Genomic DNA, 72,089 nt, shown 5'->3' with positions numbered 1-72,089 from the left:
TTGCTCCATTTGTCTTTCCTCTCTCCCTCTTATTGCTCCACTTCCTTCCCATGAATAATTCTCTCTTCTGCTTTTATGACATGTATATTCAATTTCCCTCTCTTGTTCCTCCTTCCCCTGTAGACCTTTCTCCTTTTTCTTAGTTCCTTTTCTATTTTCATGGGGTGTGTGTGTGTGTGTGTGTGTGTGTGTTTAAATCTATATTCCACATGTGAGTTTGGCTTTTTTACTTAATATAACAATCTCCAATTGCATCCCTTTCTCTTTCTGCTAATGTCATAATTTTGTGTTTTTCAGTGGCCGAATGAAATTCTATTATGTATATGTGCCAAGTTTTCTTTACCCATTAATTGTTGCTGGACAATGAGGCTGGTTCTGAATCTTGACTATTGTGATTAGGGCAACAATAAACATGGATGTTCAAGTATCTCTGTGGTTTGTTATCTTAAACCCCCTTACATATAAAGCTATGACAAGTATAGTGGATCATATGGCGATTCTTCATTTTGTTTGCTTTTTGAACCTCCTTACTGACTTCCATAGTAGCTGCATAAGTTTATTCCCAAGAGCTGCCTACATCTTCTAAGCAGGACACTGTAGAGTGCAGTGCCTCCTCTTTTGTGGCCGACACTAGTATCTATCTCTTTCTTTGTTTCCAGATATCTCCAGATGTTTCAACTATGTCATTCTCTCCAGTGATCTGGATAAGGTACAACTGAAAGTGATCATTTAGGCAGTACACTGACAATCTCAGGAAGTTAATAAATTGTTCCTGTGAGTGGGATTACTGCTTAGGGACTTCTAAGCCATTCTGGCCTAGAGGATGTGAAGATGCAGACAAAATTAAACTATTTGTACTACTCATTTATTCTCAGGACTTTTTCTTCCATTGTGTTGCTGTATCTTCATAATTGAATTCCCTAGCTGTTTCCAGAGTTATTTGCAGATGTGGTTAGCTATCCAGTTGTTCTTTATAGAGAGACTAAATTGGAGAAGTTTTACTTTGGAATCTTCATGATGTAACTGTATTACAACTTTTAACATATTGATGCTATTAGTCCTACTACCTGGATATGACATGATACCCCAGTGTGGTTTTTTATTGCATTTCCCTGGTGATTGCTAATTGCATTAGTTATTTGTTTTGTTGCTGCAACAAAGTGTTCAATGAAAGCCACTTATGGAAAGAAGAGTACTGTGGAAAAATCTTTTTGTACACTATGAATATGTATTACTCTCATTGGATAATAAAAAGCTGATTGGTCAATAGATGGGCTGGAAATGATTGAACCCAAGAGCCAGACTAGGAGAATGTCAGGAAGAGGAAGGGTGGAGTCAGAGAGTTGCTGGCAAATGCAGAGAAGCAAGATGAGAATATCGCACTGAAAAAAGGTACCAATCCACATGGCTAGACATGGATAAGAATTATGGATTAATTTAAGTGTAAGATTTAGCTAGTAACAAGCCGGAGCTATCAGCCAAGCATTTATAAATAATATTAAGTCTCTGTGTGATAATTTGGAAGGAGCTACAGGATGGGGAGTGGAAGATCAGGATAGGAAAACATCCGACTATGGAAGGGTTTATTTTGGCTCAGTTTGAGGGTGTATTCTATCATGGCTAGGAAGTCATGATGGCAGGAGCTCAAGGTAGCTGGTCACATTCCATCTGCAGTCAGGAGGCAGAGTAATGAATACTGTTTTTCAGCTCCCTTTCTTCTTATTTAGTCCCAGCTCATGGATTTGTGGATAGGTATTGTTTAAATCTGGTTTTGTCATGGAATATTTTGTTTAGTCTATGGCAATTGAGAGTTTTGCTGGATATAATAGTCTGGGTTGGCATCCATGGTCTCTTACTGTCTGCATAACGTCTGACCAGGACCTTCTGACTTTCAGAGTCTCCATCAAGAAGTCAGGTGTTATTCTGATGGGTCTGCCTTTATATGTTACTTGGCCTTTTTCCTTTGCATCTCTTAATATTTTTTCTTTATTCTATATGTTTAGTGGTTTGATACTTATGTGGTGAGGGGACTTTTTTTTTGATCCAGTCTATTTGGTATTCTATAAGCTTCTTGTATCTTCACAGGCATTTCCTTTTTTATGTTGGGAAAGTTTTCTTTTATGATTTTGTTGAATATATTTTCTGTGCCTTTGAGTTGGTATTCTCCTTCTTTTCTCCCTATTATTCTTAGGTTTGATCTTTTCATGGTGTCCCAAATTTCCTGGACATTTTGTGTTATGACTTTTTTGGATTTAGTGTTTTCTTTGACTGACCAATCTATTTCCTCTATTGTATCTTCAACACCAGAGATTATCTCTTCCATCTCTTGCGTTCTATTGGTTATGCTTGCATCTGTAATTCCTGTTTGTTTACTCAGATTTTCCATTTCCAGCATTTCCTCATTTTGTGTCTTCTTTATTGCCTCTATTTCAGCTTTCAAGTCTTGGACTGTTTCCTTCACCTGTTTAATTGCTTTTTCTTGGCTCTCTTTAAGGGATTTATTGATTTCTTCCAACTTTTTGCTTGTTTTTCCTCAATTCCAATTTTTTGTTTGTCTTTTCTTTGATTTGTTTAAGGGAATTTTTCATTTCCTCTTTAAAGGCCTCTATCATCTTCTTAAAGTCATTTTTTTGGTCCTTTTATAAGGTCAGTTTCTTCTGCTTCTACTGGGTTGGGGTGTTCAGGTCTTGCTGATGTAGAACCACTAGGTTCTGATGGAGCCATATTGGTCTTTATGTTGTTGACTGTATTTTTGCACTGGCATCTACCCATCTCTTCCTCCACTCTGTGCAATTGGTGTCTGTGTCTGAGGGAGTCTCTCTTGGTCTAATCAGGGCTCTTAGTCCAATCAGTGCTAATGAATTCTGTGTCTCAGGAAGTAGCTCTTAGTCCAATGGGCACTAGTGGGCTCTGTCTCAGGGAGCAGCTATTCCCAATCAGTGCAGGGTGGCTTATGACTCTGGTGGTCACTGTTCCCAATCAGTGCAGGGTGGGCTTATGACTCCAGTGGTCACCAGTGTCACAGGTGATGGTTTTCTTGGCAAGCGGGTGGGAGAAGAGGCAGCTGCCTGGTCCCTGGGGCTCCAATGGCTGGGGTGGGGGGAAGAGCACGGAATGTGCTCCTGGGGCCTAGGGGCTAGGAACCTGGTCTGCCCTGTTGGAGATGGGGCCTTACCTATTCCCAATTGGTGCAGGGTGGGCTTATGACTCCAGTGGTCACTGATTCAGCAGGAGATGGTTTTCTTGGTGAGGGGGTGGCCAGTCCCAGCTCATGGAATGGTGCTGATCAGGGTCTTCCTACTTCAACTTAATCTAGAGATCCCTCCCCTTACAGGCATATCCTAGATGTTGATTTCCATGGTGACTCTGACTCTCATCAACTTGACCATCAACATTAACCATCACTAATGCATTATCAGTAATGCATATCTTATTCAGAAGAGTGATCAATTCATTAATTCATTTCATGTGTGTGAAGATGCACGTGCACGTGTGTGGAGGCCAGTGGTCAATTGGGAGTATTCTTTACCCACTTACCCTTTTGTTTTTTGAGATAAGGTCTCTCATTAAACCTGGCACTCAGATTCAGCCAGACTGGCTGGACAGAAGGACCAGAAACACTGCTTCCCCAGTGCTTGGAATATAGGCACATGCCATCATGATTAACTTTTTTAATAAGGGTGCTGGGGATTGAACTCAGGTCTTCATGTTTGCACTTGAAACACTTAACTGACTAAGCAAGTGCTCCACCCCCTAGGTCTTTTATTTTTAAATCAGGTTATTACTATTGCAAGTTTTACTAACAGATTTGTATAAGGCATATTTTACATATTATCTCATTATATATATATATATTCCAAAATTTCCCTTAATATGTAGGGATTTCTCCCCTTAAGATCTCTTTCTCCTCTCTCACAGTTCCCTTGCTACTTTCTCAACTCCCTCAAACCTAGAGTCCATATATGAGAAGAAAAATAGTATTTGGTAGAATCTGGCTTATTTTACTTAACACAATGAATCTCCAGTTATATGCATTTTTGCAAATATCATGATTTCGTTTTTCTTTATAGCTTAATGAAATTTCATTGTGCATAGCACATTTTCTTTACCTATTCATTATTGACAGGCATGTAGGCTGATTCCATTTCTTAACTGTTGTGAGTAGTGCAGCTGAAAGTGTGTATCAGTTATAAGAATTTTCTGATGGAGTCATTAAAGTATTTATTTTAAAGTATAGGGTCATGACATTTACAAATACTTTGAGTTCTTCCTTTTCTGATTACATCTCTTTTTATGTCTTTCTCTGGTCTCATTACTTTAGATAAGGCTAAGACTTCCAAAGTTGTGTTCAATGAATGCAGGCACCTTGTCTCATCCCTTATTTTAGAGGAAATATTTTCTGTTATTCTCCATTGGTATAATGCTGGCTGTAGGTTTTCATATAGGCCCTTTATTATGTTGAGATATGCTCCTTTTCTAAGTTTCTTTGCAAAATTTTTTTGGGGTGGGGACACTTAAACTTTGTCAAATGCCTCTTCTGTATCTATTGAAATGATCATGTATTTTCTATCTTTAAGTCTGTCTGTGCATTACATTGATTGATTTGAGCATGTGAAACCAACCTTACAACCTTATAACGCATTGAACTTGTTCAGGGTATATGAGCTCCCTTTCTTGTCTTATCAATATATTTAAATGTGATTTTGATGAATTTTATTGAGAGTTTTTGGATATATATTCACTGGGAAGTTTGGTCTATACCTTTTGGTTATGTTCTTGGCCACTTTTGGTATGTGGATAATACTGGCTTCATAGAATGAGTTTGATAGTGTTTCTCCCCTTTGTAATTTGTGGAACTGTTTGAGGAACATTCATGTTAGCTGTTTCTTAAATATTTGGTAGAATTCATCAGTGAATATTAGTCCTAGGATTTTCAGAGTGGATTTTTTTTATTACTTTTTCAATCTCAATGCTTGTTATGAGTATTTTGATGCTGTTTATTTAGTTCTTGATTTAATAACTAAATATTTAATTCTTGAACTTTTTATATTCTAAAAACTTATTCATGTTGTCTACATTTTCCAGTTTTTTTAGATGTGAATTTTCTAAGTATTTCCTTATATTCCTCTGTATTTCATTGGAATCTGTTGGATCATCATCTTTTTCATCTTTAATTTTACTCAGATTTTCTTTTTCTTTTACTTAGCCTAACTGAGGTATTGTTAACCTTGTTTATCTTTGTTTCAATAATTCTATGGTTTTTGTAATCTACATTTTGTTAAATTGCTTTATTGTTTTCTTACTTCCTCCTGCTTTGGGGGTTGAGTTGCATAACTAAGTTATTTGCTTCAAATGTGAATCTTCGTTAGTGTCTGCACCCATATTGATAAATCTTCCTTTTTAAATTGCCTTCACTCTATTCCAAATGTTCTGGTTTGTGTTTTCATTTTTATTTCATTGTAGGGGTTTTAAATTTTCCCCATAATTTCCTCAATAATACACTGGTCAATCAAGTGTATATTGTGTAGTCTCCAATATTTGAGAAGCTACTGTAGTATCTCTTGCTATTGATTTCTAGTTTTATTGCACCAAAATTTAAGATACAAAATTATTTTTATTCTTTTGAATTTGCTAAGACTTCATTTGTGGCTGAGATATAGCCTATTTTAGAGAAGGCTGCTGATAAGAAATCTGATTGTATTTTGATATGTTTACCATTGTGAGTGAGTTGGCATTTTTCCCTTACAGATTTTTTTCCTTGGATACTAAGCATTGAACTCTGGGCCTTGTGAATGCTAATGAATCACTTGACCACTAAGCTACATCCCTTAATATTGTTTCTTTTTTGTATTGATTCTTTGGGAATTTCACATCCTGTACCCCAGCCCCACTCATTTCCCAGTCCTTCCATATCCACCCTCCCCCAAAGTGACCTCCCCCAAAAGAAAATAATAAAAATAAGAATTAAAAACATCTTGCTGACCCCTCTTGGCAGCTACCTGCCCCTCCCCCAACTGCAGCTCTCTCCCATAACTGTCTCAGCCTTCATATCTCCAGTTCTGCAGTTCATATACCACTCCATTCCTCCATTTCCTTGCCCCTCCACCATACACTCACTTGTTGTAGGGGCATTGGAAGCTGCAGTGTGCCATGCAGTATACCATTTTGCTTAAACAGCTTTACTTACAAAAGTTCATTGCAATGAGTCATTGGTCTGGTTCAAGACACCTGGTTTCTGTTACACCATCAATACTGGATCCTCACCAAGACTTCTCTCAGATATCCTGCTGTTGTCCTGACTTATGGAGATCCTGTGGCAATGGTTTCAAAGGATCAGCCCTTCACATGCTCCAGAAGCTCGAAAGTAGGGTAGATGTTGGGGTAGGCTAACTCCAGGCCCTAAATCTTGGCCTGGGTGGTAGCAGAGTTGGTCAGCCAGGAAACGCCCCCCCCGTGAGGGGTGGGGCCAACTCAGCATGGCCCTGGGTAATTAACATGGCTTCAGGCAGCAGCCCATACCATGGATATCCAAATGGCCCTTGGTGGCAACATGAGCCATGGACATCAACACAGACCATGGCTGTGATCGGGTCACGGACCCAGACATGGTCCTAAGTGGCGGCACAGGTTTGGACATCACCATGACCTCGGGTGGCAGCACAGGCCTCTCACATTAGCCTGATCCTCACCACCATCGAGTCTCTGGTTCTGCCTCTATCCACAAAACACCAACTGCTCTGCTTGTCTTTGACTCCCATCTCTCCACTTGCTCATCATAGTGGTATGAGGCAGCATGCAGTTCTACTTTGTTTTTAACATCTGGGCACATGACCTAAGGAAGTTCTTCTTTGGTCATGTCTATTTGGAGTAATAAAAGCCTCTTATATTTAGATGTCTATTTTATTTTATTTAAATTTGGGCAAATTTTTGCTGTAATTTCTTAAATAGATTCTCTACGTTAGGTTTTGTGGTGTTTTTGTTTTTTGTTTTTTGTTTGTTTTGTTTTTGTTTTTGTTTTTATCTCAGCTCATTCCCCTTCTATCTTACAGATTCTTAGGTTCGGTCTCTGATTATCCTAGAGTTCTTGGGAGTCATGTTCATTTGTTTCTTTGTCCTCGGTGTTTGAATATAGTATTTTTTCAACCTTATCCTCAATACTTGATTTTCCTTTTTTTGCTTAGTCAAGTCTCTTGACAAGACTTTCCACTGTGTTTTTCCTTTGGTTCATGGAATTTTTCTACCTCCAATACTTCTATTTGTACCCCACACCCAGAATATTCATTTTCTTGCTGATTCTTCTTTTATGTGCTGCTATTGTTGTCCATATTGCAGATGCTTTTGTCTATTTCTATCACTTTCCTTCTATGTTGTCCAGTTTTCTTTCCAGTCTTGGTTTTAATTCATTTTCTTACTTGTGTATTTTTATGGTTATCGATCATTTTGATTAGTAAGCTTTGGAAATCTTCATCTAGTATTATTTTACCTATTTTAGTATCTTTGAATTTAGTATTTGATGAATTATAATCTTTTGGTTTTTCTTATGTCTTGTGTTTCTTCTGTCTTGTGATTATACATCTGCTGTCTTGCATCTCTTTTTTTGAGATCATCTTGAACTCTTGAGAGTCAAATCACAGCACCGCCCATGAGAAAACAAACTGTCATAACAGCAACAAATCCATATGAAGTATAAGAATTTACTTACAATTAATTAAAGTCTAATATATCACTAACTACCATAAACCAGAAAAATGGGAACACTGATGTGGAATGTGCTATGAAGTACAAATTATTAAGGATAAATGTAAAATAGTAAATTATTGAGAAAAACAAATTGGGCAAGGAAAAGAGGGAAATGGACAAGCATCAAAGTTAAGTAAAAGAAAAGGGCTGTGAGTGGAGTGTAATGTGAATGGGAAGATAGAGCCAAGAGTTTAGAAAAGATTATAAAATACAAGAAATAAAAAAAGATTTCCCAACATTAGGAAAGTTCAAAACCAAAATTAAATAAATGTAAGAGGTGAATAAAATATAAAACTTAGGTAAAAATCCATAGCAGGAACTGGAGGGATGGCTCAGTGCCTGAGAGCGCTTGCAGAAGACTTGGGCTTGGTTCCTGGTGCCCACATGGAGGCTCATGGTCATCTTCAACTGTAGCCAGAGGGAATCCAAGGTCTCTTCTGACCTCTGCAGCTTCTGCATGAATGTGGTACACATACGTACACTTAGACACATACACATACACAAAATAATATGACTAAATAGTTTTTAAAAAAGTCTGTAGCAACCAACAGACAAATCTAATAAGATAGTCAGAATACCAGAAGATAGAGAAAGGAAAAGGAGACATATAATGGGCAGTAAAATGAAAAAAGAAAAAGATAAAAAGATTACCTAATAATGAAAAAGATACATAAACAAAATTAGATGTATGTATGAGAGATAATAATAAGACAGAGTTTAAAATTTTTTAAGGTTAGAAAAACTGATAAAGTATAACAAAAAGAACCAAAGGGGGAAATATAAGGTGGGGGAAAAAGTAAAAATAAAGATAAGTTAAAGTGATAAATTGGAGTGTTGGAGAAGTATCTAACTGAGTCCTTGAACACAGGATACTGTTTTTTGTTGTGTAGTGGGAAGGGGCAGATGAACTTAGAGGCTTTGTCTTTCTTGTGCTTTGTGTTGATGTTGAACTTGTATTGGACCAGCACCCAGTGCCTGCCAGAGATTTCTCCACTTTATTAGCTTCTCTTCTTTGCATACCAGGACCCTCTGGTGAGCATACTTAGCTTTGTAATTTGTGATCTGGGCAGGTTCTCTCATCCTCCCTGAACTCCCCAACTCATACCCATAATGTTTTAGCTGGGGGTTATCTCCCAGTTGTATAGAGAATTTGGAAAGCAGCCACAACTTGGAGTCATTTGGAAAGAAGTTACCTCAGTTGGGAAAAGGCCTCCAGTAGAATGGACTGTAGGCAAGCCTGTGGGGGCATTTTCTTGGTTAATGATTGATGCCAAAGGTCCAGTTCACTGTGGACAATGTCACTCCTAGGCAGGTGGCCCTGAGCTGTATAAGAAAGCAGGCTGAGCAAACCATGGGGAGCTAGCCTGTAAGTAGTACTTATCCATGGCTTCCGCATTTGTTCCTGCCTCCAGGTTCCTCCCTTGAGTTCCTGCCCTGTCTTCCCTCAGTGATGGACTGTTACCTGGAAGTATAAGCTGAAATAAACACATTCCTTCCCAAGTTGTTTTTCTTCACAATGTTTTATCACAACAATAGAAACCTTAACTAAAACAATATGTCTTTTTATTTTTAAGACTATACTTAAGGATATAGTTGTGATGTCAAGTTGACTGCAAGAGCTCCAGATTTTCCAAACTCTAGAGAAATGAGGAACAATTAGATGGCTCCATGTGTTGATCTACATACTGACCTCAGGCTCAGGATTATCAAACTTCAGACTTCTTACCTTGGGTTCTTGAGATCTGCTTGTGGTAGCTAGAAATGGAGAGGAGAGGAGTGTCATCATTCCCTATCCATTTCACTGTCTGAGCTGAGACTCTTGTCACCAGGTGTTTTTAGCTTGCCAGTGCCTTGCTCTCTTACTTTCATCAACAAGCTTTTCACTCTCAAAGCTGTCTCTCAGAGATAAAATTCTGTGGCAGATGAAATTCATGTTCTGTGTCTTATGTTTGTTCCTGGTTTTTGGGTCTCTAGGGTTGCTCACTTTTAAATAACAGGCTATCTCTCAAGATGCATCTTGCTCTTGCCCCCTGAGTCATATGGAGTGACAAATTGGGATTTCTGACCCAGGCACTGGAGAAACAGCTTTCTCATCAAAAGCCACAAGTGGTTTTGAGGCTTGTGTGGGCATGTCCTGAGGATGACTGCCAGTCTCTTCCCCCAGGCCTGATTGGCCTACCTTTTTTGGAGAAGTTTTCTGCGTCCCTTCCTGAAGGTAGCTTTTGAATTCTGTTTTGTATTGTGGTGGACTGCCATCTAAGAGCCTTACATTCTATCCTGAGATCCATTCCAACTTCATCTTTATTAGGATGTGTTAGAGAGATTCTATATTTCACATGTGCCTGTCCAGTTATCACATTATGAAGAGCCTAATCTCTCTATTACATGTACTTAGAAATTATATTTGCTAGCATCCTGAACCCCAGGTAAGACTGCTCCTAAACCCACCTATGCCCACCCAGCATAACCCTACCTGCTTCTCATCTCCTCATCATCATATCCTGGTCCACACCTTCGGCAAAAGCCTCCTACTCCACCAGAGGCCAGGCAAGCATCCTGAACCCCAGATACCAGTCTAGTTCCTTGAAATCAGGCAGAAGCCTCCTATCCTACTAGAAGTCAGGCCAGCATCCTGAACCCTAGAGGACCCCTAGCATGATCAGAGGCCAGGCATATCACCAGAACTCCAGCCCCCAATTGGGTGGAAACACCAACCAGAGACCATCCAGGACAGCAGAAGCTCAGCACCTAACTTGGATGGAGACCCTTTACTCAAACACAGGCCACTCCAGCCAGAAGACCAGAGAGTAAACAGAGCCAAAGGAAAAAAAACAAACAAACACCTATCCAGCAAAGACAAACCCAGAAATCGGCACCTAGACATATAGTCACCCTAAATCCAAATATCTAGATGCCAGTATTAGAACATATCAATAACAGCCAGGGTAATATGTCACCACCAGAGCCTAGCCATCCCACTACAGCAAGTTCTGAATATTCCAAAAACAGCTGAAGGACAAGAAAAAAAATCCTTAAAATCAACTATATGAAGATGATACCACCCTTAAAGAGGAAATGAATAAATCCTTTAAACAAATTGAGGAAAAGACAATGAAAAAATTAGAAGAAGTAAATTCCTTAAAGAATGTCAAGAAAGCTGAGAAAAAAACAACAGTCAAAGGAAACAAATAAAACTGTTCAAGACCTGAAAATGAAAATAGATACAATAAAGAAGACACAAACTGAGGGAAATCTGGAAATGGAGAATCTGGGTAAGCAAACAGGAAATACAGACACAAGCATCACCAACAGAATACAAGAGATGGAAGAGAGAATCTCTGGTGTGGGGGATACGATAGAAGAAATAGATTCATCAGTCAAAGAAAATGTTAAATCTAAAAAAGTCCTGACAGAAAACATCCTGGAAATCTGGGACAGTATTAAAAGACGAAACATAAGAATAATAGGAATAGAAGGAGAAGAATACCAGCTCAAAGGCCCAGAAAATATTTTTTAACAAAATCATAGAAGAAAAATTTTCCTAACCTAAAGGACATGCCTATAGTAATAAAAATCATTTGGTAAAAAGCATTGATTTCTTACTTGTGCCAACAAAGTAACTAAAAGCAAGAAAAAAGTCTGGCATTTTGTTGGTTTTGTCCTGTAGTATCTTTCTTGAGACTGACAGTTTTGCTTGGCATAATAGTTTGGGCTGGCACCTGTAGTCTCTCAGAGCCTGTAGAACAGTGCTTCTCAACTTTCCTAGTGCTGTGACCCTTTAATATGATCCTTACTTTGTGGTGACCCCCAACTACAAAACTATTTTCATTGCCACTTCATAACTGTAATTTTACTACAGTTATGAACTATAATGTATATATTTTTGGAGATAGAGGTTTGGCAAAGGGGTTGTGATCCACAAGTTAAGAAGTATGGTTGTAGAATATCTACCCAGGCCCTTTTCACTTTCAGTCTCCATTGAAAAGTCAGGTGTTAACAAGTCTGCCTTTACATGTGACTTGATCTTTTCCCTTTGCAGCTTTTAATATCCTTTCTTTGCTCTGTATATTTAGTATTTTCCATGGAGAATTTCTTTTCTTGTCCCGTCTGTCTGTTGTTCTGTATGTATCTTAGACATTTCTCTCTCTTCTTCTTTTTAGATTGGGAAACTTTCTTTTATTATTTTGTTGAAAATATTTTCTGGGCCTTTGACCTGGGTTTCTTTATCTTCCTGGATACCTGTTATCCATAGGGTTAGTCTTTTCATAGTGTTCTGGGTTTCTTGGTTGTTTTGTGCCTAGATTAATATTTTAAATCTTAATATATTTAACATTTTATTTGATTAAGCTACTATTCATTTCTTCTGTCTCATCTTCAGGATCTGAAATTCTCTCTTCCACATATTATACTGTTAGTGAGATTTTTGTTTGACGTCCTGAGTTTTTCATTTCCAGTTTTATCTCAGTTTCAATTTTTTTAAAAGTAATTCTATTTCTTTGTTAAATTCTACTTTCATGTCTTGAATTGTTTATTCATGTCATCTTTAAGGTCCTTGCACATATTCAGGATTGCTATTTTGAAGTCCTTTCATACACTTCAGCTAAATTGCCTTTCCCAGGGCCTTTTGCAGTATGGCTGTTAGCTTCTGGAGGAGGCAGTAAGGATGTTAGCTTCTGGAGGAGGCAGTAAGGATGTTAGCTTCTGGAGAAGGTAGTAAGGGTGTTAGCTTCTGGAGGAGGCATATTATCTTGGTTGTTCATGTTTGTGCTTTTGTACTGGGATCTAAGCATATCTGGTATCATTGGTTGGTGTTCTGTTCTTTGGTGGCTGTTGCCTGAACTGGGTCCTAGCCAAATGTGGTGGTTGTGTGGTCCCTGAGTCCCAGCATAGTGTGACCCGTGGGGTCCTTGGTAGAGAATGGTTCTGCCGATTGGCAGGCATCACAGAGTAATATAGATGGGCTAGAAATAGAGGCTGAAAGGGACAGTGGAAAAGACTATATGCTTTTATTTACTTTGGCAGTTTTTTATTTTTTATTTTATAAGTCTTCTGTGTCTGGTAAAATTTATTCTTAGTGATTTTATCTTTTATAATATTATTAGAAATGTAATTATATTATAGTCCGCCTAAGCACCTCTGAAACAATACCATAAACTGCATGGATCTTGAACCAATTTATTTCTCACACTTATAAGGCTGTGAAGCTCAAGATTAAAATAGCAGCAGCTTTGGTGTCTGATAATAGCACATGTCTCTTAGATATGTCATTGGATGTGTTGACATTAAGAAAGTAGTAAGGTAAGTCTCTGAAGTCCCCCTTATAATTAAACTAAATCCCATTAAAATTACAATTAATCCCATTCCTGATGGTCATTCCCACATAATCTAATTACCTTAAAAAGGCCTTACCTTCACTAAAGTCACTTTGGGGGGTGGGTAGATTTCAGAACATGGATTTGGAGGAACACAAACTTCCAGATCATAGAAAATTATTTTTGTGTTCTATCTTGGATTGTGTGGTGGTATTGTGTTCCCCACAATATTGTGCACCCTAATAAATTTATCTGGGGTCAGAGAACAGACAGCCACTAGAACAAAGCCAAAAATGGTGGCTAGAAAATGGGTCAGAGCAAGTCAGAGCAGAAGCTGGATGGTGGTGGTACACGCCTTTAATCCCAGCACTTGGGAGGCAGAGCTAGCCAGATCTCTGAGTTCAAGACCACTTTAGAAACAGCTAGGCATGGTGACACAGCCTTTAATCCCAGAAATTCAGCCTTTAATCCCAGGGAGTGATAGCAGAAAGTTATATAATGCCTGAGGACCAGGAACTAAGTTAATTAAGCATTTGGCTGGTTTAGCATTCAGGCTTTGGAGCAGCACAGTTCAGCTGAGAGCCATTGGGATTGAGGACACAGAAGTTTGCAGTCTGAGGAAATAAGACCAGCTGAGGAACTGGTGAGGTGAGGTAGCTGTGGCTTGTTCTGCTTCTCTGATCTTCCAGCGTTCACCCCCAATAACTGGCCTCAGATTTGATTTTATTAATAAGAACTTCTAACAATTCTGCTACAGGATTGTTCATCATAATAGTAGAGAAGTACAAAGATTTCTGCATGTTTATTATAATATCTTGCAATTTCAGTATTTATTAACATTATTAAACTATTGTTTTACATGAGTTTTATAGGATTTTCTCTGTAAGACCATGGCAGTCTACAAAACTGTTATTCGTTCCAATGCATGTGCCCCTTTCATCTATAATTCTTGCATAATTGCTATCTGGAGAACTGACAGGATAGTTATGAAAAGCAGTGTGGAAATAGACATCCTTGTCTTGTTTATCACGTTAGGAAAGCAATTGGTGTGATTTGAGTCGTGTGTTCTCCATATATGGCCTTTAACATGTTTGGGAGCTTATCTTTTATTCTTATATTTTTAGTGTTCTCACTACGAAAGGGTTTTGGATGTTGTCAAATGGTCTTTTTTTTTCATCAAGTCTGATAATCATGTGACTTTCTTCTTTATTCTTGAGGATTTTTGCATCTATATTCATAAGGAATGTTTGATATGAGGGCAATTATGATTTCATATAATTAAAAATACCTATTCCTCTTCTATTTTTGGAAGGGTTTGAGAAAAATTAGTATTCCTTCTACCTAAATAATTTGTAGAATTTACCAGTGAAACCATATGGTTGTGGGCTTTTCATTGTGGAGAGTTTAAGATTAGTTTAGTTTTTATTACAAATTCAGACACTTGTTGGTGTTTCTGTTGCTTCTAGAGTCATTTTTGGTAGGTTGTATGTTGGTTGGTATAAGATATTTAAGTATTTTCTGGCTTTATGGCTTTAATGTTGGTATTTGCCAGTATATATGAATTCTATTGTTTTGAAGTAACAGAAAGCCAAATGATGCTTTAAACAATAAGGACTACTTTGTTTACTCATCTTGAAGTCTAGCAATGTCTTAATGATATCATGGAAATACCTAAACTTTTTCTATTGTTTCGCTCCATTTCAAATATATGGCTTTTTGTTTTCATTTTTATTGCCTTGTGGTTGCAAGGTAGCTGCTACAGCTGCAGGCATGGCATCCACACATTTATGTGAAAAATGGCCAAGAGTGCAAGGTTTTCTCATCAAGCTGGAGAAATCCCCATAAAATCTTCCATAGAAGCATTCCAAAAGATTTCCACTTATACATTTCCTTGGACAGAACTTCATCTTATGACCACTTCTACTTGCAAGGGAATGTGAGAAAAAGAAGAGTTGGCAAAGAGAAACGAGAATACTCGTACTTGAATAGCTTAAAATAATCATGATTCACCTCTTAGGTCTGGGATATATTGCTATTCCAAACAAAAGTAAAGTCTTGCTAGTAAAGAAGAGGACAGTAGCTGGTGAAGATGTGACCCTCCCATTGTTCCTTTGCATCTCTTCTCCTTTCCTTCTCTAAGCTCCTGAACAACAGGATCCATATTTTCTTTCTATAAACCAGTGTGAACTCTGGCACTTGGCATACGTTAGATGCTCCATGACAGTGTAGTCAGAAAAACACAACCTGTTTCTGTTTGCAATATCGCTGTTTTGATTGTGGTCTGAGGCTTTGAAGCCTGATTTGGGACCTCCTTCTTTTCTTGGTGTGCTTATCATCCAAACGTGACAATATGGTAAAATATGAGTTAGACCAAGTTTTCTTGCCATTATTTGGTCATATTTACATGAATTCACCCAATTCTTGGGTATTTTGTTGTTGTTGTTTCCTGGTTTTGTTTTTGTTCTTTGCTGTGGATATATTTTTCCCCTCTATTTTTAGCACTTTTTAGCTGATGTTCATGATGAAGAGTGAGAAGTTAGAACTGTGCTAGTTAAAGGAAATACTGCCCAGGAAAGTACATTTCTAGTTAGAAATTTGATCATTATTGACTCCAAACAGGGAAACAGGTAGGCTAACTGCAGGTTTTCACTTTTCCCTCCACTCCTCCAAATCCAATCCCAAGTCTAATCCCCAGTTCTGCAGCAGAAGGCCTGCTGTGGCCTCCCTGCTCCCCATCCCCATCTCCAGTGGATCACACAGATCTCCCTTCCTAACTTCCTTCCCCTGACTTGCTACTTTATCCCAGCTTCAAACTCCAGTGGGCACTCCCTCTGAACCTGTGGGCCAATCCAGCCAGGGAAGTAGATAGCCTGACTGAAGATCTTCACCTTTTTCTCTATTACTCCAAGTCCAGTCCCTCAGTCTCATCCAAAGACCTCTAGAAGACCACCTGTTATGGCCTATCCTCACTCTCTGTCCCTGTTTCCAGAGGACTAAGCAGAATCCTGGTGGAACACTCTGATTTCCTCCTCCTGAGGACTCCCTCAGCCCCCCTCCTAGCCCATCCCCATTCTGAAGTGTCAGCTCCCGATACCTAGAAACACATTTTACGTTGAAACTCAAGTGGTCACACCTAATCAGGATCCCAGAAGAATTTCCTACCAGGCAATACACAGCCAACATACTCTCCTAAGAACCAGAGAAGGCAACAGAAACTAAGGAACAAAACACCCACCCAACACAGACAAGACCAGACATCAGCACTTAGAATCAAAAGCTTCCCAAACCCAGATGCCTAGATACTACTGTAAAAACACATCCAATAAAGACTGGAACAATGTGTCTCCACCAGAGCATAAAAACTCCACCACAGCAAGCCCTGAGTATTATAACATAACTGAAGCACAAGAAAAAGACTTTAAGCCAGAAGGTGGTGGCACAAGCCTTTAATGCCAGCACTTGGGAGGCAGAGGCAGGCAGATCTCTGAGTTCAAGACCAGCTTTGTCCATAGAGTAAGTTCCAAGACAACCAGGTCTACTCAGAGAAACCCTATATTGAATAAAAAAGAAAAAAGAAAAAGACCTTAAAATATTCTTTATGAATGTGATAAAGGTCTTTAAAGAAGGAATGGATCTTAAAGAAATATATGAAAGTACAAACAAATATTGGAGGGAAATGAATAAAAGTATTCAAGGTCTGAAAGTGAAAATAGAATTAATAAAGGAAACCCAAACTGAGGGAATTCTGGAAATGAAAAATTTAGGAACACAAACAAGAAATTCAGAGCCAACACTCACTACCAGAGTAGAAGAGATGGAAGAGAGGAGCTCAGGCATTGAAGACATGATAGAAGAAATGGATATATCAGTCAAAGAAAGTGATAAATCTAAAAACGTCCTGGCACAAAACATCCAAGAAATCTGGGACACTATGAAAAGATCGAATTTAGGAATAGAGGAAGGAGAAGAAGTCCAAGTCAAAGGCACAGAAAATATTTTCAACAAAATCATAGAAGAACATTTTCCTAACCTAATGAAGGAGATGCCTACCAAGGTTAAAAAAAAAAAGCATACAGAATACCTGGACAATAAAACAAATTTCCATACACATATAATGATAATAAAACTAAACATATAGAAGAACGAAAGAATATTAAAAGCTGCAAGGGAAAAGACCAAGTAATACATAAAGGCAGACCTATTAGAACAACAGCTAACTTCTCACTGGAGACTCTAAAAGCCAGAAAGGACTGCATATATGTACTACACACTTTAAGAGACCCACAGATACCAGCTCAGACTACTATACTCAGCAAAACTTTCAATCACACTAGATGGAGAAACTAAGACAGAAAAAACCAAATTTAAGCAATATCTATTTGCAATTCCTGTCCTAGAAAGAAAACTCCAACCTAAAGAGGTTAGCCACATACAAGAAAACACAAGGAATAAATAATCCCAGACCAGTAAATCAAATAAGAGAAAACACGCACACACACACACACACACACACACACACACACACCACCACCACCACCACCACCACAACAACAACAACAACAAAAACAACAACAACAAAAACAACAACAACTACTACTACTACAAGAAAAACAACAACAAAGTAACAGGAATCAACAAACACTACTCATTGATATCTCTCAATATCAATGGTTTCAATTTCCTAATAGAAAGATACAGATGAACAGGATAGTTTTGAAAACAAGATTCATCCTTCTGCTACATCCAAGAAACACACCTTAACATCAAAGATAGACATCAGCTCATGGTAAATGTTGGAAAAAGAGATTCCAAATAAATGGACCTAAGAATCAAGTCAGTGTAGACACTTTAAAATCTGACAAAATAGACTTCAAACAAAAACTAATCAGAAGAGATAGAGAAGGACACTACATTACTCATCAAAGGGAAAATCCACCAAAATTATATTTCAATTCTTAACACCTATGCACCAAACACAAGGGCACCCAAGTTCATAAAAGAAACAGCTAAAATCACATATTGACACTCACACATTGATATGTGAGACTTCAATAACCCATTCTTGCCAACAGACAGATCAACCAGGCAAAAACAAAACAGAAATTCTGGAGCTAACTGATGTCATAAACTAACTGGCCCTAACAGATATTTACAAAACATTTCATGCAAACACAAAAAGAATACACTTTGTTTTCAGCACCTTGTGGAACTTTCTCCAAAATTGGACACCTACTCAGACACAAAGCAAGTCTCAACAGACAGAAGAAAATTGAAATAACCCTCTTCATTATATCTGACTGCCACAGATTAAAGCTGGCTATCAAAACAACAACAGTCTAGTCATTTTGTTTTACATCTAGTATCCTACTATGAGTGAATACATACCATGTTTGTCTTTCTGAGTCTGAGTTACCTCACTCAGGATGATTTTTTCTAGATCCATTCATTTGCCTGCAAACCTCATGATGTCATTGTTTTTCTCTGCTGATACCTGCTTGTGTATATGTACCATATTTTCTTTATCCATTCTTCAGTTGAAGGGCATCTAAGTTATTTCCAGGTTCTGGCTATTACAAACAATGCTGATACGAACATAGCTGAGCAAATGCCCTTGTGGTATGATTGAGCATTCCTTGGGTATATGCCCAAGAGTGCTGCTACAGCTGGGTCTTGGGGGAGATGGATTCCCAATTTTCTAAGGAAGATACTAGATGTAAAACAAAGATGACTAGACTGCTACACAACTCCAGGGAGGCTACCTAGAAAACAGGACCCTAGGAAAGACACAGGGATCACCCAATGACAGAGAAATGGATGAGATCTACATGAACAACCTGGACGTGAGTGGGAGAAATGAAGGGCAAGGTTCAAGGGAAAGAGAGCTTAGGGGAGCAGGAGATCCCAGCTGGATCAAGAACAGAAAGGGAGAACAAGGAATAAGAGACCATGATAAATGATGACCACATGAGAACAGGAATAGGCAGAGTGCTGGAGAGGTCCCCAGAAATCCACAATGATATATCCACTGTAGACTGTTGGCAATGGTCAAGAGAAAGCCTGATCTGACCTAGTCTGGTGATCAGATGGCCAAACACCCTAAAAGTTGTGCTGGAACTCTCATCCAATAACTGATGGAAGTGGATGCAGAGATCCTCAGCCAGGCCCCAGGTGGAGCTCCGTGTGTCCAATTGTCGAGAAAGAGGAGGGACTGTGGGAGCATGAATTGTTGAGCCCAGGTTTGGAAAAAGCACAGGGACGAAAGGCCAGACGAATGGAAGCACATGAATTGTGAACCAAAGGCTCTGGAGCCCCCAGCTGGATCATGCCCTCTGGATAAGTGAGACAATTGAATAGCTTGAACTGTTTGGGAGGCATCCAGTCTGTGGGACCAGGACCTGTCCTTAGTGCAGGAGCTGGCTGTTTGGAACCTTGGGCTTACACAGGGACACTTTGCTCAGCCTGGAAGGAGGGGACTGGACCTGCCTGTACTGAATCCACCAGGTTTAAATGACTCCCCAGGGGAGTCTTGGCCCTGGAGGAGATGGGAATGGAGGGGAGGGGATGGAGGGAAGGTAGGGGTTGGGGCGGGAGGGGGGAGTGCTATGGATATCGCTCTGTGTAAATAAAGTTCTGATTGGCCAGTGGCCAGGCAGGAGGAAGTATAGGCGGGACAAGAGAAAAGAGAATTCTGGGAGGTGAAAGGCTGGGGAGAGACACCGCCAACCGCCACCATGAAAAGCAACATGTAAAGACACTGGTAAGCCACAAGCCATGTGGCAAAGTATAGACTAACAGGAATGGGTTAATTTAAGATAACAAGAAGCCTGCCACGACCATACAGTTTGTAAGCAATATACGTTTCTGTGTGTTTACTTGGTTGGGTCTGAGCGTCTATGGGCCTGGCGGGTGAGAGATTTGTCCTGACTGTGGGCCAGGCAGGAAAACTCTAACTACAGGGGAGGACAGGGGAACCCATGGCTGATGTGTAAAATTAAAACACAAATATAAAAATAAAACACAACAGAAACAACAGAAAGCTTACAAACTTGTGGGAATTGAATAACTCATTCTGGAATGAAAAATGGGCCAAGACAGAAATTAGAAAAAAAATTAAATAATTTCTAGAATTGAATGTAAGTGAATACACAACATGGGACACAATGAAGGTGGTTCTAAGAAGCAAGTTCATGGTACTGTGACTACATAAAAACAAATTGGAGAGATCTGATATTAGCAACTTAACAGCACACCTGAAAGCTCTAGAACTAAAAGAAGAATTACACCCAAAAGGAGCAGATGGCAAGAAATAATCGAACTCAGAGCTGAATAAATTAAATAGAAGCAAGCAAACAAAAAACAATATGTAGAATCAATGAAGTAGTATTGCTTCTTTGAGAAAAGCAATAAGATTTGCAAACCCTTATCCAAACTACTAAAAGGCAGAGAGAGAATATTCAAATTAACAAAATTAGAAATGAAAGGGGGACCATAACAACAAACACTAAGAAAATCCAGAGAATCATAAGGACATACTTTAAAAACCTGTACTCCAACCAAATTGGAAAATCTAAAAGAAATAGATATATTTCTTGATACATACCACTTACCAAAGTTAAATCAAGATCAGATAAGCAACTTAAATAGACCTGTAGCCCTTAGTGAAGTAGAAGCAGTCATTAAAGTCTCCCAAACAATAAAAGCACAGGACCAGATGATTTTTGTGCAGAGTTCTACTGGATTAAAAACAAAACAGTCAGTGCCAATACTCATTAAAGTATTCCACAAAATAGAAACAGAAAGAACATTGCTCAATTTAGTTTGTGAGGTCACAGCTACCCTGATATATAAACCACATAAAGATCCAACAAATAAACAGAATTACAGATAAGTTTTCTTTGTGAACATAGATGTAAAAATTCTCAAGAACACATCACAAAGATCATCCACTATAATCAAGTAGGCTTCATGGGTTACAGGGATGGTTCAACACATATAAATCAATAAATATAACCCACCATATAAACAAACTAACAGATAAAAACCACTTGATCATTTCATTAGATGCAGAAAAGGCCTTTGACAAAAATCTAACATTCCTTCATGATAAAAGTCCTGGAGGGATTGTGGATACAAGGGACATACTTCAACATAATGAAGGCAGTTTACAGTAAGTCCATAGCCAACACCAACTTAAGTGGAGAAAAACTCAAAGCAATGCCACTAAAATCAGGAACAAGACAAGGCTGTCCACTCTCCCCATACTTAGTCAATATAGTACTTGAAGTTCTAGCTAGAGCAATAAGACAACAAAAGGAGATCAAAGGGATACAAATAGGAAAGGAAGAAGTCAAACTTTTATTATTTGCAGACAATATAGATAAGACAGTATACATAAGTGACCCTAAAAATTCCACTATGAAACTCCTATAGCTGATAAACACTTTCAGCAAAGTAGTTGAGTTCATGATCAACCAAAAAGAAAAAAATCATTAGCTCTCCTATATACAAATGACAAAGAGACTGAGAAAGAAATCAAGAAAATAACACCTTTCACAGTAGCTTCAAATGATACAAAAGATCTTGGGGGTCACTCTAACCAAGCAAGTGAAAGACTTGTATGACTAAAATTTTAAGAAACTGAAGAAAATATGAGAAGATCAAAGCTCTCCCATGCTCATGGATCAGTAGGATTAACATAGTTGGCCATCCTACCAAAAGCAATCTACACATTCAATACAATTCTCATCCAAATTCCAACACAATTCTTCACAGATCTTGAAAGGATAATTTTCAGCTTCATATGGAATCACAAAAAACTCAGGAGAGCTAAAAAAATCCTTGCTATTAAAAGAACAGCTGGAGGTATCACCACCCTGGATTTTAAGTTGTACTATAGAGTTTAGTAATACACTGAATCTGACAAAAGAGAAAGTGGGGAGTAGTTTTGAACTCGTTTTCATAGGGAAAGACTCTCTGAACAGAACACTGCTAATGCAGGGCAGGCTCTAAGATCAATAATTAATAAATGGGACCTCACAAAACTGAAAAGCTTATGCATGACAAAGGACACCATCATTCAGAAAAAGCAGAAGCCTGCACAATGGGAAAAGATTTTCACTAACTACACAACCGATAGAGGGCTTATATTCAAAATATATAAAGAACTCAGAAAACTAGATATCAAGAAAACAAATAACCCAATTTAAAATGGGGTACAGATCTAAAAAGTGAATTCTCAGAAAAAGAAACTCAAATGTCTGAGAGACACAAATAAATGTTCAATATTCTTAGTATTTAGTATTCAATATTCAATATTCTTAATTTGAGATTTCATCCTACACCCATCAGAATGGCTAAGATCAATAAAACAAGTGACAGCTCATGCTGGTAAAGATGTGGAGTAAGGGAAACACTTCTCCATTGCTGATGGAAGTACAAACTTGTATGCCATGTGGTAGTTTCAATATGTATGGCCCCCATAGACTCATGTGGTTGAATGCTTGGCCCATAGGGAGTGGCACTACTAAAAGGTATGGCCTTGTTGGAGGAAGTGTATCACTGTGGGGACAGGCGTTGAGGCTTTATATGCTCAAGCTATGCCCAGTGTGGGACACAGTCTCCTGCTGCTGCTGATCAAGATGTAGAACTCTCATATCCCTCTCTAGCACCATGTCTTCCTGCATGCCACCATGTTTCCCACCATGATGATAAACCTGTGAAACTATAAGCCAACCCCAATTAAATGTTTTCATTTATAAGAGTTGCTGTGGTCCATGGATGGAACTAGAAAGAAAATCCTCCTGAGTGAGATAACCATGACCCAGAAAGATAAATATGATATGGTTTCACTTATATGTGGATATTACCCACTAAGTTAATGATAACCAAGCTACAATCTATAGAACTCCAGGGGTTAGGTGTAACACAAGGGACTGGGAGAGGTGGAGGCACAGATAGCTCTATCTAGGAAAGGGAAATAGAAGAGATAGTTATGGATTGATGAACGGGGAGAATTGGAACTGGAAGATCAAGTGGAGAGGAGGAGAGAGGGGAACAAGCGAAGGAATGTGGGGGCAAGGGAAGGGATAAAGGGAGAGACAGCTAAAATTAAGGGCCATTTGAAGGGTAGTATAGAAATCCAATACAGTAGAAGCTTCCTAAAATGTGTGTGTGTGTGTGTGTGTGTGTGTGTGTGTGTGTGTGTGTGTGATCTGAATGAAACTGTGAAAAAATGGGGGAGACAGAGCCCCAACTTACCATTTCTTATCACCAAACTAAGCTTCCAGTACCAGGATTAGGTTACATCTAATTGAGTTGTTGGCCAAAAGATTTCCATGGGAATCTCCAAACAACCCAGGCTATTACCAAGACTATAGACTGCTCTCCACAGGAAAGCTCCATTGCTGAAGACAACGCCTACACAACTCATTGAGCATGGAGAGGTCAAGCTGGTGCCTACATAGAGCCTCACCCCTACATGCTAGCGTCTTCAGTACAGGAAGGTACTCTGTACACTTCCAAAGGAGAAACATAAACACCAACTGGGCTACAAATTCTTTGATCTACAACACTGTCCTGCCTGCAAGTTATGCTAGGGAAATGGTGGCACAAAGCTTGTGAGAGAAACCAAACAATACCTGACTTAACTTAAGGCCCACTCCAAGATCTGCTTGGCTGACCAAGAACCTGAGACTAGATAGCCCAGGGACCTAGGCTATTACCCAAAACTACTGTTGTATAAAAACAAGAATAAAAAGGTAGCAATCTGAGACAGCATGCGTAGGGCCTACACAGGTCTGCACCAGATGGGGCCCTAGAGTTGAAAGGAAAAGTAGGCCTATGTTCCTCATCTCTAACACAGAAGTAATTTCTAATTGATAGCTACTTGCAAATGAAAATTAGTTTTCTCCAAGGGAGTCTTACTGGGAAACAAACTACTGTTAAGGGTAGACTGTGTGCCCAGCAGTAGACGCCAATAGATAATGAATTCAATAGTATCTTTGGAGGCTCCTTGTCTCAATGTCATGTCAGGGCTTTTACTTTTTTTTTTAACTTTATCTTATATTTTGATTTTATTTATATACTTCTCTCTCTTCTTACACTACAGGTCCTTTGTGTATAAATCATGGCTTCCAGTTAATTGTGTTTATGGGATTTTTAAGTTTGTGAACAGTAGGTCTCTGATTTTTGTGCCTTCTCTTGGACTCTTTTCCTTCTGTTTGTTTGGTTTTTTTTGGTCCGATTCTAGTGTGTTAGTTTTTATTTTACCTTAGTACATTTTATTTTATTATTATTTTTAGAAGCCTGTTTTTTAATTAATTAATTTTTATTTTATTTTATGTGCATTGGTATTTTGCCTACAGGTGTGTCTGTGTGAGGGTGTCAGATCCCGTGAAAGTGTAGTTACAGACAGTTGTGAGCTGCCATGTTGGTATTGGGAATTGAACCCGGGTCCTCTGGAAGAACAGCCAGTACTCTTTTTTTTTGAGATAATTTTATTTTATTTATTTTTAAAAATTTATTCTTCTCTCATATATTACATCCTGACTGCAGTTTTCTCTCCCTTATTCCTCCCAGTCCCTCCCTACCCCTCTCCCCCAGAACTACCAGTGCTCTTAATTGCTGAGCCTGCTCCAGTCCACCTGTTTTTTTTTTGTTGTTGTTGTTGTTTGTTTGTTTGTTTTTTGTTTTTCGAGACAGGGTTTCTCTGTGTAGCTTTGCACCTTTCCTGGGACTCACTTGGTAGCCCAGGCTGGCCTCGAACTCACGGAGATGCACCTGGCTCTGCTTCCTGAGTGCTGGGATTACAGGCGTGCGTCACCACTGCCTGGCTTTTTTTTTTTCTTTTAGTGAGAGACAGAAAGGAAGTGGATCCCGATGGGAGGGGAAGAGGGGAGGAACTGGGGAGGCGTCGAGGGAGGGAAAACTGTAATCAGGATATACATGTGAGGAAAAAAACACTGTTTTCAATAAAACAAACTTATTATTGTTATCATTATCATTATTATTATTACTGTGTGTGTGCATGTATGCCACATGTGGAGGTCAGAGGACAGAGTCAGTCCTCTCCTTGCATTGTGGGAATCTAAGGACTGAATTCAGGTCATCAGGCTTGTACTTTTACCTGCTGAGCCATCTGACTGTCTCAGAAAGTGCATGGACTTACAGAATTGTATCATGCTGTCTGTCAAGCACTGACAGGAAAAGTAGAGTTGAGTCAAATAACACGCTTTCAGTTGTGTCCTTTAGTATTGTAGATGTAGGCCTGTGCTGTCTTATACTTCTCTGAATATAAAATAGCTTGTACCTGCTTGATGATACATAGTTGTGACTGAGTATTATAAGAGATGTTTGTAATGAAACTCAGATTATGGATGGGAAGCTAATAGGGAAATGATTGCAGATACTATAACAGTAACAAAAAAATTGCTCTTTTCTGGAAGCTTAGTTTATTTGTGCTGTGTGTATGTATGTGTGGTATGAGTGTGTATGATGTATGTGAAGGTGTATATGTGTCTGAGTGCAGGTATGCATGTGCTACTGCACATGTGTAGAGGCCAAAAGACAACTTGGGGTGTAGGTCCTTGCCCTCCAATTTGTTTGAGACAGATCTCTCTTGTTGTTTGCTCATAGCCTGTTTGTACATCAGGCTGACTGGAAATGAATTTCTGGAGACTCTTTTGTCTCTGCCTCCCATCTCACCATAGGATTACAGATATGTGCTGTCATGTCTAGTTAGTTCTACATGGATTCTGGGGATTTGAATTCAGGTCTTCATGCTTATACAGCAAGAACTTTTTACTAATCCATCTCCACAATCACACACACACACACACACACACACACACACACACACACACACACACTCACTCACTCACTCACTCACACTCATACTCACACATTATTTTTTATGGAGTGTGCTGGATGTCTCTATAATTTGTCTAGATAACCGCAGAATCAGGAAAAGCTGTTGCTGCTTATATTGGTATAGCACATAGTGCATGTGCTGCTGTTAACTTAACAAGCCTATCCTGATTGACAGTTGATGCTAGAGGGCCCAGTCCACTGCAGGTGGTGCCACTCATGGGCAGGTTGGCCTGGGTTGTATAAGAAAGCAGGCTGAGTCACAGAGGGTAAGCCTATGAGCAGTCTTCATCTGAGATTTCTGCTGCAGTCTCTGCCTTTAGGTTCTTGCCTTGACTTCTTTCAGGGGACTGTGACACAGGACATGTAAGTCAAATAAACACGTCCCTTCCCAGGTTGCTTTTGCTCATGGTCTTTATCATAGCAATAGAAACATTAAGTAGACTATCTATGAAATTTGTATTTTTGGAAAATTGCAGTTTACTGTGTTGAGTTGGCATTACAGAGATTAACACTTGATTTTCCCACTTAACAGAGATAATGAATTATATCAAATAAGATCTTGTCTTATAAAGCTTATATTGATTACAGAAATTAATACAATATTCTCTAAAAAAGGGTTTAAAAAAACCCAGACATCCTGGTTGTGGTGCAGACATTCACCATACCCACAAATGGCCAACATTAATTTGTTGGAAAAACAGGCCTTAAGACCTAAGATTATATAAAAATTTTTATAAACATTTCTAGTTTTAGTTTCTAAAGGAATGATCCAGAATACTGATTCCTGGGCAGGGAGGTAAACTATATTGTTATGATGGGCTGTCCATATTCGATGTGATTTCCAAAGCTTGTTTGGATCTGGCAAATGTTTTTGCTTTGGTCTTAATCAGTAACATTTCCATAAATTTGGTTCACTTGGTTGTTCTAAGCATCTATTGACGTGTTTATGGGGGTGGGGGTGGGGCTTTGATCTCCTGGGTCTTGATGAGATCAGAATTCCTTTTCTCCTGAATGGCTCCAAATGTTCCTTACACAACTTATTTGAGCAGCAGACATGGGAAAGGCAAGGAGACATGGCCTGTTTACCCACGGGAAAGAGGAACCCATGAGATTACAGCTTCAGTATGGAAGCAGTGCTTTTGTGGACAAAGATGGTCAGGGAGCCACAAAGGAAAATAGATTTTCTCTTTGTTTTCTAATCTTTTCCAAGACTGAAAAGTAAGTGTTCATCAATTTGAAAGTTTAGAGTCTGTGTTCCTAATCATAGGCAGACTTCCTATCTTTCCTTCCTACCTCTATTCTTACGCCCTGTAACTCTTTCTTCTATGTGTTACAAGATGAAAATTTTCCATACATACATTTTTCATCAGAATGATTTCTTCTCAAAAGCTACCTGTAACTCCCCAGAATCCTTTGGGCTGAACTCTATCTAGGTCTGACACTCAAGACCCTTTCCTTCCTCACAGGGTTACTATATATATATATATATTCTTTGTAAACTGCAATGGGTAACAAACATACTTTCGTATGTGGGTATGGACGGGTATATCTCTCTGTGTATAAATGCACATGTACCTTCATACATGTATATGTATATGGAAGCTAGAGGTCAATGTAGGTGTCTTCCTCAGTCATCTTATTGTTGAGGTCTTTTATTGAAACTGTGACTCACTGATTCAGCTACATTAGCTGGATAGCACAGCCCAGGGATCCTTCTAATTATACTCCCCAGTGCTGGGATTGCAGGCATGCATTGTCTCATCTGGCTTTTTATATGGGCTGGAAATCTAGACCCAGGTCCTCATACTTGCATAGTGTAGTAGCTAATCTTGGTTGTCAATTTGACTACATCTGGAATCAAGTAAAACACAAGTGCTGGGCAGTCCTATGAGGGATTTTCCCAATAAGATTATATGTATCAGGAAGCCCTACCATAAATCTGGACCACGCGTTTTGGTGGTAGCCCACCTACAGGATATAGAAGAAGGAAACTGCTTTTTGCTTGCTTGTCCTCACTCTTGCTACCAAGTTTGTCTATCCTGTTGTTGTGGCTGGTGTTAAGTGCAATTTCTTCAGGATTGTGGCATAGACTAAAGACCAGCAGCTTTCTGAGAATGTTCCAGGACTCCAGCTCCATATCTGGACTGCTGCGATTTTTTAGTCTCCTGGACTAAACAATGGTCTCTTGGCCTTCTGTTGTGAGACAGCCATTGTTGAACTATTCAGACCACATTCTATAAGTCAGTCTAATAAATCATATATATATATATATATATACACACACACACACACACATATATATATATATATATATATATATATATATATATATATATATACACATAGATATATATGTATATGTATATATTGGGGTTCTCTAAAGGAAAAGAGCAAATGTGTTACTGACTGAGGCATCTTCCCAGTCCAAACATGCTTTCTATTTACTTTTGTAACATTTGGATCAATGCATCTACAAAGTTGATCCCAAACCATAGTCCATTTACCCCCTGCCCCAGTAAGCTTTAACTGCCAAGTTGATACAACCTTGACTTGATCATTGTGAGCATGTCTGTGGGAGATTATGTTTGTTATCAGTTGATGAAGGCAGGCCTAGTGCATCGTGGATGGTACTATCTCTAGGCAGGTGGTCCTGGGCTCTATAAAAAAGCTAGGTAAGCTTGAGCACAAGAGAGCTAGCAAGCAGCATTCATACATTTGTTTTCCTGCTTCAGGTTCCTGCCTAGAGTTCTCTGCCCTGGTTTTCCTCAATGGTGGAATGTTACCTGGAAGTATAAGTCATTCTTTCTCTGTGTTGCTTTTGGTTTAAGTGTTGTATAATAGCAATGGAAAGGAAACTGGAACACTCTTGTGGAATAGGAATGACCCACATCATATTTTAGGTCTTCTACACTTCTTTAGAAATCCAGTGGCTCTAGAAGCATGGGAAATAAAAGACTGGTGTGGGTTGAAAGTGGTTTCCAGTTTTTTGAAAGACTTGTAATAGTAGCCATCTTAAACATAGACTATTTTTCACTCAGGGCTGGACTTTTCTGAAACTGGTGGGCTGGGCCATTGTGGTATTTGTTTGTTTGTTTACTGAAAGAGAATAAGAAAATAGCTTTCTTACAGCATCCTGGGTTAGGAGGAAAAGCAGCTAGTCCCTTGGACTGCAGAGTACAGGCAGAGGGCAAGTTAACCACGATAGTCTGTGAGATATTAAAACATAGCAGAGTGTTTCAGAGAAACAAGGAGAGACAATATGCCCATACTAATATGTAGTTGATGTAATTTTGGTGCTTTACTCTCAAGAATCCAGGAATGCTTTGGGACATAGACAGTTTTTTGTTTTGGGGTACCTGCAAACAGCTGCCCTAGAAGTGGTACTGGTAACAGTGGCAGTGGGGCATTGCTGCCAGAAAACTGCTCTAAGAGTGGTGGATGCTGCTTATGGGTAGAGAGGTTTACAAACTAGGCTTTGGGAGGCCTTACCCATTGTCATATCAAATGTAATAAAATGCGCCCACAGTGCACATAAAACAGAATTCTCTTCTTGTAAAAAATTAGAAAGGATCTTAAAAATGTTGCTTTTGAAATTATTTGGCTATAACTGACTCCTTTAATTTGCAATTGGCTATGATTTCTAAGAAATCATCATGCATACTTGAGAATTCTTGTGAAGTGAGAAAATATAACCCACAAATTGTTTTCAAATGTAATACAACTTTTTGTGAATATTAAAAGTAACAATGATTTGTGCTTGCATACATTAAATGCTTATTTCCACATTGCAGTTTTAAAATACATATTTCAGAGCCAACAAGGTTAAACTGACCCTAATTATGGAATTGAATATCTAAACTTTGTGAGCACTTGTGGTGAACACATGTTAGATACCCCAAGGACTCCCAGAAATACTTGGGGAAGGTTTTCAGGGTCCTGAGGTCTTGCAGTATGCAGTATGAGTATACAAAAGCTGAGGTAACGAGTTATTTTAATCAGGTGACTCCTATAGGCAAATGACACTGAGAGACACACCATTAAAGACTGGCAATGGAGAGGCCCAATATGGAGCAGTTACAAAGTCAAAGGAAGCTAAGAGAGTATGGAGGGAACCCAAAATGAAACCACCAAAACAGATTGCAAAGCTTGGCATGGTGGTACACACTTGCAGTCCCAGCACTCAGGAGACTGAGGCAGGAGGATCATAAGTTTAAGACTAGCCTAGATTACATAATGAGACCTTGTTTTAAAAAGAATAATGCTGGGACTGGAGGGATAGCCCAGTTGATAAAATGCTTGCTCTGCAAGCATGAGGGTCTGAGTTCCATCCAAGAAGCAAATTCAGACATGGTACCACACACCTGTCATCCCAGAGCTGAGGAGACACAGATGCACAGATCCCTAGGGTTCAATGGCCAGTCACTCAAACAAACTAAATTAGCCTTGACTAATTGATGAGTTTCAGTCCAAGTGAGTGTAGAAAAAGAAGAAGAGGGAGAGGAAGGAGGAGGAGGAGGAGAAGGAGAAGGAGAAGGAAGAGGAGAAGGAAGAGGAGAAGGAGGAGAACAACAACAACAACAACAACAACAATGTAGATGGTGCCTAGGAATGGCACTTAGGTTGTCCTCTGGCCTCTGTACACACACACACACACACACACACACACACACACACACACACACACACACCAAAACAAATAAAGAGTACCACATTGTGGCCACTTATTGAAAACTATAGTTAATTCTTGTTTTTTTCTCTTCATTTGACTGGTTGCCTTGGGGAGAATTATGTGCTAAAATTTTTGAACCGGAAACCTAGGAGTCATCCTTGACTCCTTCACCTTCCCTTAAACCTCATGTCCAATCACTCATTACATTTTCTGGATTTTATCTATAAAACAGCCTGAATTCATTAACTTTCTTCCACCATTTTTTTTGCCAACCATCTTTTGCCAACATTATCATCCAAGATACCTTTTTTTTCTTTCCTCGTCAACTACTACAACAGCTTCCAACTTATTCTTGCATACACCTTTATATATTTATTTATCAGAGCATATAGCTATCTAGATATGCCCTATTTACTGTCCATTTTCCACGTGGTATCCACAGTTATATGTTAAAATTGTAAGGGCAATAATGTCACTTTCTTCTCCTAATCTCTCTTGAAATGAAATTCCAAAAGCTTTGATGTAATCAGTCCCCAGTGTATCTCGCCAGCTCCATCCTGTACCATTCTCTCCACTGTGCAGTAGCTGCAATGGCCTCTTTCAAACCATCACCCTACTTCCTCCTACAAAGCTTTTGCATATGATTTTCTCTGCCTGCACTAACTAAGCTCCTATTTTTACCTGGGCCCTACACAATGTTTGGGTCTCATGGCAACTATCATCTCTTCAAAGAGTCCTTCCCTGATTGCAATTTTTAATGCAGATTTCATATTATTATCTCAGTGTCAAATTTCTTCATAGGACTTATTACTTATAAATGTTTTTCATATGATTGGTTATTATTTGGGGCAGGATTAGTCACCTAAAGTGAATTTGATGACAGGATGGTGACTGTCATGTACTCTTGCTTACATGGGAGGTGATCAAGGAATACTTGTTGACTGAAATAATAAAGCTTATTAACTAGTTACTTTCATGTGTAAGTCCTAGCTCCATCCTTTGCATTAGAATACAACCAGCAAATGCTGATTCAGACAATATATGAAGCAGAAAAGGAGTGAATTTTTCTGGGCATATGGAGTGCATAAGAGGTCTCCATCAAATTATCTGGCATGTGGCTAAAAATGAGTAAGTTTCACACAATGTTTCAGTTGTGCTTGGGAAATAATATCATGGGGAGTGGAGGAACCTGAGAACATTTTTAGATACCAAATAGAGCACCATCTCCATGGGATGATTAGACATCTACCTTACACACCTATCTGGGAGAATCTGGCGTCTCCCCATTTATCTATTCAACCTTCATTGAGTTCTCAACATCTATCTGGTACTAGAAGCATGTGTTAGTGACTATATTGCTTTCTCCTTAAGACCCCAAGCTACTAGTACCATTTGGTGTTGCTAGTCCATTCTCTATAATGTTATTTATGTTATTGGGGAAGATACTGAGGTCTAGAGAAGAGAAATATTTTGGCCAGAGCCTTGTCTATTGACTCTTGAAACCAGTCCCTTTTCTATTCTCTCTATAGCTGTATTATAAACTTTATAAAGAATTATGACTTGTATATTCTGTTTATTTCCTTCATGTATAGCAAAGTGTCAGGCACACAGTAACTTGGATGTTTTTGTTGGCTGCAATGATGCATGTAGTGGACTACATTATAAATATCATTTTGCCTTTTAAGAAATGAATCATGTTTTCTATTCTCTACTTAATTTTTTGGTTTGTTTTCAAAGTGAAAATGTAACAGATGGACTTAAATACAAGTAGTATTATATTCTTGGAAAATAATATCAGAAAGTTAACATGTGTACCCATCTTTTCCCTCTCTTCATCTTTTACTAAAGTATTATTTCCCACTATAGGATTGTCCGAGAAAGTCTAGCTACAAAACCCCATTGATTTGCTCCTTCAGCAGACATGTCCCACTTACATAGTGTGTGTAGACAAGAGATATGTATTTGATCATACAATGATGCTGTATGTGTGGCAATACAAGGTCAGGCACAGTGCTCTGGCCATTATTTGATCCAATTATGAAAATAGAAGAAACATGTATCTCAAAGGGGAACCTGGTAAAGGGGAAGAGAAAAAGCAAGGTAAGCAGAATGAGCCAGGGATTTTAACAGCAGGGGTTGGGCTGAGGGATCTGTGAGTGGAAGTTCTGTATTTGACATGTAGGGATATGGCATGGTGGGTACTTTGAGATCTGAGAAAGGTGATTCTAATTAAGGGATTAAAGGGGGATGACTATGATAGTGGGATGGTCCAAGGAGTACAGCCTAATTGATGAGGGAATCCAAATTCTGGTTGTCAAGGGGGTGTGCTTTTCAGGAGGGTCAGTGAGGCTGATGCTATGAGTGTGGGAAGCAGCTACTGGATACCAGTGGGAAAGAGTAAAAATAATGGAAAGAAGATACTTTCCACTCTATTTGTAGAATTGACTCCTGCTGGCAGGTCTTAAAGAGATCAGTTGGGAAGAGTTTTGGGGATATGTGGTTTTTAAAAGGAGTCCACTAGAGATCACCATGTGGGAGTGAGGTCGAAGCTTTGACAGTAGAAAAATGGTCATAACGATGGAATGACTAAGTGTGAATAGTAGGCACAAAGAGCATCAAGTAAAGTTCTGTGAAAGTGGCAACATGGAGAATCAGGATTGCCAGGTGGAGAGAATTTTAACATATTGGGAAGTTTGTGGAGTGCTAAATGATATGAGAGAGCATTTCAGGTGAGAGGAAAGAAGGAAAAAGTGTGGCTGCTGACACACCTAAGGCATGCCCAAGGAATAGTTTCAAGTTCTCTGAGAATGAGGGTAACTGTAGAAGGGAGAGTAAAGTGCTAGATAAGGTTGGAAAAGCAGGCAACAGGCAGCAGCCAGGCTACTATGTACATTGATCATGTGAGTTGAGTAGGCAGTAAAGAACTCATGTCTAGGTCGTAAGAAGAGGAGGAAAGATGATGTGGCTTTGTTTCAGTAAGACTGCTCTGATCTCAACTGGAGAATATATTCTGGGGGGGGAGGATTGGAAGTCTATAACAAATAGGGGAGCGAAGCTGAAGATCTTTAGAGGTACCATGCATGGAAGGAAGGGAGGAGTATGGAAGTCACTGGGGAAAAGATGAGGCATCCATTTTGCTTAGTTGACTCCCTGTCCTAATAGCTAAGAGTAAGAATAGTCATTCCTGCTACTTTGCTGAAGTCTTTCACTTTGAAGGTTCTAGGCACTGGTTGCAGTTATCTTGTAGAATCCAAAGAGTAGGTGTCTTTTTTTCTATGTCACTTCATAAACTGTAAATGAAGTCATATGGTAAGTGATCTTTTGTGATGGCTCTTTCCAGCAGTGCTTTTGAGATCTGTTTAGCCTATTATAATAAAATACCTTAGACTAGGTCATTTACAAATAGAAATTCATTCTTATGGTTCTGGAGGCCAGAAAGGCCAAAGTCAAGGTAGCTACAAATTCATTTCCTGATGAAAAACTGCTTCTTGGGTGGTGCCTTCCTGCTGTGTCAGCTCAAGATGGAAGGGATACATAAATTCCTCAAGTTGGTCTTTTCCCCTCCTTTCCACCCTCCCCTGTTCTTTGGCAATGGGGAATTGAACCTAGGGCCTCACACATGCTAGTCAAGCTCTTTACAACTGGACTTACAAGCCTCTCTCATCAGAAGGTTAATTCTGGGAGGGCTCTGTTCAAATGACCTAATCACCTCCCTAAACATTCAAGGCCAAATTATCTTCTATATCTCAATACCACTCACTGCATTGGACAGTAGGTTTTAAAACATGAAAAGGTTACATGCCAGGAGCCATCCTCAGTGATAGACATATCCCAACAGAGGATGTAAGGAGTCGGGGGAAGCAATGAGCCAGGCATGATGGTTGGGAGAATCTTGTAGCCTGATTCAACTCAACCTTGTGTTGTTGGAGGCTGGCCCTCCAGGCAGTTATACATCACATCACTTGTGCGCATCAATAGTTATACCTTATGACTGAGTGGTAATCTAAGGTATGAATGCCTGACATTTTTATGTGTGTCCTTGGAATCGAACTCAGGTCCTTTTGCTTGCAAGGCAAGTATTTTGATGACTGAGCCAGTTCAATTATTTTGAGACAGGTGCCTTTATTATTGACACTTTTCCTCTATGAATGTCGGCATGTCAGAGGGAGGAAAATAGGTAGATACTACAACCAACTAGTGGCAGAACTGGAGATAGAAAGCACACCACCTCACGTTCTGGCCATGTTCTTTCTTCCATACAATACTGTTCTCTCAACTGAATAAGAAAAGGAGATGGCTGCTTGGTTTTTTCCTCAGCATTTTTCTTTATCTGTGCTTATGACAGATTGTAAACAAACTCACTGTGTGGGCTGTGGTCCCTGAGAGAAGAGGTAGACAAGCATTTATCAAAGGCTGTTGACATGGAAAAACCAGACATGAAATAAAAATCAATAAAAAAATCAGTATTAGTGAAAGGCAACTTGACTTTTCTTTTTAAAGAGCAAAATGAAAATCTAAGCATGCAGTTTGTTTACTTATTAAGCTAGAGACTGGGAACATAAAATTCTGGTTAATGAACATTTCATGGCTGTGAAGCTGTAGCATCTGTTTCTCTAGTCAAATAGGTCTCACTTTATTTATCCATTTCTGAAGCAGAAGAATTACAAGTAAAGCCAAATTCGAGTTTTAAAGAAAGGAAAATGTTTCTAGAAAACACTGTCCTGTTTCTAACCTGAGAATTGGAACCAAATGCATTATTAAAAACTTTCTATATGTCATTCTCATTTTATATTTTAAATTCAAATATAATTCCGTCACTTTCCCTCTTCCCTTTCCTCCCTCCAACTTCTCCCAAGTCCTATATGTCATTCTTGATGGAAAATGTTTATTTCTTTCTTCAGACTGTGGAGGTACAGTTGAGGAGTTTTGTTTGTTCCACAAAGAAAGACTTGTGTATTTCTATGGTGACAAATCTCTTATGTTCTTTAGGGCACAATTGCTAAAAATGTTTAGAGGTGTATTAAACTTTTCCACCTCAGTGATGAGTGTAATGAAACTAAAGAGTGTGGTTATAATAGCTGCTACCCTAGATATGGAGGCAGAAGGACCAAAAATTCAAATCCAGCATGGGCAGCTGAGTGAGATTCTGTTCATAAAACAAACAAAACAAAATGAAACAGGTCTTAGGATATAGCTCAGTGGTAGAACACTTGCTTAGTTTATGTGAGGCACCTGAGTTTAATTCTCAGTATTGGAAAAAAAAGAGCTAGATGAAATTTGGAAAAGTTTTGGGTTCTGGGCATGAGTTAAAGGTGCCCCATTGTAGGTACAATGGGACAAAATGCCACCAGATATTTTTTGCAGGATACTATTTGCAATCTCCATAAGGCCATGTTTTGTAACTGTCGTTCTTGGTGCAAAGGGAAACAGATGATGAAAATGTGAGGAAAAGAAGATCGAAGCTGAGGAATGTGTGGTGAAAGGTCTCCCCCTTTCCTGGATGAGATGGATTGCTGAACATCAAAGGGATGTGCTCCTGTAGTCAGATCTCACACCCTTACTTCCTATGCTCCAAGTACACTAACACACACACACATGGAGTCCTTTGGTTGGGCTTAAAACAGCATCACTTAAGCAAGAAAGGACCACTGGAGTTGATAAACTCACCTGGGGGAGCATTTTCATCAGGCTTTTGCTTTTGGGTGGAGCAAGGGGAACTCTCCTCCACTGCTGGTGGGAATGCAAGCTTGTACAGCCACTTTGGAAATCAATATGGTGCTTCCTTAGAAAATTGGGAATCCATCTCCCCCAAGACCCAGCTATAGCACTCTTGGGCATATACCCAAGGAATGCTCAATCATACCACAAGGGCATTTGCTCAGCTATGTTCACATCAGCATTGTTTGTAATAGCCAGAACCTGGAAACAACCTAGATGCCCTTCAACTGAAGAATGGATAAAGAAAATGTGGTATATATACACAATGGAGTACTACTCAGCAGAGAAAAACAATGACATCATGAGGTTTGCAGGCAAATGGATGGATTTAGAAAAAGTCATCCTGAGTGAGGTAACCCAGACTTAGAAGGACAAACATGGTATGTACTCACTCATAGGAGGATACTAGATGTAAAACAAAGATGACTAGACTGCTACACAACTCCAGGGAGGCTACCTAGAAAACGGGACCCTAGGAAAGAAACGGGGATCACCCAATGACAGAGAAATGGATGAGATCTACATGAACAACCTGGACGAGAAATGAAGGGCAAAGTTTGAGGGAAGGGAGGCTTGGGGGAACAGGAGATCCCAGCTGGATCAGGAACAGAAAGGGAGAACAAGAAATGGTAGACCATGATGGAGGAGGACCACATGAGAACAGGAGTGGGCAGAGTGCTCGAGAGGTCCCCTGAGGTCCACAGTGATGCATCTTCTGTGGACTGCTGGCAGTGGTCGAGAGAAAGCCTGATCTGACCTAGTCTGGTGATCAGATGGCCAAACACCCTGACGATCGGGCTGGAACTCTCATCCAATAACTGATGGAAGTGGATGCAGAGATCCTCAGCCAGGCCCCAGGTGGAGCTCCATGTGTCCAGTTGTCGAGAAAGAGGAGGGACTGTGGGAGCATGAATTGTTGAGCCCAGGTTTGGAAAAAGCACAGGGACGAAAGGCCAGACGAATGGAAGCACATGAATTGTGAACCAAAGGCTCTGGAGCCCCCAGCTGGATCAGGCCCTCTGGATAAGTGAGACAATTGAATAGCTTGAACTGTTTGGGAGGCATCCAGGCTGTGGGACCAGGACCTGTCCTTAGTGCATGAGCTGGCTGTTTGGAACCTTGGCCTTACACAGGGACACTTTGCTCAGCCTGGAAGGAGGGGACTGGACCTGCCTGTACTGAATCCACCAGGTTTAAATGACTCCCCAGGGGAGTCTTGGCCCTGGAGGAGATGGGAATGGAGGGGAGGAGATGGGGGGGAAGGTGGGGGTGGAGTGGGAGGGGGGAGGACAGGGGAACCCATGGCTGATATGTAAAATTAAAACACAAATATAACTAAAAAAAGGAAAAAAAAGAGTACTTGCCTATACTATATGTGTGGAGAATACCATGTGACAAGAACTGTTACTTAGGCAGAGGCACTACTCAGTAAGTTGTAGCTTATCAATTGTTCCATTTACCTGCAAAGAAGCACAGAGGCTCAGTGGATTGTTGGATTCTGTTTTCTTCCTAACAGATTGCGATCTTTTCATGGAGACACAAATTGTAAAAGAATTTTCCTATAGTAGCCTCTCTGGAGATTTTGATTAGCAAAAGAGTTGCTTTTATGTGAGATACAAATCAAGATATACATGATGCCCCCTTTTTGACATAGGAATCTCTTACATAGCTCATATTGGCCACAACCTCTTGATCCTCCTGCTCTATTCCTATACCAGTGCTGAGATTACATGTGTGTACCACTATGCTTGGCTTAACTATACCTGGTTGTTATTGAGCATAGACTTTGGACCTGGTCTGTGCATAGAGTGTATGCGTGCTGGTCAGTTTTATGTCAGCTTGACACAAGTTAGAGTCTTTATGGAAGAGAGAATCTCGACTGAGAAAAATTTCCCACCATATTGTTCTGTGGACAAATCTGTGGTGCATTTTCTTGATTGATGGTTGATTTGTGAGGCTGGCATCATTGTGGGCAGTGCCAGCCCTGGGCAGGTGGTCATGGGTGCTCTAAGAAAGCAGGCTGAGTAAACTGGAGAGCAGTGAGCAGTGTTCTTCCATGGCCTCTGCATCAGTTCCTGCCTCCAGGTTCCTTTCTTGATTTCCTGCCCTGACTTTCTTCCTTGATGGACTGTGGCCATTTATTGCAAATTGAAACAAACCCTTTCCTCTCCAAATTGCTTTTGAATACCCATGGTGTTTTTTTTTTTTTCACAGCAACTGAGACAGCATGTGATGGAGAAAGTTCAAGAAGGCCAAGAAGTGAAAATGTGTCGCTCAGTGTGCAGAGTCCCTGTGTACAGATAATGGAATCTTTCTTTCAGAGGCTCCAGGAGAGGCTCTGCCAGAAGTGGGCACTTTGATCTGGCATTGTGTGCCTAGGAGGTGTGAGGAGCTAATAGTCTAAAGTTTGCTGTCAATCAAAACCTAAATGCACTTCAAATGTAATAAATCACAATCCTTGGGAGTAGGACTTGGAATCTGTATGATTAACAGGACTTCCAATTTATTCTTAGATAATCCTGAAACCAGAGTTTAGGAGACCAAGGTTTTATGGCTGAGTCAGAGATTTGGGAGAACTTCATGAAGGCACAGCAGTGAATAGCCTTTGAGGTCAATGGTAGTGTGGATTGAGCAGAAAGCAGTGATTCAGTAGGAACTGAAATGTTAACTCACATTGGTTCCTGAGAGATCTGACTGGGAATGAATCACAAAGACATTTCCGGGTTCCAAAGAGATTATCGATCTGATTGTCAAGGCTTTGCTTTTAGCCTTCTTGAACTGAAGAGCTACAGGGAGTTTGGTTCCAAGTGGATAAGGAGGATTTTGTGCTAAGCTGCAGCTACATGTTGAAAACCCACTGCCCTTGATTATTTGTTGCTGACCTTTGGCCTTCACCTCAACGTCCTTCCTCTGTATGGAACCGCATTCGCTCTTCCTAAATTCACTTGTTTGATGTGGGTATGGGTCCTAGTTTGTTTGGGATGCTATAAAAATATACCCTTAAAGTGGGTAGCTTATAAACAGTGGAAATGTATCATTTATAATTCTGGAGGCTGTGGAGATCAAGGCCTGTACTTTCAGTGTCTGGAGGGGGTCCACTTTGCTTTAAAGATGTTGCTCTGTTTCTGTGCACTCTCATGGCAGAAGAGATGTCAAGGTATCTAGATTGAGCCTTTTGTGCGGGGACACTGAGTTGGAGACCTTTTGTCTTAATCACTTCACAATGATCCCATCTCTTAATGCTATCCTATCATTAGGTTCCAACATATGAATTTTGGAAGCATACCTACATCCAGGGCATAACAGTGTGCTTGAAGGAGTATATTTCCACCTAGAATGTCAGGTGTATACAAGTGTATATACCTTTACATTGAAAGCATCTAGAGATCTCCTTTGGTGACTGAATGTCTTACTTGTCTGTGGGTGACCAGCAACTGCTATCAGAACTGCATGCTGCTGCAAGAATCATACAGCCCTGAAAATTAGTGCTTTATAACAATTGCGCTTCAGTGAGATATGTAGCATTGTTCGGCAGTCTTATTCACTGACTGAGCCAAGATTGGGGCTTCTCAGATTTTGAATCACATGCTGCAGGATCCTGAGCAGCATGCACACTTTAGAACTAATATTTTGAATCCATAAATCATGATGTATTGTTTTATGCTATTGAAAAGGATTTGGCTGTATTTGAACTTAAAAACACTATTTCCCTGGGCCAGTGTGTTCAAAACTTGAGTGCCTATCAGAATCAGCTGAAAGGTTTCTTAAAACACAGGTTGCTAGGCACTACTTCCAGAGCTTGTGTTTAAGTAGGTCTAAGAATGCCTGGGGATTTGGGTTTTTTAAGTGCCAGGAGAAGGTGATTATGTTGGCATTGAAAGCCCAGATTGCAAACTGCTGGTGTAGGCTGTAAGAGGGTCAAGAGGTTTGTTGACTGGCATCAACTTTGGTCTAAGCCAATGGTTCTCAACCTATGAGTTGCATTACATTACAATTCCTAACAATAGCAAAATTAAAGTTATGAAGTAGCAATAAAATAAGTTCATGGTTGGGGGTCACCGTAACATGAAGAACTGCAGCATTAGAAAGGTTGAGAATCACTGCTGTAGGCAATGTTCTAGTCTTGCTTTAATGCATGTTTAGGCATTGTCTATACTGTAAGGCTTGTACTGAAGCACCAATAGAGAACCTTTCTATTTAAACTGTATATGGCAGATTGAATGAAAACAGCCCCCATAGGCTAATATATTTGAATATCTGGTCCCTAGTTGATGGAATTATTTTGGAAGGATTAGGAGGTGTGGCCTCATTGGAGGAGGTGTGTCACTGGGGGTGGGGTGGAGCTTTGAGGTCTCAAAAGCCCATGCCATTCCCAGTTTGCTCTGTCTTCTCCCCCTTTCTCCTTCTCTTCCTTCCCTTCCTCTCTCTCTCTCTCTCCTACTCTTCCTCTCCCTCTCTCCCTTTCTCCCTCCCTCTCCCCCTGCCTCTTGCTTGTGGATAAGATGTAAATTCTCAGCTACTGCTTCAGTGCCATGCCTCCTGCCATGCTCCCCACCATGATGGTCACCAACTCTAACCCTCTGAAACTGTAAGTACCAAATAAACTCTGTTCTATAAGTTGCTTTGGTCATGGTGTCTTATCACAGTAATAGAAAAAAAAATAAGACATTGCCTACCCCAGGCCTCCCTTTTATTTAGATTTTCAAGGTGTGGGCTCCCCAAGTAACTCTAGGCTAGTGTTATTGCATCAGTCACATGGATGGAAGGAAACTAAGAATCTAGTTGAATCATATCTTAAAGAAGTCAGAACTCCAAATTTTGCTACTCTTTGCATGGAAATCTCTTCCCATTAACAAGGTCTCTTTGGCCCATATCAGAATTATATTTTCTGAAGTGCAGAAATGATGTAGTTGGTGATTTGGGTCTCTCATAGTGGATGGACTTTGAGGCCAACACTGCTGTATTTTAGTCCTCTGATAAACACAATTGGTTTTTTAGTCAGATCTGTGATCATCCAAGACCATTGGCTATCCCACTGAGGGAGGAGATCACAAAATTAATCCTGGAAATTCTTTTTTATAGCTCCATGACACTGCTTGCCATTCCTCCCTTTAGTTTAGCTAATTCCTGGCACTGATGGGATTGGTATGGTAAATGTTCCTTTGAAGTTGGTTTCCCAAAGACACAACATAAGAGTATTCCTTCAATTAGCTTTTCTCCAAAGCTATACTTTATGCTGTCAATAAGTCTTATTTGCCAAATCATAATATGCTTATTTTAACTATGCCTGGCTGTTAGTTGTTCAATATGCTCAATGCAATGGTGTCCATGTAGTTTAACAATAAAATAGCATCCCTAAAAAGATCCCACATTTTTTTCATCACATAGTAGTGTTTTGTGTCTCATTTTGATGTGCTGTTTAATTTTGTTTGCTAGTGATTTGTTGATGACTTTTGTGTCTATGTTCATGAGAGATGTTGGTTTGTGCTGTTCTTGTAATGCCCTTGCCTGGTTTTGATAACAGGGTAACTCTGGCCTTGTAAGACAAGAGTGGACATGTTTATCTGTCTTTGATTTTTTTTTTTGGAAATGTATAAAAACAGTTGCTTCTAATTTTTTCTTTAAAAATGTTTGGTAGAATTTACTGATGAATCTATTTTTCTTGGGTTTTACTTTGTAAGAAGTTTTTTGGGTTTCATCTTCAGTCTCTTTAGAATTTCCATTTCATTATGATTCAGTATTGTTAGTTTGTCTATTTCCAGGAATTTCTCTGTTTCTTCTAGCTTCCCTAGTTCGTGGTATGGAGTTGTTCCTAGTATCCTTTATAGTCCTTTGTATTTACATGGAGAAGCTTTACTATTTTCTCTTCATTTGGAATTTTACTCATTTGCATATCTTCTTTTTTCTTTTTCTAGCTAACGTTTATCTATTTTTCTCTTAAAAAAACAACTATTATTTATTTGTCTCTGTGCTGATGTTCTTTTACGCCCTTTATTTCTGCTGCCTTGAGGACTTAATTAGTTTTTTCTTTTCTTTCTAGTTCCCCTGGGTGTTCTTAATTTTTCTTACTGTAGGCATTTGCTGCTCTAAGCAAATTGCTTTTTCTATATCCTATAGGTTTTGGTACACTGTGCTTCTGATTTTGTTTCAAGATGATAGTGTTTTAAAATGTTTTCCTTCTTATTTCTTCTGTGACTTATTGGTTATCCATCAGCATGCTGTTTAATAGGCACATATGTGTGAATTTTTTAGTTTTCCTCCTTTTACTGATTTTCTTGTTTTATACCACTGTGGTCAGAAAAGATAGTTAATATAATTTCTTGGACTTGGAGAGACCTGTTTTGTGCTCTAAGATATATGTTCTACCCTGAGAGTATTGTGTGTGTGCCAAAAAGAATGTATATTGTACTACTATTGGACCACATATTAACATACCTGTTTGTTAGATCCATTGATCTACAGTGTTGTTCAGCTTCATTGTTTCCTTGATTCTGTGTCTAAGTGGTCTGCCCTTTTCCCAAGATGGTATGTTGAAGCCTCTTCCTATTGTTATAGTGCAGTTTATCTCTGACTTCAAAACTATGAAAATTTGCTTACCATATTTAGGCATCCTGATGTTGGGTGGACATGTATTGTGATTCCTGGATATTCTTGAAAAATTAACCTCATTATCATATAATGGCTGTCTCCATCTCTCATAACAGGTTTTCACTGTATTATTTCTGATGTAAGCATAGTAGTCACCTTTGTTTTGGTTGTCACTTGAATGGCATAAATTTTTCTGATCCTTTTCAACTTCAAAGTGGTTCAGTCTCCTATTGACAGCATATTGGACCCTTTAAAATATTTTTAGTCGGGCTGGAGAGGTGGCTCAGCAGTTAAGAGCACTGGCTGCTCTTTCAGAGGTCCTGAGTTCAATTCCTAGCAACCACATGGTGGCTCACATCCATCTATAATGAGATCTGGTGCCCTCTTCTGGCATGTAGGCAAACATGCAGACAGAACACTGTATACATAATAAATAAATAAGTCTTTTAAAAAATATTTTCAGTCACTGTGTCTTTTTTACTTTGAAGATTACAAGACTGAAATCATGTTAACAGTCTAAGTACTGATGTAACAACTTCCTCCTCCTCTTCCTCTTCTCTTCCTCCTCCTCCATCCTCCTCCTTTTCTTCCTCATTCTTTCTGAGGCAGGGTTTCTCTGTGTAGCCCTGGCTGTTCTGGAACTCACTCTGTAGACCAGGATGGCCTTGAATTCACAGAGATTCACCTGCATCTGCCTCCTGAATGCTGAGATTAAAGATGTGTGCCACCACTGCCTGATGTAACTTCTGTAGATAACTATCATATGTTGACATTTTGTTATTTCCTAAGAAGGTATAGTGTTTTTTTTTTTATTTCTCTTCCTATCTTGCTATTTTCCTTTGTGGTGGTTATATTTTTATTTCTTTTTTGTTTATTGTGTGTGTGTATGTGTGTGTGTGTCTGTCTGTCTGTCTGTCTGAGTTTTATGTATTGGTGACCACAAAACTTACATAAAATATTTTGAGCTGATAACTTTTTAAATTGTATAAAACTACATTTTTACTTCCGCTTTCCCAATATTTATGTTACTGATGCCACAGTTTACTCCTGAATATATTACATATTCATTAACAAGTTATTGTGGGCATATTTAAGTCTTTGATCATTTATCTTGAATACTACAGTTGAAAATTATTTACACACTACCCTTACAGTATAAGGCAGTCTAAACTCGAGTCTATACTTAACTTTACATGTATGTTCTTTACTTCCATATATTCATGTACCGTTGGTATTCTTTCATTTCAGGTTGAAAAAAACCTTTAAAATTTGAAGATTTTCTAGCTTCTCATTTTCTAAAGGAGAGTATTATGAGTAAGTGTATTTTTTGCTGGTAGTTTTGTTCTTTTAGTACTTTTAATCTGTCAACTCATTCTTTCCTAGTCTCTGAGGTTTCCATAGAAAAATTTACTTCTTTTTTTAAATCAAAAATAGATTCTTCTCTCATACAATACATTCCAAACACATTTCCCCTCCCTCTACTTCCTAAATCCCTCACCTCCTCTCTTCCCCATATCTACTCCCCTTCCATTTCCCTTCAGAAAAGAGCAGACCTCCAAGAGCAACAACCAAATATGATAAAACAAGATACAAAAACAAGGCAAGAGTCCCCACACCAAGGCTAGACAAAGCAACAGGAGGAGAGTCCCAAGAGCAGGCAACAGAGTCAGAAATATACTTCTTCCCTCAGTTAGGAGTCTCACAAAAAACACCAAGCTAACAGCCATAGCATATACACAAAGGATCTGGTGTAGACCCCTGCTTCAGTCCCTGTGAACCCATGTGAGCCCCACTTAGTTGATTCATGTTCTCCTTGTGTCCTTCCCCTGTGACTCCTACAATCTTTCCTCCCCTCTTCTCTGAGGTTCCTGGAGCTCCTAGGGGATGGACTTGATGAAGACCTCCAATTTACACACACTGTCTGCATAATGTGTGGGTCTTTGCACCTGCTCCCATCTACTGCTGGAGGAAGCCTCTGTAATGATGACTGGACAAGTGGACAAGGCACTGATCTGTGAGTACAGCAGACTATCATTAGGAATCATTTCATTGTTTTTTTAGCAGTTGTGCTTGGTTCTATGGGAGGTCTCTGGGCTATCCAGTCTCCAGTTCCTGTCCATCCAGGCAGTGTAGGGCATAGGACCCCTCTCATGGCATTGGCCTCAAGTTAAACCAGACATTGCTTGATCACTCCCACAAATTCTGAGCCACCATTGGTCCAGCACATCTTGCAGGCATGACAGATTGTAAGTTGAGGGTTGGTGTGCAGATTTCTCTTTCTGTAGCCAGCAGAGTATCTTCCTGCACAAAAGAAACTAGAATGTACAGTGAAGGCTCCATACAGGGACCAGCTTGAGCTCTCTAAGTAAAATGGGCTGTGTGGATGTTGTCCTTAGCAATGGGGCCCCACTGTCAGTTTGTGGAGAGCAACCCTTGGTCCTAACAACAACCTGTGTTGTTTACGGATCTCCATGGGACCCCCTAGGCCAATGACCCAATTAAATGCAACCTAGTTCTCAGCCAACAACTCAATTAAATGTAACTTATCTCAACACTGGAAGCCTTGCCTGGTTATAAAAGATGGCCAGTTTAGACCCCCTATCCTCCATTATGAAGAGTCTTCATTGGGGTCACCCTCATAGATTCCAGGAAGTTTCCACTGCACTAGATTTCTATACTGCCCCAGCTGTTTTTCCTCACACACTCTCTCTTCAACCCCCACACCTGATCCCTCCCACTTCCATCCTTATCCAATCCATCTGCAATATCTATTCTATTCTCCTTCCCAGGTAGGTCCATATATCCTCTCCTGGAGCTGTACCTAACCTTTCTGGGTCTACAGAATGTAATTTGCTTATCACTTACTTAACAGCTAATATCTACTTATAAGAAAATACATACCACATCTGTCTTTCTTGGTCTGGGTTACCTCAATCAGGATGACTTTTTTTTCTAGTTCCATCCTTTTGCCTACAAATTTCATGATGTCATTTCTTAACAACTGAGTAATACTCCATTGTATAAATAAATGTACCACATTTTCTTTATCCATTCTTCAGTCTAGGGTCATCTAGGTTGTTTCCACTTTCTGGCTATTATGAATAAAGCTGCCATGAACATAGCTGAGCAAGTATACTTGTGGTTTGATTGAGTATCCTTTGATTTGATTTAACTGGGTCTTGAGATAGATCTATTCCAAGTTTTCTGAGTAACTGCCATATTGATTTCCATAGTGGCTGTACAAGTTTGCACTCCCATCAGCAATGGAGGAGTGTTCCTCTTGCTCCACATCTTCACCAGCATGAACTGTCACTTGTGTAATTAATGTTAGCCATTCTAGTTTTGATTCTCATTTCTATGCCTTAGATGGCTAAGGATGTTGGACATTTCTTTAAGTGTTTGTCAGCCATTTGAGATTGCTCTATTGCAAATTCTCTGTTTAGACCTGTTCCCCATTTTAAATTTGGATTATTTGGGGGGTTTTTGATATCTAGTTTTTTGAGTTCTTTATATATTCTGGATATTAGTCCTCTATCAGATGTGGAGTTGGTAAATATTTTCCCATTCTGTAGACTGACACTTGATCAGAATGATGGTATGTAGCCAGAAGTTTCTCCAGTCCTGCCTGGCCCTGCAGCTGGGACAAATCTCTCCCCACTGTGTCCTGCAGCTGCTAGGTCCCAAGTAAACACACAGAGGCTTATATTACTTAATAACTGTATGGTCACAAAAACATGGAAACAATCTACCTATACAGCAATATATCAAAGAGTATTACACAATAATCATGTACTAAAATGACATAGGATTAATTTGACAAGATATGAAAGCAATAATAATTTAAAATGTGAAGATTGTTTTCCAAGGATCTTTTTTGTGAATATAAATTTTATTTCTTGGTAAAATACTTCTAAAATTACACCAAGTTTAGGGCTTTCTGATGTCATCAGTAAGGTTTGAACATTTGCTAAGAGTTTCCTACTTCTCACATTATAAAGAACACTGCTATTGTATGACTAATGGGGCAATAATTACCAATTGAGTTTGTATCTTTCTTGAATTTTCTGACATGCTCTAAGTTTATAGCTTCTTGTAAAGAATTTTTTTAAAATTCTGTACATTTGCTAAGTTTCTTCCCATTAGTGATACTCTGTTAGGCTTGATATCTGAGGACTGCATAACACTTGCCACATTCTTAATATTGCATGGGTTCTCTTAGTATGGATTATGTAATGATTTTTAAGATTTGAGAACCCAGATAAGGTTTTCCCACATGCTTTGTATTTGTAAGCTTTCTCTAATGTATGGTCTTAGTGAGTTATTGCAGAGGTCATCCATGGGAAAAGTATATAACACAAAACACATTCATTACAGTTTTAAGGGTTCTGCATTCAATGGATCATTTGTGGCCTTGAACACATGAATCATGGGCAAAGGAACAGACACAATCCTTATGTATTTAACTTTCTTCTCCACTATGGATTCTTTGATGAACTTGAAGTGTTGAGACACTGGTAAAGGATTTGCCACATTCTTTTCTTCTGTAAATTTTCTCTCCTGTGTGGACTTTGTGATGTTTTTGTAGATGTGAGATCTGCCTAAAGGACTTTCCACATTCTTTACATTTGTAAGGTTTCTCTCCAGTATGTATTCTTTGATGAACTTGAAGTGTTGTGCCTACAGTAAAGGACTTTCCACATACTCCACAAAACAAAAACAGAAACAAAAACAAAAACAAAACCAAAAAACCCCTGCATGGTCTATGACAGGCCTCTTGCTATCTATCTCTTTCATCTTAAATTAACCCATTTCTATTAATCTATGTTTGGCACATGTTCTGTGGCTTACTGGTCTGCTGGCATGTTGTTGTTCCTTTGATGGCAGCTGGCACCTCTTTCCTCTCCTCTCTTCTCCCACTATCTCTCTTGAATTTTCACACCTGGCTCCATCATGCCCTGTCATAGACCAATGCAGCTTTATTTATCAACCAATCAGAGCAACACATATTCACAGTGTACAGAGAGACATCCCACAGCAATGGTGTCCTTTGCCTTACAGAAGGTTTTCAGTTTCATGAGGGCCTATTTATTAATTGTCAATCTTAATGCCTGGGCTATTGATGTTCTGTTCAGGAAGTTGTCTCCCATACCAATGTGTTCAAGGCTATTGGTCACTTTCTTTTCTATCAGGTTTAGTGTGTCTGGTTTTATTTTGAGGTCTTTGATTCACTTGGCCCTGAGTTTTGTGCAGGGTGATAAATATGGATGTATTTGCATTCTTCTACATGCAGACATCCAATTTGACCAACACCATTTGTTGAAGATGCTCTCTTTGTTCCAGTGTGTATTTCTGATTTCTTTATTAAAAAAAACCAAAAAACAAACAAAACAAAAAAACAGGTATTCATAGGTGTGTGGATTTTTTGTCTAGGTCTTCAGTTTGATTCCATTGATCATGTCTGTTTTTATGCCAAAACCATGTGGTTTTTATTACTATAGCCCTGTAGTATAGCTTGAAATCAGGGATAGTGATACCTCTGGAAGTTCATTTATTGCTAAGGATTGTTTTAGCTACCCTAGGTTTTTCCTTTTTCCATATGAAGTTGAGAATTGTCCTTTCTAAGTCTGTAAAGAATTTTGTTGGAATTTTGATGGGGTTTGTAAAGCAAGAGAATTAGAGATCAATTTCTCTCATGAACATAAATGGAAAAATACTCAATAAGATATTCACAACTGAATCTGAAAACACATCATGAATATTGATGCAAGAACACATTAAAAAAATCATCCACTGTGATCAAGTAGGCTTCATCCCAGAGATGCAGGGATGATACACCATACAAAAATCAATAAATGTAATCCACCATATAAATAAACTGAAAGAAAAACCATACATGATCATTTCATTAGATGTAGAAAATCCTTTGGCAAAATCCAACACCCTTTCATGATAAAAGTGTTGGAGAGAGTAGGGGTACAAAGGGCATAATAAAGGCAATTTATAGCAAGCCTATAGCCAACATCAAGTTAAATGGAGAGAAACTCAAAGTAATTCCACTAAAATCAAGGACAAGACAAGGCTGTCTACTCTCTCCATATCTATTCAATATAGCACTTGAAGTTTTAGCTAGAGCAATAAGACAACTGAAGGAGATCAAGGGATACAGATTGGAAAGGAAGAAGTCAAAGTATCACAATTTGCAGATGATATGATAGTATAGTAAGAGGCCCTAAAAATTCCATTGGAACTCCTACAGATGATAAACACTTTCAGCAAAGTGGCTGGATACAAGATTAATTTTAAAAAATCCATAGCCTTCCTATATACAAATGACAAATTGACAAAGAAAGAAATCAGAGAAACAACACCTTTCACAATAGCATGTAATAATGTAAAGTACCTTGGGGGTAACTCTAACCAAGCAAGTGAAAGTCTTGTATGATAATAATTTCAAGTTTTTGAAGAAAGAAATTAAGAAATTAAGAAGATATCAGAAGATGGAAAGGCCTTCCATGCTCATGGATCAGTAGTATTAACATAGTAAAAATGGCCATCCTACCAAAAGCAATCTACAAATTTAATGCAATTTCCACCAAAATTCCAATATTTCCATTCTTACAAAGGTCCTATTGTATGAATATTCTCATGCTTTAAAAATACTGTTTTTTACTGTTGAGAATTTGATTATAATGATTTCAAGTAAATACTCTTTGGGTTGAATCTGTATATATTATCTGTTGATGGTAATGTATCCAAGTAAATACTCTTTGGGTTGAATCTGTATATTATCTGTTGATGGTGTCCCATCATTCCCTTTCTCTGTTGACAATTACTTTTATTTCTTCTCTATGTGGATATTACAAATGACTTTTTTTCTTGAGTAGGTGAATGCATTCACCCTTTGAATTTTATTCCATTCATTGTTTTCTTCAGCTCTGAAAGCTTCTGTTTTAAAATGATTACAAAGCATTTTATCTCTTTATTGAGTTTTCCATTCTGTTTAAGTGTAATTTTTTTCTGATTTTGGTCAGAATTTTTTAAAGGTAATTAAAGGTTGTTTATGGATAATAGTATGAGACAGACTGTGAAGGGACCTGTAGTGATGTTTCCCAGGAGTAGACTAACGGGTCTATGGGGTGATCCAGACAGACAAGAGGACAGACAGAAGGATACAGATTTTTTTCTGTGTTATCTTTTAGCTTAACAAGTTATCTAAATCAATCATTTAAGTTTTTAATCAGGCAATTTTTAGAACTCCATTTCTTTGTAGTTGCTTATTGGATTATTATTGTGTCCCTTTGGTGAGATCATGGTTCCTAAATTTTGTGTTTCTTAAATTATTTTGTTGCCTTTTTCACATTTGAAGAAGCAGTCATCACTTCTAGTTCTTATTGATTGACTTTGAAAGAGAACACACTTGACAATGAAACTGACTAGGGATTCTGAGGTGCCATAGATATATGCCTAATACACAATCTTCTTATTTCCTGTTGTCTAGGAGATTCTTAAGATCATATGGCCTCTACTCATCCCCCAAACTGGGGCAAGTGCTGAGACATTTCCATTTATTTTCTCTATGGAGATGCTCTGAAAGGTGAAGGTGCTGTCATTCTTATTGGGCTAAGTATTTGCACTTGCTTGCAAACCATCTCCAGAGGCTCCTAATTGATGTATGTAGAGGTGATGTATGGAAAGTTGCCTATAGGGCTGGAATGTGGTACAGGGATGCAGGGATAGGTTAGGGTTACCTATGAATGTAGTTGGAAGTCCTTCTGGTCCTGCAAGTACCCCTGCAGTCCTGTGGCCTGCTTATGAAATAATCAGCAGCTTATATTAATTATAACTGCTTGGCCATTAGCTCAGGCTTATTGCTGACTAGCTCTTACACTTAAATTAACCCATAATTCTTATCTATGTGTAGTCATGTACCTTTTCTCAATTCTGCCTTGACATCTTGCTTCCTCTGTGTCTGGTGGTAACTCCCGACTCAGCCCTTCCTCTTCCCAGAATTCTCCTCATCTGTTTATCCTGCCTATATGTCCTGCTGGGCTACTGGCCAATCAGCATTTTATTTATCAATCAATCAATCAGAGCAACACATATTCACAGCATACAGAACAATGTCTCACAGCATATGGGTCATCTGGTACGGGGATACACAGCTGAAACATTCTGTGAAGTCTTCTTGATAGAGGCTTCAAAACTTAGTAGAATGTGTGGTTTGTGGCTGAGTTCAGAGCAGTGATTGCTGTGATTCTGTCTCTTATATGGCCTTGTCGTCTTTGAAACACTCAGCTGTGTGAGGTGTGAGAATGTGCTATAAAGAACCCCACATGGCTGGGCAAGCCAAGCTATCACTCACTGTACATTCACTTTCCCTTATAGGAGGTATTGTGATTTGACAGAGTCTTTACTGGCACTGAGTAATGCTTCCTTGGGGTTGGGGGTGACATCAGTAAAGAAAAACTATTATTACTCTGATTCCACCTGTTCAGTATATTTATTCTCACATTTTTCACTCCAACAGTTCACTAGAACTTCTCCACTCAACTCCCAGACTTCTACATAAACAATCTTGCCTGTAAGTGGTCAAAAATGTGTCTGGGCTGGGGCTATAATTCAGTGTTCTGCTTGCTTGGCAGGCATGAGGCCCTGTGTTGATCTCCAGCACCACAGAAAAAGATCAGTGCTTCTGTAGGGAGACGATGGTAGAAAGCTACTCTTCTGCCTTGTTGCTAACATCCTCTCCACACTAAAACGTAATGCTTTACTCAGTAGGGTATTTCATGGGCCCTTTGAACCCACAAAGTCATAATTCTTACTTCTGAGAAACTAAAAAAAATTGCATCGACAATTTAGTACTCTTCTTTAAACAATTTTGTCTTGTCCCAGAAGTCACAGATCTTCAATTTTACCTGTTTTCTTTTCCATTTGTCATTTTGTTCTATAGCTGGATGCTTTCATTCATTTTAACATCCAGCTGTTCTGTTGAGATTTTTGGCTTCTATTGTCTTAGTGTTCATTTCCAAGAACCTCTAGAAATGTTGTTATAATATGTTAAATTCATTTGAAAATTTTATACATGTATACTATCTATGTTAAGCAGATTCACCTCCTTCCCACTAACTCCTTTCTTCTCCCATGGGGTCATACAATATGTCTTCTTCCCAACCTCATGTCCTCCTTTTTAAAGTGAATAATTCAGAGTCTAGTTGGTGCTACAAATGTGTGCATGGATGTGGGGCCATCCTCTGGAGCATGCACAATTTACTAGTGGTCATACACTAAAAGAAAAGTGATTCTTCCTCCCCAGCTGTCATCAACTGCCAATAACTCCTCATCTAGAGATGGGACCTTAGAAGCCCCTCCCCCATTCATGCTGGAATTTTGACTGGTGTCTGGTGAGGTCATAGGCCTTGGGGGATGGGGAACCTATTGTTGCTTTGCTAAATAGCCATGTTGTCCAGGTGCCTTCTAAATAATTTTATTTATGCTCACAGATTTGTGCTGCTCTGAGCCTTGGTCAGAGAAGCTTCTTTTGGCAGTGGGTAGTGATTAGTGCAGATATGCATATCTGGTCAAAGAGATCAGAATTATTAACTGAATTTTCTCTTTAAATAGCATACTGTTCTTGTTTGTTAGATTTTTAGAAATCTTTCCTTAGTTCATTGACAATATTTATTGTCATTTTATGTGTCATGTATTTCCTCTACTATGTAAATCAATAACAGGAAAGGTTGGGTTTTTATGGTAATATTCTGCTCATGTTAACTACAGCTTCTTTAATTTGTCACACATTTAAGAGTGAAAGCTTCTTCAAATGTTTGGAGCTTGAAGTCTGTATCTTTTACAATAGAATCATATAACTTAAGCTATATAGTTTAGAAAACTCCAATGTCAATACATGAGGTCTTTTAGTGAGTCAAATTCTCTACATAAAGTTCTTAAAATCTCATGCCCAGTGAGAGCAAATTTGCATACCATTGTTTAAGTGAGCGTTTGGAAGGAGTTGAAAGTAAATGTATGTGTATGTAACTCTTCATCTTTACCCCCGGTGGAAGGAGAGGTCATATCACTGGCAAATTTATAACTACTGTGATGACAGTGTCATCCCCATAGCATATCACATCTAATGTGCCTAATGTTCTTTAGATGCCAACGCTTCCAGGAGAAGCACAAATCATTCATTCTGAAATTGTCAGTGATAATATCGAGGGATGGTATGAGGAAGCTGTAAGTACTGTACCTCTTGTGGTTGTAGATGAATGTGCCGACTTGCTTCTAGAGTTACTATAAAGAGACTAGAATCTACACCATTAAAAAGAGAAGGATTAATGATAAAAGTGGAGAAGGAGCTAAGCTTATGTGTTATGTTTGACTATGAGGCCTCTCTGTTAGAGAGGCCCCTGTATTGAACACATGGTCTCTAGCTGGTCATGCTCTTTCTGAAAACATTGGGAAGTAGGGCTTAGTGAGAGGAGAGCATGCTGGTGGTTTCTTTGAAGATAATCCATGATCCCTGGTCCCTGGTTCCCTGTCTCTAGTCCCTTCTCTCCCTTTAAGTTCACCATGAGCTGAGTTGCCTACTCTGTGCCACACCTCTGCCACTGTAATGTTCTGTCTTACCATGGAACCAGAATCAACAGACATGTAAGATGAAATGAACTTTTTCTCCCCCAAGTTGTTTTGTTTTTGTTTTTGGTTTTGGTTTTGGTTTTGGTTTTGGTCATGCTTTTACCACAGAAGAAAGAAGTAAACTAGGACAGAAACTGGTATTTCTGTGTTAGACATGCCTGTTCTTTTTGAGAGTGGAGCAGAATTGTAGAAGCATTTTGAACATTGGGCTGGAAGCACTCAGAGTTTAATAAGGTGCTGTTATGGGAGTTTGGAAGGTAGGATTATTGAGAGAGATGCAGGTGTTGATAGAGGTCTGATTTGTGAAAATTCAGAGGGAAGCAGGGCTATTCGTGTGACATTTTAAATGAAGAATTTGTGGAAATGAAATGTTTGCTTTACTGGAACAATAGATGATCTCTAACTGGGGCTGAAGAATAAGCTGCAATTCATAATAGACTAGCATCATTGGGGCAAAAATCTTTGGGGGTGTATTTCCCTGGGGTCAGCACAAAGAAGCTGTGATATAGTGGAGGGAGTGTCAAAGCTTCAAATAGAAATGGCAGTAGAACTTGGCAAATAATGTATAAGAGTCTCCTACATGGTACTCTTTTGAAGGCATGAAGGGGTCCTAGAAGCTTAGGTTTGGCATCATGTGGCAGAGTAGACCAGGAAAGGTCATTGGTGAAGGTGAACTCTGAGTTGTAGTGGAGAGCCCAGGATGTTAGAGGTGACAGGACTATGTGGGAGGACCACCAAGGACAGCAGCAAATAGGGGGCAGAGTTAGCATGAGACAAGCTGTGTGTGTTGAAGATGGCAGAGCCAGAGGAGTAGGACTACCAAGCCCTTTGGAGCTCAGAAGATCATGAGTGACTCCCAGCTGTCAGACATGGAGCTTTGTACACTGATGAATTTTGGGTTTGCTTTTATTTGATTGTAACTGTGTCCTGGTTCTTCCCTCTTGGAATAATAAAGTATGTAATTTAGTTTGGATTTTTATAAGAATCCACAGTTAAGAGACTGAATTTTTAAATAGACCTTGAACATTTATTTATTTTCTGCTACAAATGATTGTTTTTGCTTTTAATTTTAGTTTTTAAGTTTTTTATTAATTTTTTCATACAATGTATTTTGATAATAATTTTACCTCCCAGTGCCTCCCAGATCCTCCCTACCTCCCTACCCACCCAACTTTGTGTTCTCTCTCACCTAAAAAAAAAAAACCAAACCCTACAACAAAACAAAAGTTAAAACAATCAAGCAAAAAAAAAATAGTAAGATTTTTAAAAAGACCAAAACAAAATGCACACAACCAAAACATGGAGTCTGTTTTCTGTTGGTCAAATACTCCTGGGAATGGAACCTGACCTGGAGTATGGGGGACCTATACAGTGACACTCCGCTGGAGAAAACTGTTTTCCCTTTGACATTAAAACATAATTACATCATCTCTACCTTCCCTTTCCTCCAGCCAAGCCTTCCCATGTACTTCACCCTGTGCTCTCTCTCAAATTCATGGCCTCTCTGTCTTCAATTGTTGATATATACATATGTATGGACATATATGGATTCTTTGGGGACATATTAGGATGACTGGTAGATCATATCCATTAAAAGATCATGGTTATAAAGACATTTTTTAAAAAAACTTATTTTTGAATGACTTTTCTTTGAGACAATAGCTCCATGATGTCACACTCTCACAGGGGTGCTTATGGAAGTGTTTTCTTGAGATCATCTCCATAGAAACTCAGATACCACCTCAGCTGTGTTCCAGAAGAAGCAAGAGACCTTGGCAACATCCATATGATGCTGCTTTTCTAGGTATGCAAAATGCAAGCTAATGGAGGCTTCCATTCAGCTTTTCTTCTCCTTCTCCTTCTCCTTCTCCTTCTCCTTCTCCTTCTCCTTCTCCTTCTCCTTCTCCTTCTCCTTCTCCTTCTCCTTCTCCTTCTCCTTCTTCTTCTTCTTCTTCTTCTTCTTCTTGTTTTTTTGAGATCGGGTTTCTCTGTGTAGTTTTTGGTACCTGCTGTCCTGGATCTCTCTGTAGACCAGGCTGGCCTCAAACTCACAGAGATCCACCTGGCTCTGCCTCCTAAGTGCTGGGATTAAAGGCATGCACCACCACCGCCCAGCTCCATTCAGGTTTTAAAGGAAGGGTTGAGAGGCTAGACTTTGTGTGGCAGGCCGTCTCTGGGTGACACAGGAAGCTGTGAGAACAAAGCCCAGATATAATGGAGACCCTAGGATATAGAAAATGCCAGGAATGTAGAGTGTCTGCAAAGGAAAGCTGCATAGAATGCATAGAGGCAACTCAATAGAGAGATCGTGTGACCTGCAAACAGCAGTGTCAAAGAGATGTGACCGCCCAGCACTTTGGAGTTCACATTGTAGCATCATCTTTCCTGACATCACACATGGCACTACACAAGTTAATGTTTGCCTTGCTGGGTTTCAGTCTTGTTTTGCTGTGATCCTTCTTCATTCTCTTCTTTTCTTCTTTTAGAATGAGAATGTTGGAAGTACATAACCCATTTTTATTTTTATTTTTATGGAAGCTTATGGTTAAGAGCTTGCCTTGACTCTCAGGGAAAACTGGACTTAAACTTTCAGCAGTGTTGGAACTGTTAATACAGCAGAGATTCTTGAATTGAATGCATTTGGTACTATGAGATAGCCCTGGACCTCTGGGAGCCAAAGGCAGAAGGTTAGGGTTTGAATAGGAAGTGTTCCCTCACAGGATCATATGTTGAATGCTTGGTCCCCAGACAATGTCACTAGTTTTGTGAGGTGGTATATACTTTAAGAGGTTTAGACTAGATAGTGAGGAAGCAGGTCACTGGAGGTATACCTAACTGATCCAGGCTTCACCCTCCCTTTCTTTCTTTTTTAAATTTTTATTTTTTTTATTATATTTGTGTTTTAATTTTACACATCAGCCATGGGTTCCCCTGTCCTCCCCCCTCCCGCCCTCACCCCCACCTTCCCCCCATCCCCTCCCCTCTATTCCCATCTCCTCCAGGGCCAAGACTCCCCTGGGGAGTCATTTAAACCTGGTGGATTCAGTACAGGCAGGTCCAGTCCTCTCCTTCCAGGCTGAGCAAAGTGTCCCTGTGTAAGCCCAAGGTTCCAAACAGCCAGCTCCTGCACTAAGGACAGGTCCTGGTCCCACAGACTGGGTGCCTCCCAAACAGATCAAGCTATTCAATTGTCTCACTTATCCAGAGGGCCTGATCCAGCTGGGGGCTCCACAGCCTTTGGTTCATAATTCATGTGCTTCCATTCATTTGGCTATTTGTCCCTGTGCTTTTCCAATCTTGGTCTCAACAATTCACACTCTTACAGTCCCTCTTCTTTCTTGACAATTGGACACCTGGAACTCCACCTGGGGCCTGGCTGAGGATCTCTGCATCCACTTCCATCAGTTATTGGATGAGAATTCCAGCACGACTGTTAGGGTGTTTGGCCATTTGATCACCAGACTAGGTCAGATCAGGCTTTCTCTCGACCACTGCCAGCAGACTACAGAAGATGTATCATTGTGGATTTCTGGGGACTTCTCCAGCACTCTGCCCATTCCTGTTCTCATGTGGTCATCATTTATCATGGTCTGTTATTCCTTGTTCTCCCTTTGGTAATCAATATGGCACTTCCTTAGAAAATTGGGAATCCATCTCCCCCAAGACCCAGCTGTAGCACTCTTGGGCATATACCCAAGGAATGCTCAATCATACCACAAGGGCATTTGCTCAGCTATGTTCATATCAGCATTGTTTGTAATAGCCAGAACCTGGAAACAACCTAGATGCCCTTCAACTGAAGAATGGATAAAGAAAATATGGTATATATACACAATGGAGTACTACTCTGCAGAGAAAAACAATGACATCATGAGGTTTGCAGGCAAATGGATGGATCTAGAAAAAATCACCCTGAGTGAGGTAACCCAGACTCAGAAGGACAAACATGGTATGTACTCACTCATAGGAGGATACTAGATGTAAAACAAAGATGACTAGACTGCTACACAACTCCAGGGAGGCTACCTAGAAAATGGGACCCTAGGAAAGACACAGGGATCACCCAATGACAGAGAAATGGATGAGATCTACATGAACAACCTGGACGACAGTGGGAGTAATGAAGGGCAAGATTTGAGGGGAAAGAAAGCTTAGGGGAGCAGGACATCCCAGCTGGATCAAGAACAGAAAAGGAGAACAAGGAATAACACCCTCCCTTTCTTACTCCTGTCTACTGTTAGGTCAACAACCTCCTTCTCCCCGTGCTCCCATGATGATGTATGATGTTCTGCCTCATTGTAGGCCCAGAGTTCATGGAGCCATTGACTACAGACTGAAATGAACCAAATAAATCCTGTTCCTTTAGGTTATTTTGGGTGTTTTGTAATAGTCACCATGCAATGATCTTCTGTTTTGGCCATATGATTTTTTAAAAGCTTGCACTTTATATATTATTTTGCTGAAGACAAATGAATGAGAACTCAGCTAGTATTAACATAGACACAGATCAATCAAGATAGAGTTCCTGCATTTATTTAGTTATTAAATATTCAGTACTTAATATATTTCAGGGACTGTTACAGGATATAAAATTATATCCACAAAAATAACAAAGTTCTGGATTCATGGAGATTTCTTTGTGTTAAACACTATTTTAGTGACAAGAAATACAGTTTTGAGCAATACTGACAAGTTCCCTATTCGTTTTAAAAGATTATTTATTTTTACTTTATGTGTATGAAGTTTTTATGTGCATGTCTGTATATGCACCATGTTTACACAGTGCCTGTGGAAGTTAGAAGAGGGCATTGGATCCCCTGGGACTGGAGTTACAGGTGATTGTGAGTCAACATGTATGTACTGGGAACTGAACTTAGGTCTTCTGGAAGAGAAGTCAGTGCTCTTAGCCACTGACCTGTCTCTCCAGCCCCAGGTTCCCTATTCTTATATAGCTTACAGTGTAGTTTAGTATGGGAGGTGATGGGTAGTAAAGCAATGAGAAAAATGTTAGATAATGGGAAGTGTTAAAGTAAAAGGCATAAGGCATTATGATGAAGGGTAACACTTGGTGACATCAAGCTGAGAACTCAGCCAAATAAAATCTGTGAGAAAAGCATTCATAGAGGAAATGCAAGTGTGCTACATCAGTGGACAGAGAGGGCATAATGGTTAAAGTATGATGATAAAGAAAGAGTACTATGGGATGAAATGGGTAGGATGGATCATATAGTGATTAGTTGTGTGTGATAAAGTGTTTAACTTTTATTCTGATAGTAACAGTGTAAAGCTATCAAGTGTCTTTTGGGAAATTCAATTATCTAACTTACATTTTAAAAGAATGACCCTGGCTATACTGGGAAGATGGTTCACAAAAATGTACAGAGGATGTAGTGGTGGTAAATCAGTCAAGAGCAATAATGAAAGTTATTGTTTTACATGCTAACTGAGAGAGAAAGAGATTTGGAATGCAGTCTTACCAGTGGATGTGGAAGGAAGTGGATGGAGATGGGCTATGTTCCCAAGGATGAATTAATGTGAATATATGATAAACTGGATACAAGGCCTTAGGAAAGGTGAAGTATCAAGAAGGACTTCATTTGGGGGCTTCTTTCCTGAAGTAGAAGAGAGTTTAAGGATTGGATGCATGTATTAATGCATGGATGAGGAACTCCCTTTTTGACATCAAGCTCCAGATGCCAAGTGAACATACAAGGGATGAGGTCAACTATGTAGTTTGGTATGTACATTTTGAATTGAGCAATGTAGTTAAAATGATGGAACTCAGTGCATGTGGATGGTCTGTGTAAAATCTATGAGGCCAAGTAAAATGTTCATGTGAGAGTCTATAAATGGAAAGGAAAGGTGTCCTGGGATATAAAAATAGTATGGAAAAGTGAGAAGGAAGGCCCAGTGAGATTAAGAAGGGACCCAGTGAATATGATGTTCAGAAGGTAAGAGAAAAAAATGTGTTTCACGAAAGAGAAGAGCATGATTAAGTTGAACGTGAGATAGTATCTGAATTAGATGAGGACACAGACACTTCTATCATATTAAGTAACATGGAAGCCAGATAAACTCAATGAAAGAATTTTGGTGAGATTTTTATTATTATAAACTCATTTGGAATGAGTTCAGAAACAGAGGTAAAGAAGTAAAGTTGATGACTATTGTGGTAGTTTAAGTGAAAATGGCCCCCATAAGATCACAGGGAGTGGTACTATTGGGTGGTGTGGCATTGAGTGTGTAATTGTGGGTATGAGGTTTCAGAAGCCCAAGCCTGGTCCAGTGGCTCACTCTCTTCCTGATGCTTGCCAATCTGGATGTAGAACTCTCAGCTATTTCTCCAGCACCATGTCTGCCTAAGTGCCTCCATGCTTCCTGCTATGACAATAATGGACTAAACCTCTGCACTGTAAGCCAGCCCCAATAAGATGTTTTCTTTTATAGGAGTTGCTGTGGTCATGGTGTCTCTTCACAGCAATGAAACCCTAACTAAGACAGCTATAGACAGAGAATTTGATGATTTTTTCATTGCTAAAGAACAAAGAATTTGGACAAGAATGGGAAGAACGGTAGTTCTTGAGAAATCAAGTTTTGTTTGTTTTGCATACTGATAGAAATTATTTATTAAAGCAGAATAAATTAATGATTCAGGAAAGTTTAGGTTCCAGAAAAGGATGTGTTGCCAAAACAAACAAAAACCACTCCAAACCTAAAATAACAGAAACAACAAAAAACTCCCAAACAACAATACCCCAACTTGACTGAAACTAGACATAGTGAAGTCCTTTAGCCCTTCCTTACAGTCAACCTATGCTACGACTTCTTTCATTTGCCTATTTTTCCTATTTAGGAACTTGTTATTTTCATCATAAATAAAAGGTAATCTTGCTATAAAAATGACTACTAGACCTTAACTTTTTATTACTACTAATGTTAATAAGCTAGTGTTTTTGGGGCTAGTGCTGTTATTTGTGACCTTGTAAGATGATTCCTATTCAGATGCAGGGACAGTAGATTTAGATTCATTATATCTGGGCTCTTTGATGTTTAACATGTACAAATATGGCTTATGCTTTATGAATTCTGAATTTTAAAAATATTATTAGTAATAATATCAATTTTTACTATTGATGGGGTGCTTACCCTATGCCAAGCACTACAATGACTGGCTTATATATACAGGATCTTGTTTTATTTAGTCTCTGCAGTAAATTTATTAATTTGGTATAATTATCAGTCCAGTTTTACAGATTAGGAAACTGGGTGTTAAGAAGGATGGTACATACATCAATGGAATTTATTTCAAGTTATGTTTGATCCTATGAACTTAATGTTCAATTATATGACTTAATTTGTGTTAAGGAATTTTATCAGTCCAGTTTGTTGCTGTAATAAAATACTGGAGACTTTTTTTCTTTTAAAGAAAAGAAATTTGTGTAGCTTACAGTTTTGGAAGCTGAAAGGTCAAGATTAGGTAGTCTCATTTTCATCTCACCTATGATGAGTTCCCCATAACTATGTTACAATATAGCAAAGAAATAGAATGAGAAGTAGCTATGCATGTAACTGGTCAAGTTATTGGGATGGCATTTTATACAAGTACTCTAATAAACATTAATCTCTTCTAGAAATCATGCACCCATGACTCAGTTACCTTACTCTAGAAGATTCATCTATTTGAGTCCCACAACTTCAACACTATCACACTGGGGACTAAGCTTCCAGCAATGAACTTTAGAGAGACATACCCAGATTGTATTCACAACAGCAAGGATTGACTGAGCTAATTCCAATTCTTCACATCATTTTACACATGCATATTTAATCAGACAGCAATTGCATTTTTTTCTAAACTGTCTCTCCAGGTATTATCTTGATGGGCTCCCATCAAAGTCAGTACATACTAGAACTGGTGTGCTTGTAGGACCCAAAGTCTTCCAACTTTTCTTTAGGAACCTTATTAATTTTAGAAAGACTACCTTATACTTCTTCAACATCACTAACATCTCACCAAAGTGTTAGAGGATCTATCTATCTATCTATCTATCTATCTATCTATCTATCTATCTATCTATCCTATTTATTTGTCTATTTTATCTATCTATCTATCTATCTATCTATCTATCTATCTATCTATCTATCTATCTATTTGAGACAGGATCTCATACTGTAGTCTAAACCAGTCTGGTATTCATTATGTAGTTCAGGTTCACCTTGAATTTATGGCAATTCTCCTGCCTCAGCCTCCCAAGTACTGAGGTTTAGCCATGCCAGCTAGAAACTAGTTTTTTAATCTGTCCCCTGAAGTCAGAGTAGTTGGAGAACTAGCCCTAGCTTAATATCACTGCTCAGTGAAACTGTTAGCTGGCATTTCTTGCTGTCTGATGCCTGATTGCAAACAAACCTGTTCCTAAGTTAAAATTCACTCTGGTAGCAATAGACAAGAGATTTCTATTTCAGCATCTCTATTGCCACCTTCTGGAATGAGGAAGCCCTCTGTTAGCTACATAGCTAGAGCTAGAGGGCAAAATCCTTTGAGCAGCAGGGAAGGATTCATCAAAAATATGAACTATATATGTAACAGGCAGAGTACTCTGGGGGAATAGAATGGATAGAAAGTGTGTATGTTATAAAGTGAATTCACTGGAATGGCTTGCAACTGATAGAGGGTGGGTAGTCCAACAATGGTGGCCATCTGCACACTGGGGCGACTGGGAACCTGGTAGTTGCTCAGTCCATGAAACTGGATGCCTTGGAAGTCCCAATCTGGAGGCTTCTTCCTGATGGTGGTGGCAGTGGAGGTAGAGCAGCAGCAGCAGCAGCAGCAGCAGCAGCAGCAGCAGCAGCAGCAGCAGCAGCAGCAGCAGCAGGAAAAGTGACACAGTCACCAGCAGACAAGCAACATTGCCTTTTCCTTGGACCTTTTAATATATTTGGGCTACCCATCAAGGGGCTACCTACTCTGGGAAGGATCTTCTCAGTTAATCCTTCTTGCAAATGCCCTCACAGACCTTCCCAGAGGCTTTTCTCTTAGTGATGCTAGATCCTGACACATTGACAATCAAGATGAACCATCAGAGACTTGTAAGTAGTCTATGCAGTAATTTAATCAGAACCCCTCCCCTCTGGATTTGAAACACTTAAGGCCCCCGTTTCCCTTATTACCCCAGCTATAATTCACATGGAAAGGTCTAGGACACAAATTTGAGTCACTGTGTATGGGCGATTTTTAAGTCTCACTAATACAGGGAAGGGTGCTAGATCCTGGTTGGTGTAGAGATGAGAGGTATCCAGGTAGTAAAGGAAGATAACACATGTCATGTCCATAGTTTAAAGGAATGTTATGTCTCAGAGAGAAAGCCAGATGAGACAGAGAGATAAAGGTCAGGGGACAGAAGTTGAGGGAACCAAGTGCACGTGAGTGTCTCTGAGTCATTAGACTTCGCATTGACTTCTGGGTAAGTCTGAAGGACGGCAAACCATTTACACAGCTGGGCTCCCCTGATGTTTCCATTCACCTTCTTCGCCCGGGTGGATTCTCAGTCACCATGGGCTGGGTGACCTCCAGTCTCCTGTCCTCAGACTTGAGAGTCTTTGGGCAGACCAAATGGAACATTCATGTGCAAGCTTGGTGATATAAATCAAGTGGGGAAAAATCCGTTTTGGTGTGGCCACTGTGTCAACTCTTATTATTTCAGTTCAGGATGGCCTCATATATAAATCTCCTTTAAAGAACCAGAAAAGAGCTATGTGAAATAACATTTCTAAGAGGCATGGTCACTTGCTTCTATTAATAATTACTACTTGCAAAGCCTGGAAGTGCTTAAGATGTTCATAGTTTTTGAACGATTGACTGGCTCCTTTATTTATACATATAAGAAAAAAGCCAAGTGGGGAGAGGAAATCGTCTGTTGCTGCAGAAATGTGAAAGTCACATTTTTGGCACTGTTCCCTGGTTGATGTCATTCTGGGGAATGTGCTAAAGGCCATGATTTTCCAGAGGGAATATATACGTGCCCGTGTGTGTGTGTGTGTGTGTGTGTGTGTGTGTGTGTGTGTGTGTTTTCATAGCCAACTGTTTGTGGGCACTTATTGCCCCCTCTAAAGTGAGGCCAAAACCAAAACAAAGTCAGGCTTTTTCCTGCCTTGTTTGACAATACTAGACCACACCCACTGTGAAGCAACATTCCAAAGTTTTGCGGGTCACTGTGGCTGGCCACACCCGGCACCCTCCTGTGCCTTCTAAGTTGTCAGAAGCCCCTTAGTTGCTTGGCCTCTGCACAGTGGGAAGGTTGGTTTTCTCCTGCTGTGGAGAAGCGCTAATGGCTGCCAGGCTCTGTGTGTGTGTGTGTGTGTGTGTGTGTGTGTGTGTGTGTGTGTGTGTAAAAAGAGTCAAATTAGAGCTACCCTTTAAGGGTCAGTAATACATTTACTAGACACCAGAGGCTAACAAACAAAAATCCCATTGCCAGGAATTGTTTATTTCTTTTAGAGTTGTCCAGTGATAAGCCATAGACTCTCAAACGTTACTGTCTGTTGCCACTGCTCATTGGTTACCTTCCAGAACTTGATGATAAAACTCCATTGCTGAAGAAATCATATACTTGATTCATAGAACATGGAAAAATCAAGATGGTACATACCTGGTAGCTTCATCTCTATTGGCTAGCTAACTTTCATAGTGTTGGAAGGTGAGATTAAAGCTACCAGAGGAAAATAGCCGCTATGATCAGCAGAAGTTTTTCTCTATGCTTGTGGGAATCTCTCTCTCTCTCTCTCTCTCTCTCTCTCTCTCTCTCTCTCTCTCTCTCTCTGTGTGTGTGTGTGTGTGTGTGTATGTGTGCATGTGTGTGTGTCATCCCTGAGCTGGTTCCTGAGGTAAGCCACAGTACAGTTAGGGCTTATATCTTGCTGTTCTCATTCACTCCTTCCTAAACGGTTCCAGATCACAGTGGCCAGCAGAGCCATTGCTGACTCTGCTCTCCGTGCTCCCGTGTGGGTGGAACTGCTCAGAGACCCTTTCCGAGAACTTAACTGGGGTTTAACCGATGTTAAAAAAGAGGTTGTTGTTTGAGGCCAGCCTGGGCTACCAAGTGAGCTCCAGGAAAGGCGCAAAGCTGCACAGGGAAACCCTGTCTCGAAAAACCAAAAAGAAAAAAAAAAAAAAGTGGTTGTAAGTTTTGCTTGAAGAAATTGGCTAGCAGCTCAGTCTAGGGCATGCCAGGACCCACCTTGGTGCTCCCTGTTCCTTCTTTTCCCTCAACACAGCAGCAGACATACGGAATTCACTCTCATCCCCACCTTTACTGCCTCTGTGAAATCTGCTTTGTCATACTCCTTGTACAAAAGTCATCAGTAGCTCCTTATTATCCTTCATCTGCTTCAGTCGTCTCAGCCTCTGTGTGTGTGTGTGTGTGAGTGTGTGTGTGTGTGTGTGTGTGTGTGAGTGTGTGTGTGTGTGTGTGTGTGTGTGTTTGGAGATAGGGTTGCACCATGTGTCTTAAACTGACTTTGAACACACTTTGTAGTCCAGACTGTCTTCAAACCCATTATCCCCCTGCCTCTGCTACCCAAGTGTTCAGATTGCAGATGCGTACCACTTCATTTTTAATATCCCCAGACTCATTCATTACACACCAAGAGCACATGATCAGAGGAAGGAGCGCAGCTGAAGAAGCACTTGTCCTAGAGGGCCATCAGTCAGGGCCAGTGGAGTTATGTGCAAATCAGTTCATTTGGTTTTGAGATAAGAAACATCGTAAACAGGAACTGTGCATGGCTGCACAACTGGTCAGCCACAGAGAGAGTGAGTACTAGCAAGACTCCTATCACTCTAGGGCTCAGTCTAATATAATAATGTGGCCTTGACACATCCATTTGTCCTCTTTACCTCCTATGAGACTATATTCCTTCTCTGGGTATTAGATTTTAATTTGTTTTCTTATGACAAAAGCTGTAGGAACTGGCTGGTAGCTCTCTATTTTTGGCCTTAGTCAAGGGATATAGGCACAGAAGCTCCATCTTTGTGTGCATTTGCCAGAGTGGCATGCAGCTGGCCAAGTGATGGAAACCTCCGGCAGACACTGAGACTCTGAAGATTTGCTATTGCTATGGATACAGACACCCCAGTGTCCTCTTATGTTTTTCCCTTTTGAGATTCTAATATAATTACATAATTTCTCCCATCCTTTTCCTCCAACGCTCCCACATGCTACTCTTCCTTACTCTCCTACAAATCCATGTTACTGCATGTGTGTGTGTGTGTGTGTGTGTGTGTGTGTGTGTGTGTGTGTGTGTATTCCCAAATATAAACTGCTCAGTCTGTATAATGTTACTTACATGTATGTTTTCAGGCCTGACCATTTGGTATCGGATAATTGATTGATGTGCTCTCCCTGGGGAAGACTATTTCTCCTGCTCTCAGCATTCCTTAGTTGCCTGTAAATCCTCTTCTTTTGAATTTGATCCTGCTGTAGTCGGAGATGAAGGTAAGGGTTGGTTTCATAGAAGGTTTGAGGCAATTTAGGTCTGGAACCTAGTTCTTTTGAGCCCAAGGCCAGTACACATAGTGCACTCATACTGCCTCATTGAGCTGGGTATGTTGTGGCCAGGGAAGCTCAAAAGCTTTGGGGTCTGTTACAAGCAGAGTACAATTGCAATGTGGGCCAGAGTGTTTACAGATGGTCATTATGAAGAGCTAGGGCCTGGAGTTTTTAGTGAAGAGGAAGGTCCATTTGCCTCCCCAGATTCCAGTTGGATGTTTTGGAGATTTCCTTAGGCCTGAATCTCTAGCCGAATGGGCTCACAGGGAATCTTTGTTCCGGCCTTTCTCTCTTCTAATTGCTTCCTGTTCATGCTGCCTCCCATCTCTTGCTTCTATTCCTAGCTTACCTCCTTCTACTCATAGACATAATCAGTCTTTAGATTGATTTACCCTTTTTTTCAATACCCTCATAGTCACTTTAAAAGGAGCAAAACATCCCACAAACCACTTTTGCATTTGCTTTTCATTTCATGCTGCTTTAGAGATTAATTGATTTTGTGCTCTCCCAGAATGCTCTGGTGGGAAAAGGAGAAAAAGAGATAGCTAAAGGCCAGCTTCTTCCCTCTTTAGAAAGAACTTGGCTTGTATGGTACAGGAGACCCCTTACTCATCACTGTATTTACCAGATTCTATTCTTTGGATTGCCTCTAGTGGTCTCCAAGCAGTTGGTGCCTGTTCTCTGTAGGTATTTGGAAGGTAGAAATGACATGGAGTTTAGTTTTTGATAGGATGAATTTGAGAATTCTATTTGACAACTGAATGAGATGTTGAATGGGTAATTGGATATATTAGTCTGGAATTTGAGAAATAGCTGTGGCTAGCAATATAATTTGGGAGTCTTTGGCAAACAGATGGCATTTTAAGCCATCAGAGCTGATGAGATAAATATGACACTAAGTGTAGAGAGGAGAGAGTTGTGTGGAATTTCTCGGGCCCTAATTTTCCAAGGAACTGGGAACAGTGGAAACTGGACTCATCTTCTGAAAACAAGGAGTTTTACATAGTCCCCCTGCCCCCACATGCTGGATTGGCATTCTAACGCAAAGCATAGTATATTGGAACAGGCTAAGCCACTAGTTCATTATGTACTGACAGTAAAGTCACCCACATGTTTAGAGTCACAGTTTTCTTATGTGTATGAGAGGACTAGATGGGGTAATGTTAAATTCTGGCATGCATCATCTTAAGGAATTTGTATGAGTGGAACTGGCAAAGTCATACAAGTATATGCTGTTAGGATGACAGGTATGCAAACAAACTTTGTAAAGTGATAAACTCTATAATGATAATTGGCAATATTATGGTTATAACTGACTTCATCTACTTTGTGGAATGTTGACATGTAAAATCCCATGTTCTGGAATAGCATTAACTTTTCCTGAAGAGGCAAGAACAAATGTCCACACATTTACTCTAAATAGAACCTCAATAACATATCAAAGAATGGACTCTGCCCAAGCCTAACTTGGTGAGCCAATGAGTTTAACTGGCATTACTTGCAGGAACATGAGTGAGCTATTACAGGAGTAGACGGAGGTATGCCACCCCTACAAATGTCCTTAGCCCAGAAACCGTCCTGGAAAGGTTGACTTTCGGGGTGACCCAGGCTGCTCGTGTGCTGTCTCTTGAGCTCTCCCTCCCCCGATGAAGGAGTGTCAGTGGGCCCAATCTTGTGTCTTTCTTTCCCTCTCAGGAAGTCATAGTTGATCTACATGATTTCAAGACCTCATTGACTATGTCGTGTGGGAGGACAGAGTTCTATGACACCCAGGGAATTAGCACACTACTTTCCTATTTGGCTCCGAGTAACCTGCTGAATATGACCTTTCTCTAATCTGGTCCTCAGTTCTCACTTAGCATAGTGTGTGTGTGTGTGTGGGGGGGGTGTCTTTGGTTCCTCCTGTCACCTATTTGTTATATTTTCAAAAGCAAAGCAACTGATTTTAGAGATGAAATTGATGTGTCTTATCTGGTAAGTGGGGAGGGGTAGAAATGGGATACGTCAGGGACATCAGTTGAGCTGCTTTTAGAACCCCAGCACATCGAGAAATACAGTTTGATCCTCAGCTACCCGAGCTCTCAAAGTACTTTTCAGTCTGACACTTGGGACTTTGAGGGTTTGAAAGTCCAGGGGTCAGCATGATTTTTCTATAAAGAAGCAGATAGTCAATAATATTAAGCTTCATGGTCTACTATGAGCTGTTGTTGCTACTGCCACCGTCACCTTCTCCTTTGGATTCTGAAATCCCATTAGATGTGTCAAAAACCTTTCTTAGATCATCTGAAGTACAACAGGCCACAGACAGAATTCCACCTGTACAACCTACGGTGTGACTATTGCACATATGAGCTGGTGCATGGTGGGGCAAGTGCATATAGAGCATCCTCCATTTCCAACAGGACTGGTATATGGCCTGTAGTTTCCAGCCTTCTCTTTGTTGGGGGTATGTACAGGTCAGAGACGGAACCTGAGCCCTAGCCCCATCTGGAGCTCTGCTTGAAGCAAACTAGGCACCTAATCAACCCCCTTAGTTGTACTAGGCCTTTCCATCTGCATACAGCCTCAGGGAAAGCACAGCTAGTAACTGTGACCCCAGCTGGCTTTGGGCCAAGAAGGGTGGCGCTTTGTTGCAGACACAGCTGGGAGAGAGGGTGGGGGCAAAGAGGATCATCTAAACATGAGTCCAGGCAGTGAGCAAAGAGCCCTAATTGAGATCAGATGTCTCTGCAGAGCAATAACACTGCCACCTGGTTATGAACATCTTAACTGTGCAGGACCCAAAGGGCTTTTCCAGACAACATTTAATTCATCTTCTCTGTACTTTTGGGAAGGAAGAAAGTAGGGGAACAGTTTTAGCTGTGATGGAGAAGAAAGCGCTTAGGAGTCAAGAGCCATGGCTTGGACACTGACTTCTAGGGTAACCTTAGACAAGTTTCTTTCTCTTACTGGGTCTCATTTTCTTCATTTATAAAGTAGTAGGATTAGACTAGGTGAGTAGTTCTTGAAATATGGTGCTCAGATCATCATCAGCAATCTCCTGAGAAATCAAAATGCCAATTCCAGGGCATCATCCTGGACCCAGCAAACCAGGCATTGCAGGGTCAGGGCCTTTGAGAAGCCTTCTAGGCAAAAGGAATCATTGAATTGGAATCATCTGAAGCCATTCCAGCTTTCATTCTATTGATAACATGTGATAATGGATAAAAAACATATTTAAAATGGTGTTCTATATATTTCAGGGATGGTGGTGGTAGTGGTGATAATGATAAGGTGATGTCTTATTGAATCTATCATCACACAAATCCTTCACATCTCATCACCTATAAAGTCTCTGTCAAAGCCCGGAAGATAGACAGACACCCTCAAGAACTTATTCACTGTGTGAGTAGGAAAGTTAGGTAAGGCACATTGTTCTAGGTGGTTGACAGAGAAATCACAGTGTGACTATAAAGAACCGGAGAGTAGGCTCAGCCATTCTTAGAGATAGGAGAGTAAAGGAATGATCATTGGGCCAGGATGTTGTGGCCCAGTCCTCCTGTGGAAAGAAGTCCTAATATTAGAAGTGTGGTGGTTTCTTAAATAGAGGAGACTCAGACATTTTCCAGGGAGGTAAAAAGACTCTAAGAAACATGAACAAAAGGAAAAGACAAAACAGAATAGTCAGCATGTGACTTGAGCTTGCACAGCATTAAAACTAGAAGAATTTTGGTTTATCTAGGACTCTGGGTGACTCTATTGCTGCTGGCTATAACTTAAGTAATGTCCTCACTCTGGAAAGTATAAAGCAAAGAAAGTGAGCATAGGTGACAATGTAGAGAGGCTATAGACTATGTTATGGTATTTATAAACTTGTATGTGTATATGTAACAATTATGATTAAAGAATAAGGGACTATAAATTTGACAAGGAGTGGGAAGGACTTGGGAAGAATTGGAAGGAGAAGAGGGAGAATCATATAAATACATCACTCAGATATAACATTCTCAAAAAATAAATTAAGTCATCCTAAGAAATCAATGGGGTAAAGCACCTGCTATGCACATGTGAGGATGTAAGTTTGGTTCCACAGGACCCCCATAAAGTTGGGTACAGTACCACATGTATGTGAATTAAACACTGCCATGACGATTGGCAGCAGCAGAAGAATGGCTGTAAGCTCAGAGCTAGTGAGTCTGGCATATGAAGTGGTGAACAGGGGACACTCTCAAAGTGGAAGGCAAGGACCTACATTCGGTATTATCTTCTACTCACACGTATGAACACCCAGAGAGATTAAAAGCACCTATACTGTAATTTACTAGCAAATAGATTTAATATACTTTCTGAGTCATCACACCATTATAGACATTATGGTCAAATACACAACTTAGATAAGATTACCAAGAACATTAATTTAAGAGCTGTGACTGGAACCAGTTCTCTGGACTCTTAGTGCAATGCATGCTCTCTTTGCGGCTTCTGGAACAGAGAAGTTTAGCCAAAACACAGATGGCATTCATTTAAGGCACAGCTGGAAGCAGGCTAGAGCAAGATGATTCAGAAGCTGGAATGCCAGGTTGAAGCTTTTGGTCCTGTTGGGAATGGGATGCTTCTGAAGGTTCTGGAGCTAAGTTGTGGCACTACTTGCAATTTAGTAGGTAACTGTAGTAGGGCAGTGCAGTGATATGTGGTGGAGTGGAATGAAACCGTGTTTAGAGAGAGCAAATGCTATACAGACTTACTCCTCTTCCCATGCTGAGTACACCTGTGTTTTTAACGAAAGAGATGACTTAGCTCAAAAACCAGCACTTCCTCTAGGATTTCAGCCATTAGTGATGATGGCATTTGGGAGCTGGAGCGCAATCTAGACTTCTCTCCGAGAAGACCTGTGAAAGCCCAGTGCTGTTCTCTGCTGTCTGGATTTCTTCTGCACTCAGATTTCTATGTGTTACAGACCCAGGACTCACAGTTTAGAGAGAACTTGGATCTTCTTTCCTCTCCTCTCATAAAGCCCCAGGGCTCAGGAGACTCCTTGTGCACGTCCCCTATCAGTCGTATCACCTAGTATGTTCCTAAGAGCCTAGCTTCAAGAAAGGGCCTTATAGTTTACAACTTTCAAAGCTCCCTGGTACCCATTATCTCATTTGTTTCTCACAGAGGTTTCAATGAGATGTCTGCCATATCCTCAGGCATCTGAATACTTGGTCCTCAGTTGGTGACACTGTTTGAGTGGGTTTAGGAGGTGTGGCCTTTCAAGAGGAAGTATGCCACTGTGGCTGGACTTTGGGGTCTCAAAAGCTATGTGCTGTTTTCAGTGCACACACTCTGCTGCTTGTGCTTAGAGATGTGAGCTGTCAGCTGTTCCTGCCATCATCCCTGATGCTCTCTGTAACACTTCCCTGCAGTGATAGTGACAGACTCTTAACCCTTCGGAACTGTAAGCCCAAATAAACCCTTTCTTCTCAAGTTGCTTATAGTTATGGTGCTTTATGGCAGCAATAAAAAAGTAACTAATATACTTTATGAGGTAGACAGGGCTTATTATCCCTGTAGATGATTGTGATGAAACTAAAGACCAGTGTAGGGTAAGGAAGTTTTCAGGAAGCCAGTGAGTGGCACAGCCTGTTTCTTCTGGTTTCCAGGTCCATGCTTCCACTTGTACAGCTGGAACAAGACTGACCATTTAACTTTTAAAAGAAATATTTTAACTGTGTGTGCACACACAAGTTCAATGCTTACAGAGGCCAGAAGAGGGTGTCAGATTCACTGAAGCTGGCTACCCACGTGGGAGCCGGAAACTGATGTGTTTTTAACTGCTGACCATCTCCAACTCTGCATCCCCAAGGATAGCCATTTTTATGAGCAAACTGAAAATCTCATATTTCAGAGAAGGCCTAGGCTGGACTGTGGCAGAAGAAAATCAAGAGACTAGGTTTCATGTCTAGCCCAGAATCCTTCCTTTAATATGGTGTTACCCCCAACCCTGATTTTGGTGAGAAATCCCTTGGCCATGTCTAACACCATTGCACTCTG

Source organism: Onychomys torridus, chromosome X (assembly GCF_903995425.1).
Source record: "Onychomys torridus chromosome X, mOncTor1.1, whole genome shotgun sequence".
Classification (NCBI taxonomy): Eukaryota; Metazoa; Chordata; class Mammalia; order Rodentia; family Cricetidae; genus Onychomys; species Onychomys torridus.
The sequence above is the reverse complement of the archived record's forward strand: the minus strand, read 5'-3'. Positions refer to the sequence as shown.